At 45.7% G+C, this 72,089-nt stretch overlaps 2 protein-coding genes and 1 long non-coding RNA gene across 13 annotated transcripts in view; all 3 read right to left on the bottom strand.

Annotated features, from left to right (window-relative positions):
- The window catches only part of LOC147024143 (uncharacterized), a 77,914-nt gene extending 65,001 nt beyond the window's left edge, over positions 1-12,913 (bottom strand). For 2 of the 6 annotated variants that reach the window (XM_085883757.1, XM_085883760.1), the window contains exons 1-3: positions 12,389-12,829; positions 7,243-7,307; positions 1-426 (exon numbers count right to left, since the gene is read on the bottom strand). The exon at positions 1-426 is cut by the window's left edge and continues 34 nt beyond it. In XM_085883757.1, coding sequence (XP_085739883.1) covers positions 1-426; positions 7,243-7,307; positions 12,389-12,791 — 894 coding nt within the window. In that variant the 5' untranslated portion in view covers positions 12,792-12,829. Of the gene's footprint in view, positions 447-7,242; positions 7,308-11,119; positions 11,953-12,388 lie in introns of those variants that run through there. The other 4 variants (XM_085883763.1, XM_085883758.1, XM_085883762.1 and 1 more) reach the window with 4 other exon arrangements.
- An 11,113-nt stretch (positions 12,914-24,026) lies between these two features.
- LOC147024141 (uncharacterized) lies at positions 24,027-63,102 on the bottom strand. Of its 6 annotated transcripts, none has more exons than XM_085883754.1 (6): positions 62,849-63,102; positions 58,718-59,260; positions 45,068-45,196; positions 37,442-37,555; positions 27,496-27,594; positions 24,027-25,346 (listed from the first exon to the last, which is right to left on the bottom strand). In XM_085883754.1, the coding sequence occupies exons 2-6, from the start codon at positions 59,250-59,252 to the stop codon at positions 24,757-24,759; spliced, it is 1,467 nt and encodes a 488-aa protein (XP_085739880.1). In that variant the 5' UTR covers positions 59,253-59,260; positions 62,849-63,102; the 3' UTR covers positions 24,027-24,756. The 6 variants fall into 6 exon arrangements, with proteins under 6 accessions (XP_085739880.1, XP_085739882.1, XP_085739881.1 ...); XM_085883756.1 differs by lacking the exon at positions 62,849-63,102 and adding an exon at positions 62,723-62,746; XM_085883755.1 differs by lacking the exon at positions 62,849-63,102 and adding an exon at positions 61,223-62,562.
- On the bottom strand, positions 48,151-54,549 carry LOC147024142 (uncharacterized). The gene is made up of 2 exons (XR_015058894.1): positions 48,624-54,549; positions 48,151-48,424 (listed from the first exon to the last, which is right to left on the bottom strand). It is a non-coding gene; the product is annotated as an uncharacterized LOC147024142 (long non-coding RNA).
- Positions 63,103-72,089: the final 8,987 nt, after the last annotated feature.

The following is a 72,089-nucleotide window of genomic DNA, read 5'->3' as shown; positions in this document are numbered from 1 at the left end:
AAGGGTGTATCCATCCATGGTCTCAATCCCATATGTGCCATTAGTACTGCTGAGCCTTTCACTTGTGTCTCCATACGTTGCAGGACCACTTTGCAGGGAAACGAGCTTTTGTGCACAGTTGGTAAGCTCCTGGCCCAATGCAAGCAGCATGGAGTGCAGCACATCCACTGGCACAAAGCCTGCAGAGCAGGAGCCTCGGGTCTCCCAGTTGGACTCCACAAAGCAGCGAAGCTCAGCATATATGGCAAAGGGTAATTTCTGTCTGGCAAGGGAGAAAAGCTCAGCTCTCACAGAGGCTGGCTCGGCACAGGCACGGAGACTCTCATAGCACTCAATGCCCAGCTCCCTAATCACTGCTTGGGCAGTCTCCCGTCTGAGACCATGATCCTGCAGCCAGGTCGAGAAGGATTCCATTTCATCCACAGCCTGCCAGGCACACACCACACCTGTTTACATTGCTACTGGTCCTGCTATCACGATCACAGAAGTGAAAAAATAAAATAAACCCACAGTATGATGTATGCAATTCACAACAATAAGAATGCCGATTGATGGCAGTTAACAGAAAACCCAAGAAGTAATTAAAAATAAAAAACTTGCAACATTATAATCTCAAAAAATAAAAATAAAAAATCTATTCAAATAAAAATGAAAATAAAGGTTCCATTTAATTTGTGTCTTCCACTCGACGGTGTGGCAATTAAAATCCATGTTTTTGGGGAATTGCAACGACACTGGATGTTTGGTTAAGCTTGGCCGTATCTGGGTCAACGGAGAGCAAATAGCCATGTCCACCAAGTTTTGTCCGGATCCGTCCACAACTTTGATATATCGTGCTGTGCAAAGTTTTTGGCCCCGTCTCTCAATAATGAATAATCACTGAAGAAATTCTCGTATCCGGATCAGTGTCTGGATCTTCACCAAAATGTAATCAATTCGTCATTGTCACACACCGAACCTGTCCTCCAAAATTCAAACAAATCCATTGACAACTTTTTGAGATATCCTATGCAAAAACACAGACAGACAGAAGTGAAAGCATAAACTCCGTCCATCACAATGGTGGAAGTAATAACAGCAATGATAAAGCATAATATTGTAAAGAATTTCGGTCTGCCCGGCGTGCGATCAGCCACGTAACTCGAATCGCGACCGCGTCGCCCACCGGAACGGACAATTCAGTCGTGACCCTCCTTGGAACTACCGCCAGGAGCTAGTCAAGGGTGGGTCTTTCGACCACACCACAATCGTGCCAATCGGCCACCCGCGCAGGATAGGGTTGTTCGCCAAACTCAACCGACCTAAGTACCTGCGCGAGTAGTTAACCGGGCGATCGTACCTCGCCGCTGGCCGGCCTAGGACACGAACCGCTTAAGCGATCCGTTCCGTGCTTCAGTGATAACCGAGCGGTGTTATCGCTGACCCCGACAGATGTGATTCTATTTACTGGGTGCTTACACCCTTCTACCAATTCCTTCCGTGATGCAAGATGGAACTTTCAAACAAGGGAAAGGACGCAACGAAACGGGGAACAGTTCAACAAGCACATTTATTTCACACTCAGACAAGGCACGTATTTTACAGCCATACAGAAAATCATGCACATATAACAGTGAAAGCAATGAAAGCAAGCAAAGGCAGAGTTAAAACCGAATATTTATTCACACAATTGCTTAAACAGTTTTACTTCACAAGACGGTGCCAGCACATGCATTTACACAAAAGCAAAGGAAAAAGCCACCCTCAAAGGCAAGGCTGGCAGACAGTTCCGTGAACCAAATGTGCGTGGAACCTGGATGAGCGACCAGGTCCACGAGACTGAAGGGTCTTACCCGCGTCTTCGTGGCGTGATGGCGTGCAAGCCGCAATGTCAGCGTATCCGCGCCGGACTTTGTGCCCCTGGCGTGGCCGGTGAGCTCTCTCCGGCGTTCTCCGCGCAGGCACGTGTTTCACCTTCGGCACCACGGTTGGGGAGGGGAACGGACGGGGTTACCGGCGCTTTCTTAGCGCGGAGCTCGGTAAGGGAGAGGGGAATTGCTGACGCTCCATCCAACGATTTGACGCTCTGGACCGCACTGGCTCCGGCGAACTCCTCCTGGTTGTGGCCTCCACTACGCCCCTTCTCTGGCGGCAGTCCCCACTCAGCCCTCTGGTTCGCCTCTGAGCCCTCCTCCGCATCCCTGCTCCACTCAGCAACTCGCCCTCCTCGCCCCTCAACTTCGACCTGAGCTCCAAGCTCCTTCCTCTCCGTCGATCGGCCCCCGTCTGCCTTAAGGCTTCAGCGCCGAGCTCAGTCTCCTTCCTCCGATCGACCCCGACTGCCTTTCCCCGTCTGCTTCGAGCTCCATCTCCCGACTCTGCCCCACCGACGCTGCCACTGCTCGAGCTGCGTTGTGCTCACGCTTATATAGGCCGGTGGAGGAGTGCATATGTAAATTTGTGGATCACAGCGGGTTTGGAGGCGGGGCTACACCACCTGATGCTCAGCCATTGGACGGATGAAAAGTGGGCGTGAATGATTCCTGATCAGATTTCTTCTTCGAAAGGATCCCATTCACAACCCATGGCACAACGTTCGGTAGAAAGGCGAAGGTGGTGGGAGTTTGCTGTGGTGGTTTGGGAAGGGTGTTGGTGGTGGCGATTTGGTTGTTGGCGGGCGTCGTTTGAGAATGGAGGTCAGGCGATGTTTGGGGAGTGGGGTTGTGGAGGTGAAGGGGCGAAGGTGGTGGTGGTTTGGTGTAGTTGTTTGGGGGTGTCGTTGGTGGTGGCAATTTGGTTGTTGGGGGATGATTGGTCCAAAATAATGATAGAGAAAAGAAAAACGGCTAACTCAAAGGATCACAGCCCTGTGAACACGGAAATTTCCTTTAAACAACGGTGGGGAACTATCTGCACATAAACTTAGCGTCATAACTGATCTAAGGACCCTTTATGGTGTATTGCGAATTTCCACAACCGTAACAATATTATTATTTCAAAACAATATAAAAACGAATAATATCTCCCCCCTCCCCAAGGGGTTTTGCCTCCTTGGACAAACGTCGTGTGAACACGTAAAAAATAGCTTCTCGTGACGTTTTGTGGGACACTCCGACTGGAAGTAAAAAAATATGTATATATAATAAACCACAAACTTGTACAATTACATTTTTAAACAGTCGCTGCTGCTGTTTAACACCAAACCGAAAGGGAAGAAACCCAACGTTACAGGAGGCACCATACGCTTATCGTGTCTCCCACAGACTAACGGACCCGAGCTTATTAACCTCCGCTATCGAAGATCGGAGGTTACCGTTTTCACCCCTTTCTGTTTGTTACTTACGAAATCTAAAGATATCGTAAGTATATTGATGACTTCCGTTTGTTTGTTTGTTTGTAGGCACGATAACTCAAGAACGGAAGAAGCCACCAATGTCGAATTACACCAGGTGATACAGGAGGGTGATGGCAAGTGCTGATTAGATTTTGGTCAAAATCAGTCAAAGGTCAAGTCACAGTGAGGTCAAACATAATTCCGTAAATTCATGTGGAGAAATGGAGTATTTTTGCTTCGCTCGACGTTACGAGTTCGTTTTAACTTCGATTTTAATTCTGTTTTCGGTTTTTGCGATCGCTTAGGACGCTTAAAACTCGGTTGTCGAAATTCTGGTAAAAATCGGATGTTTTGGAGACGTTTTAAAATTGTATAAAAAATATTTCACTCGCCGCGTCACGGGTCGTCCCATGATGCAGTGCGCTCGAGCAGACGCGTCGTTGAGTGACGTTAAGGTATAATATAATTGCGTGGAGAAATGGAGATTTTTGCTTCGGTCGACGTTACGATTTTTGATGGTTTGATACAGAATCATCGTAGAAACTTCTGGTTTGCGTCGCTACCTTCTCGAGAGACAGCTTTTATTAGACAAGGTCAGAGGTCAAGTTGACGATTTCGTAAGTACCAGTCTATGACTGCTTGTTTGTTTGTTTGTGAACAGTATTACGGAAAAACTCCTCGACGGATTTCGACGAAACCTGGTGGGGAGATTAGGTATGGTCTTAGGATCATGCCATTAGATTTTGGACTTGGTCCAAAATCCAATATGGCCGCTATGGTGGCCATTTTGAAAAAATATTTGAATTTTTATTTTTTTGCATTTCTACATGTTTTAAGTGATTTCCAACCCCCCCCCCCCCCAAAAAAAAGTTGTTGGAGGAAAAAAAATTTTTGCAACCTTTTTTTTCAACAAAATTTCGATTTTTTTTTTTTGCATTTCTTCATGTTATAAGTGATTTCCAACAAAAAAACATGCCAAAATTATAATTACGGCTGATTTTGGAACTTCAGGTGGATATACCCACGTAAAATCAATTTCTGTCTCAAGGAATCCAGTTATGACGAATGAATTGAGTATGTAAAAGTTAAAAGTAAAAGGGAAAGTTGCAAACTATAACTCTGTGAGCACTGTTGACGTCAAATTGAATGAATAGGATATCAGCTTCACTTGAGTGACCTCGCAGTATTGGTGGAGGAGGTTTTGCACTCCACCGAGTGCTCCCCCTCTAGTTTCTCCTGTAATCTACATACCCCCAGAGAGGACAATAACAGAACCTTTCCTGCTGCTCCCATAGAGAGTGGGTGCACTGGTATAATAAATGTGAAAAGCAGTTAAGTGTCACTCGTATCATAAAGCAAAGCTGCGAAGAAACTGCATTCCACTCACACACAAAACACAATAGCATACACATACACTCAGTCAAGATTCAAGTACTCAGTGAGGCTGCCGCAATTGCAGTATGTTGTAATAAAATTGGAGGAGAGCAATTCAGCAAGCCAAGAAGATTGATTCATTTTCCCCGTTTTTGTTGATTGTTGACACAATTCGCCCTCACTTTGGCGAGAAAACCTCGTGTGATTTTGGGCCTCCAAATCTGACCTCAAGTTGCTTTTTGATTGACTAGAAACTGTGACTTTCGACTCAAGCCACTGAGGTACCCACGCCTGACAAACCTGATTTTGCCTGGTGGAAGGGTAACTCCTCACCCACCCCTCAAAGGACAAGGTCAGAACATTTCCCAAACTCCCAGTTCTCATCAAGTATGCTCCCATCGTTTCTCCCACTCCTACCTTACCTACTAAGTGCTTGAACTTCAGAAAAGCTCATTGGGAGATGTTATCTGATCTAACAATGAAAGCAGGAAACTCACTCCCTGCTCCCGACTCTGAGGATGTTGATGCCGGCTTTGCTGCCTTTGGCCAATCTATTATGGCAATTTCCAAGAGGTGCATCCCTCATGATCATCGGAAGGTGTACATTTCCTGGATGGGATCCCAAATGTGAGCGCTTGCACAACACGGTCAAGACCGCACGAGCAATGAAGAGGAAAGCACTGCTGCAGCTGAACTCGAGTCCAGACTCAATGAGGCTCGCATATCCAGATGGCAGGAAACATTAACAACCATCAACTTCACTCACTCCAGCCAGAGAGCATGGAAAATGGTGATCCGCCTTTCTGGCAGATCAGTGAAGACGCCAGCATACCCAGCGTCCCCTGACTGCACAGCAAGAATTCTCATCAGCAATGGCCACCACCCCAAATGAGACAGAGCATTTTCCTGCAAAGTAAATGACAAACTGAAGGACTTCTCGACAGTACAATCTTGCTGACCGTGGATTGGCTGTTGACCTCAGTACAAAGGAATTCAAGTTTGTCCTGGAAAGCTTGAAATGTGGGAAAGCAACCAGACCCGATAACATTCATGCAGAGCAGTTGAAGACACTGGCTTAGTCAGGTGCTTCATATGTCCTACTGCCTCTCCTCACTTAGGATTCCAAAGCTCTGGAAGAGGGCCAAGGTTGTAACCACCCTAAACGCCAACAAGCCCAGAGACAGTCCAGAGAGTCACAGGCCGATATCGCTTCTATCTGTCCCATTCAAGGTCCTTGAGAGGCTCATCTGTAAGAGGACAAAACCACTTGTTGAGGCAGCACTCGTACCAGAAGAAGCAAGCTTCAGGAAGAATCGGAGCACTGAAGATCAGATTCTAGCTGCAACTGACCTTGTTGAGACTGCCTTTGAATCAAACCAGAATTGTGGGGCTGTCTTCTTTGATTTGTCTTCAGCTGCATATGACGCAGTGTGGCACCATGGCCTGCTTCGGAAGCTGCAGGAGATACTACAGGAACACCACTTAGTCCACTTTATCTAAATCTTGATCTTCAACCCGCTGCTTCAGAGTCTACCTTTACGGACAAACCAGCAGAACCTGCAGCCTCAAGAATGGAGTTTCGCAGGGGTCAGTCTTTGCGGCCTTGCAGTTCAATGTGAACACACCAGACCTACCCGAGACGAGAAGTACCAAACTTGCCTACACCGATGACCATGCAATCCTGCATCCGAGAAAGTTATTTGAGGAAGTTGAGGCCACTCTTAGACGTGACGTTGCTTCTCAGGCCTGTGACCACCAAGGGCGCCGACATCTCAACGTCCAGAGGTCAGCCTTACTCTGTTTTCCACTTTCAGAACAGTAACGCAGACAGGCAGCGAGAAGTCAAGTTTAATAATATCCGACTTCCCTTCACACATGTTCCTACCTACAATGGTGTGCAAATGGACTGGTCCCTGACCTTCAGGCAGCATGCAGAGATGGTAGGAGGGAAAACAGCTGTGAGAGTTAACCTTATCTGCAGAGAAGTTGGGCAATGACTGGGGAGCCGATTTCCCCACTTACGCACCTTGCCTTGGTACGTGCCCCTGCAGAATACTGTATGTCCACATGGGGAAGGAACCACCACAAGAAGAAGGTAGATGTGCAACAAAACTTTTATTTAAGGGTCATCGGTGGATGCCTTCACCCGACTCCCAGTCATTACGGGCATCCATCCCAATCACATTAGACAAGCAGGCCTCAATGCATTTTGGAACCCCGACCCCTTGCAGAAGTAGTTCAAAAGAAGATCTACCCCACCTCAACCCCCCCCCCCCCGATTCTCCCCCCACCACGACCCAAAAAGAATGAAGAGCCACAAGCCCTTCACGAGAATAGCTCAAACTGATATCACAGTAGATGATGGCCTGAACAAACACATGTGGCAGATGAAGCAATGGCGTACCTACCAACCCAGCTGCCGTCTACACCTTCCCTGTTCCACCAAGCCCCTGGTTGTGATCTGCCTAGGAAGGAATGGTGTCGCCTTAACCGGCGCTGAACGGGCGTTGGCAGATTCCATCACAACATGTTCTCCTGGGACCTTGCTGACTCACCCGACCGCGAATGTGGCCTCTCCCAGACCGCAGATCATCTTGTGCAAGACTGCCCCATACATCGCCTAGAGGGAGGATGGCAAGAACTGCAGCACCTGACCACAAGGACCAGCTAACTTAACATGAAAAACCAAATTACTCAGAAACACGACAAAAAAAAGACGACTGACATTCTCGATTTAGGCTACCTACCCACGGCTATGACATTCTGAGGAGTCATTAACCTCGCCCCTTATAGAAAGGACAGGAAAGGCTATTCCAGTGAGAGTGACATGGACGGACACATGCGCGCACACAAACTGGGGTGGCAGAGAGAGGGGGGCAAGCACATATGGAACTGTGGGGGAGAGACACGGATTAGGGGGGGAGGGATGGAGCGGCGAAACGCACAGGAGGACGGGGCATATGAACAGGACATACGGATAGGGTGGGGGGGAGACATGCATACAGGATACAGGACAGGGGGAGCACATGCAGATGGGAGGGGGCACACTGCCTGGGGGGGGGAGGCGGGAGACACGTGTTCGGTGGGGGGGGCACCGAAGGGGTCGGGCACACCACACAATTTAATAAAAATGCAACAAACACCAAGTACAGCATCACAAAACTCACAATCATCTGGAGTGATCAAGGCAGGTATATTTTCAGCTTCCTCCGAGTAATAATCAGAACAACATGTACGAGTATACCACAAGCCTATATAAATTACAAACAATTCCAAAACAGTGATCAATTATACCTTGTACTGCGACTCTTAGTCAGTCAATCATTACTTGGAGAGAGAGAGCCAACATGCCGAAGAAAACAACAACTGGCAGATACAGGATTTCATAAACAGCAGTATGATCTCAAAATTCACACTATGTTTGTATTAAAACACCAAACAATAAAATATAGTTCATCTCAATATTGATGCGAAACTCAACAACCTCTCCAGGGTGCCGGTGCTGCCGAAACAGTCTCGTGACGAGGAATACACTGGGCAGTTTGCCATTGCCTTTCCAGTGGTGATAAAGAGAGATGGGGTGGAGGCAGGAGGGGGAGGGGGAGGGGGACTTTGACCAACCGATGACATCATCCATGGTAACAAAACATCCAAACATGTAAAACTACATATTTTGTAGATGGACATAGAGAAAAACGTGACCCATCCATAGGATGGGTACTGTGCTATCTATAAATAATTAATTAGTCAGGAGGTCACCAGGGACATTGCCGAGAGTTTTTTTTTTTTTAGAAGTTATGTTCACGTTCGCTTTAATATGCATTATACACCCTGCGAAAATTCCTATGTGGGAGGTGGGAGAGGAAGGGGAGTGGGAGTGGGGTAGGAAGTGGTGGGGTGGGAGTCTGGCCGGAAGGGGGTGTTGCCCGGCAACGCTGGGTACCTTTACTCGTTGGAAATAAAGGCGCACGTAGTGATTTAAAGAGAAGATTCTCTGTATTCGCCACAACATACGTTGAGCTGAAGGTTTCCCACAATACCATGAAGGTGCCACGTTCGTAAACAAAGACGATTCGTCTGTGAGGACTCGCTTATCGATTCACAGATGGTAAAACACGGCAATCACCGTGATGGAGGACGGAAGGAAGGAAGGAAGGAAGGAAGGACGTAATGACGGAAGGAAGGAATGACGGAATGACAGACGGACAGAAGGAAGGACGGCCGGAAAGAAAGAAGGACGGCCGGACGGGAAGAAGGAAGGACGGGAAGAAGGCAGAAGGACGGACGGAAGGCAGAAGGACGGACGGAAGGCAGAAGGACGGACGGAAGGCAGAAGGACGGACGGAAGGCAGAAGGACGGACGGAAGGCAGAAGGACGGACGGAAGGCAGAAGGACGGACGGAAGGCAGAAGGACGGACGGAAGGCAGAAGGACGGACGGAAGGCAGAAGGACGGACGGAAGGCAGAAGGACGGACGGAAGGCAGAAGGACGGACGGAAGGCAGAAGGACGGACGGAAGGCAGAAGGACGGACGGAAGGCAGAAGGACGGACGGAAGGCAGAAGGAAGGACGGAAGGCAGAAGGAAGGACGGAAGGCAGAAGGAAGGACGGAAGGCAGAAGGAAGGACGGAAGGCAGAAGGAAGGACGGAAGGCAGAAGGAAGGACGGAAGGCAGAAGGAAGGACGGAAGGCAGAAGGAAGGACGGAAGGCAGAAGGAAGGACGGAAGGCAGAAGGAAGGACGGAAGGCAGAAGGAAGGACGGAAGGCAGAAGGAAGGACGGAAGGCAGAAGGAAGGACGGAAGGCAGAAGGAAGGACGGAAGGCAGAAGGAAGGACGGAAGGCAGAAGGAAGGACGGAAGGCAGAAGGAAGGACGGAAGGCAGAAGGAAGGACGGAAGGCAGAAGGAAGGACGGAAGGCAGAAGGAAGGACGGAAGGCAGAAGGAAGGACGGAAGGCAGAAGGAAGGACGGAAGGCAGAAGGAAGGACGGAAGGCAGAAGGACGGACGGCAGAAGGAAGGGACGGCAGAAGGAAGGGACGGCAGAAGGAAGGGACGGCAGAAGGAAGGGACGGCAGAAGGAAGGGACGGCAGAAGGAAGGGACGGCAGAAGGAAGGGACGGCAGAAGGAAGGGACGGCAGAAGGAAGGGACGGCAGAAGGAAGGGACGGCAGAAGGAAGGGACGGAAGGAAGGAAGGGACGGCAGGAAGGAAGGGACGGCAGGAAGGAAGGGACGGCAGAAGGAAGGGACGGCAGAAGGAAGGGACGGCAGAAGGAAGGGACGGCAGAAGGAAGGGACGGCAGAAGGAAGGGACGGCAGAAGGAAGGGACGGAAGGAAGGAAGGGACGGAAGGAAGGAAGGAAGGACGGAAGGAAGGAAGGACGGACAGAATGAAGGAATGACGGAAGGAAGCATGGAAGGACAGAATGAAGGAATGACGGACGGATGGAATAACGGACGGAAGGAAGGCAGGAAGGACGGAAAGGACGGAAGAAAGGGACAGAAGGAAAGGACGGAAGGATGGACGGAAGGATGGACGGAAGGATGGACGGAAGGATGGAAGGAAGGAAGGACGGAAGGAAGGACGGAAGGAAGGACGGGAAGAATGAAGGACGGGAAGAAGGAAGGACGGGAAGAAGGAAGGACGGGAAGAAGGAAGGACGGGAAGAAGGAAGGACGGGAAGAAGGAAGGACGGGAAGAAGGAAGGACGGGAAGAAGGAAGGACGGGAAGAAGGAAGGACGGGAAGAAGGAAGGAAGGAAAGAAAGAAGGAAGGAAGGACAGACGAACGGACGGACGGACAGAATGAAGGAATAATGGAAGGATGGAAGGAAGGAAGGATGGAAAGACGGGACGGAAGGAAGGAAGGACGGAAGGAAGGACGGGACAGAAGGACGGAAGGACAGAAGGACAGAAGGAAGGACGGAAGGACAGAAGGAAGGAAGGACGGAAGGAAGGAAGGACGGAAGGAAGGAAGGACGGAAGGAAGGAAGGACGGAAGGAAGGACGGAAGGAAGGAAGGACGGAAGGAAGGAAGGACGGAAGGAAGGAATTCATATGCTGTTGAAGATGAAGAACGGCTTGGTGGAGATTAACAAGGTCCAAGTGTTTAAAAACAGGGTGATGCAAGAAGTCGAACGTGTCTGCGCTTTTCCCGAGATTTGATCGACCACCTGGTTGGGACTCAGACAGCGTTTCCTTCCACGGACACTCCATCACTGGAACGAGCTTCCACCAATCATGTCCCTCTTCATTCGAGCCGTTTAAAACACAGTTACATCAGATCGAATTTCCATGTCGTCAGGACCTGTGACGCTGCATCATCATCATAATAATGAAGAGGAAGAAGAGGACGAAGAAGAAGAAGAAGAAGATAATGACTCACTCATTATATAAACACCGACAAGGTCCGTGTCCAACACTCCACTTACATTGAACATGTGGACGTTGATTGAAGACCATTGTTTCCGAGTTGAGCCTTGCTCGGCTCGGTCAGGAACATCCTTGACCGCCGACCGAGCTCGCACCGTGTTCGCCGAACCGAATCGTTCACCGGCGGCCCTGTGGTCCGAGGATTTGGAATGCTTCGTCATGTCGTCCTTCTTGGGTTTGACGGCTTCCTTGCCGCAGGTAAAGACGTTACTTTTCTTCGCTTCCACGCACAAGTTACAGAGGAGCAGGTTTCTGTCTTTGTTGAACCGGAGCCAGGGAAACTCTGTGAACCACGCGGCCTGCACGGTCCTCCGAACATCTCGGTTGTACTTCGTCTTCTTCGCCGCCGGTGGTGATTTTTTTGCTGATGTTTTTGATTTGTTTTTCGTACTGGATCGCGTCCAAGTCGAACAACTGACGGACGGTCGTTTCGCCGCGTCGGACGCCATTTTTGAAGGAAAGGTCGCGCAAAGGCTCACGGGATAGGTCGAGCTCCTCGACTCGGCCAATCAGAGAGCGGTTTGACGACAAGCGCGGGGCGTGTCACGCGCCGGGAATGAATCGTCGTGTGGCGCCAAATATCATTTTCCTCTTTCTCACAGACGCGAAGAGGAGGAGCCGACAGGGAAGATCGAAGCCCCAAAACACAATGGATAAAGGGACGACACCCGCACCGACAAACTACATTGTACAGTGTACCAATAATCCGACGGTATTCACACGGAGATTCAAAACGATCACAATAAACGTTCTTCCTCTCACGTCCGAGACATTTTGCGAACTGTCCTTCACATTATTTTTTTTTGATTATTATTTCACGGAAAACCAAAGCAATAAGATTCTGTGAGACCATAATTAGTTTTGGATACTTTCAGAAGCCCAAATGATGACACGCCTTTACTTGACGAGATTATTTGGCCCGCGATGTATAAAGCTGTGGAGCAACCACGCCATCTCGGGACGCCATTTTTTTTTGTCTCAGGCCTCTTCTTCTTCAATTACAAAGAGCACTGAAACGTGACGTAGCTTACCGAGTCGTGATGGACACAAAATTTACGTTGAAAGTTTTTTTTTTTTTAACTTAATTGTTATCAGGTTTCACTTAAATCGCTAAGAAAACATTTCACCGATCAATATTAGATTTCGCTACAATCGGAAAAAAAAAATTTCGACCCAAAGCACCATAAAACGTACCACAGCCACGCTGCGGACACTCAGCTGATACACCTTGTGGTAACAAAGGACGAGTCGGTTGTAAAATGTCTTACCTTCTGCAGATTGCGAGTCTGCGCTTGTCCCAGGCTGAGGGATGATCCTTCCTTCGGGCCAGTTCCCCAACATCGCATCGAACACATCGTAATACTCGCTCGTTTTAAAGTCAGCGCCATTTTGCATGTTGTGACTTTTAATCCTTCTGTACTCCTGCTTCATTCGCTTCAACTTCTCTCGACATTGTTGTGCCGTTTTTTGAATGCCGATCTTGGCGAGCTCGTCCGATAAATTGCAGTACACCAATTCATTACGTCTGAATGTCCTTAATTGCTGCTGAACGCTTTCGTCCGTCCACAGCGTGACTAAGGCTCTCACTTGGTGCGCCTCCCAATACAACGTTTTAACCGTACCGGTGCTCACCGCACCGCGATCGGGAAACGTGTCCATGCTGTACGCCATCTTGCCGGCTTTCTTCGACGAACTGTACTTGCGTGATGACGTACGTGCGCCGTGCGTGATGACGTACGTGCGCGCTGCACGCTCAACGTCGATCGAACCGCTCATCGTGAAGAAATTCCAATCAGAAGGTGTACGTATTCGCTATTACTCCGAACATTTAATAAAAAATACTATTATATCGTTGAAGCGATATCATTGTTTATGCTGCCGACGTCATATCCGGTTCCGGCGCAGGAGCAATGTTTATTCATCGAAGTATTACGTACGCATCGAATATTTGTTGGAGTTTTCAACTTACAGAACAAAGTATGGAGGAGGAATGACAATCTTTGTGTGGACCGCAAAAGCTCTGTTACCTTTATATTTCGCTGGAAGCCTTGTCCAAAGCTGTTAGAGAATGAGTGTGCGAAGCCAAATATATCAAGGGAGCTAGGATTGGTGAAATGTGCTATGCTTGCAATGGATGCACAGTTGGAAAGTGCTGCAATGAGGAAAATGAACGAGCGAATGATCGCCATACTCGCAAGGATATCGCAGCAGCTGAAGGACAATAATATGGAATAGGCAAAGCCTAGAAGCGAACGTAGAATTCTTCTTACATTCGCTTCTGACTTTACCTATAACGTGTTCACGACTGTATACTTGCCAACTACACCGTGGTACGTGTAAGCGCCGCACAGCTGATGATTTTGACGCAATTTCCGGTTACTTCGGTCTGGATTCGGGATCAGCGATCAAATAATGTAAATCACGATTAAAAATTATTTTTTGATGATGCCGGAGATATCTTTATTAAAATTAACTTTGGGGAAAAAAATAATTGAATAAATAAATAAATACTTCCGGTCATGATCTCCCGGCATGCATCATTCCCCATGACAAAAACCTGAAGCAAAGGGGTCGTAGCCGACAACACGGATTCCAAATTGCCAGGGTATTGTGTTGTTGTTGTTGTTTCCTATTCTCTCATGTGCACACGTTGACTATGAAGCTGACAACGTTGGCTATAAGTGTAATTACCTTGACACAAAAACTGATAATGTCAAGTGAGTGATGTAAACAATGGGCCGACACCTCCTGAAACAGAGGATGAATATTCAATGATTGAGGACAATGTTCATCAGTATTTGTTTGGCTTCATCCAAAACAAAAACTGTGTTGTCATCCTGTGTCAGCATATTAACATTACTCGTGGGAACTCCTGCCCGGCAGGAGCACCTTTCTCGGCTCACCTTCGGTGGGTAATGTGCTGCGGCACATTCTTGGAAAAGTACTTGATAACTTTTGTCATTTTTTCAAATAAATTTGGTTGATAACATTACACTACATATCCCAAAGATAATGGAAGATAAATTGTAATACCAGCTACCACCAAAGGTGGCGCAATTTCACCCACGTCAATTCTGAAGTTTCGGTAGCATCCACATTTGCTCCATTACAGCAACATTCTTTAAGGAATGAATTTTCCCCCTAAATCGATCATTCTTTACTACTTGCACTGTGTCCAAACATTTCTGAAAATAAAAATGACCATTTTTTTTTTTTAAAGCAAAAACCATAGTTTTCCAAAATTACTACATTACTGTGACTTCATTACAACTCTTAACGAGACTTCTTGTGGAAAATTTCAACTCTTTATCTCTAGAAACTATGGGGGTCATAGAACACCTTACCCCACGCAGTCTGGAGAAACAAGGATATGGACGAGGTCTGCGAGCAGCAAATTTGATTGGTCGACATGAGGTAAAATGCCATAATGTTGTTACGGAAATGGCCCTTATTGGACTACAAAATGTAGGATTAGCTCAGATCCCCCATTAAATGCATGTTTAGCTCGGTTGTTTGGTAAAATGGATGTTACATGTGTGTCGGGAGGTGAAAGAGGCTGTTTTATTGTTTGTGTGGTGGTGGTGGAACGAGAGCTCCCTCTTCTTCCTTCCCAATCCCGGACAAGGCCCTGCCCAGTCAGCTGAGAGGTTGAGGCCAAAAAGAGGAAGTGAAACGAAGGGGAGGAGTTTGTCGGCTTCGCTAAGAGAGGCGTGCTCTTGTGTCGAAGCGAGCGAACGAAGGAGAAACTGGAGAGAAAAAGGAGTTCAGTTTGGAAAACAGTCGGGTTTTCGAGGCATGCTCGGGGTGGCTTCGAAGCGAGCGAACGAAGGCTTCGTAAAAAGGTTCAGTGTGTGGAAACAGTCGCTCTCGAGGTGTGCTCGTGTTTTTCAAAGCGAGCGAACAAAAGAGGCACAGTGTTGGATCTGCCGGGAGAGACGCTGGGCCTGGGCGCGCCGAGTCTGCATATTTTGGCAGTAAGAGAGGCTGCCTGCACGTCGAGTCGGCGATCGATTCTTATGAGGAGGTGATTCTGCCATGAGAGAGACAGCAGCCGGCTTTGAGAGGAGAGCGTGGAAAAGGAAAGATAAGGTGATTCTACAGAGAAAGAAACTGAGAGGACAGAGTTGAGAAGTCGGGCTTTGAGGCGGGAAGGCAAGAGAGGAAACGACGGAGCCTCTGACGGTCCTTGCTCACCTCATGGCTCGACACGTTTGCCAATCCGCTTGCCGGAGCCCGGCACCTCAATTTGGGCCTTGTCTGGTGAACAGGCCAGGCCTGGATTTGTGTGCTGCACCTTGGGAGAGATCGGCTGAGGCCCGTCGTTGATCTGGCGGTCTTGTGCCGTCGACCTTACGTGGGGTCAGAGCGCGCGGAGACCGTGTGTGGTGCGGAAAAGAAGGAGTACGGCTCCGCCATCTTGCCACGCGGCGCGTTCGAGCTGGGGGCTCGAATCCGTGGACATTCACTTGTTGCGAGCGACATTCATGCTTTTGACACTGTCCTCTCGTCCATGAAACGTCACCAAGTACTTTGTCTGCATGCATGCTGTCTGTCTGTTTGTCTTGTCTGCACGTTATTTAAGGCATATCTCGGTAGGGACCCCCTCGAAACCTGTAATCCGTAGTTCCCGAGTTAAGAAAGATTGTTAATAAAAACATTGTCGTGAATGGTTTGCTTGTGTCGTGTTCCCCAATAAATCTGGTTGGTTCGTATGAAGTTGCCACTATGGATTAATTTGTGTCACGTCGAGGAGTGATCCATTCGATTGGCATATAAAACCAAAATGGTTACAGACTGGCAGAAAACGCTCGGCATCTGACACAACCAGTCTGTAACCGGGGTTCTATTTCCCCAACTGGAAAGGTACAAGGATTACGTTGGTATCGCGATTGAAGACACGTGACCCGAGGCGTGTGCTGAGCCGGCCGGCGTTATAAACCCTGGAGACGGCGGTGGTGAGGGTGGCGCCAAGAGTCGGGCGAGAATCCCGCCACCCCGGATCCGCAACAATCTTTTGTCCAAGAACTGCTAAAAATGTGATTTGTGTTCTCCAGTGTTCAAATACAAAATTCAATTGAAACGAGAGGGGGAGCACTCGGGAGAGTGCAAAACCTCCGCCGCCAATACTGCTGGGTCACTCAAGTGAACCTTATATCTTATTCATTAAATATGATGTCAACAGTGCTGACAGAGTTATAGTTCTTTTCTCCAACATTTTTATTGGGGGGGGGAGGGTTTGGAAATCACTTAAAACATGTAGAAATGCAAAAAAAAAAAAAAAACTTCTCCAACAATTTTTTTTGGGGGGGGGGTGGGGGACCAAGTACAAAATTTAATGGCATGATCCTTGGACCATACCGAACCCCCCACCAAGTTTCGTCGAAATCCGTCGGAGTTTTTCCGTAATACTGTTCACAAACAAACAAACAAATAATGATTAAATAAGAACAATGTCACCCGCAGGGTGACCCGTATCTTGCCAAAAGGTGACCACGTGTGACTTCTTTAAGTTCACACAGAGGTAAACAGAGCTGCTATCCACCAGGAGCGACTCCTTGAGGAATATCTGCCTACGAGAGATTCCGATGAGAATCGTTCTACAGAGTAACCATGAAAAATATGCGTTTGCCTCATAACGTCACCAAATGACGTCATAATGTCTCAAGCTTGACATATCTAGAAAGCACTCATCGAGGTGTTCAATTTGAGGTACTACACGATATGGTTCCTAAAACTTGAAAATTTGACCTTGGGGTCAAATATGTTTGACCTGAGGCGCTAACCATGAAGGTCAAGGCCAATCGCCACCAAAAATTAATCAGCTGAGCGCCAGACCATGAACTATATTCCCATGAAGTTTGAAGACGATCCGATCAAAATTACTCAAAAAATAAGGGTTTTGTCGACTCCCCTGATTTGCGACAAAGTGACCTTGACCTTTGACCTTCAAAATTTTGTGCACTGAAAGGGACCTCTATAGGCCTCTGATATGCGGAGTTACAAAAATTTCCAATGATAACTGTGCTCTGCAGAATTTTTTATACGTGATTACAGACAAAAAATAAAAATAAAACATACAAGCTGACTAACATATCTTGCAAAAACTTCGTTTTGGCAAGATAACAAACAAAGGGGTGAAAGCAGTAACCTCCATCCATCTTCGAAGATGGCGGAGGTTAATAAAGAAAATTTTAAAGGTTGTAGAAATAAATAAATAAAATTGGAAGTTTACCACTGTTGCTGCAGTGTCTTTTACAATTTACAACACCTTATTTAACACGTTACATTATTTATTTCGTGCCTGTTGTTTGTGTCCTTTATGACATCCTTAAAAACGCAGTAAGTTTCCCTGGTTGGAATGATATTAAATTTTGTTTGACTGCCATGCAGGCAGACAGAGTAAAAAAATTTATCTAACTGCTCTGCGCATACACGATCGGGACAAATTCAGAGCCAAAATACTGATAAACTACAGGTTAGTTTTCCGATTCGTGTTCAAAATATAATATTCTATTGAAATTAAGTTGTTCCTCAATCATGAATTGACGTTTGTAGACAGACAGACAGACAAAGTGAACCAATTGCTTCACCCCACTTTTCGCTTTGGGTGTGCGGGGTAATAACGAAAATTTCCATTGGACCAAAAGCCAGACCCCAAGGTTGGGATATAGAACAATAATATGAGTAGGTTCAGAAAATGTGCGATAACGACGATGAAGAAACAGACTTGCCAAGGTTATCACATACATCTGTGATCTACAGACAAATACCTGTTAGCATCTCATGGAATTTTCTTAGCTTATTCTGAAAGAAGACTACCTCAATGCACAGTCCACAGTTTCAGAATAACGAAAATATACAAGGAACCAAACTCCACCCTCTAAAAATTGGGCTCTGAATAAGTAGAGATGCAAGGTTCAGAGGAGGATATTGGGACCATACTCCGTGCAGAGCGTTGGTGCTGCTTAAGCAGTCTCCTTGGCTTTGGGTACAATCCTGGACGGGTCGCCAATCTGACACAGTATACCAGCATGCTGTCACTCATTTTACCGACCTCGGAAGGATGACAGCCTGAGTTAACCCCACCTGGTATTAATTCAACAGCTGAGCAGGATTTGAACTCAGGACCAAATGATCCAAAGCTCACCACCCGAACCATTAAGCCAACACCAGGCATAACGTTCAGAAAGGGTGCTATATCTACCCTTTAGCTACTGATCTGCAAAGATTATCAAATATAGATAACATCTCGGCATGAACCCTCTCAAAAAACTATTAGAAATTGCCAACTCGTGTGCACAATTCTATGCTGTAGATGCTATCTGTAGTGCGTTCAGAAAGTATTCACACCCCTCGACTTTTTTCACATTTTGTTGTTGCAGTCCGATTTAAAATGGAATAAGATTAAATTTTTTGTCACCGATCAACACAAAATACCCCATAATGACAAAGTGAAATCTTGTTTTCAGAAATTTTTGAAAATGAAAAGTTGAAATATCTTGCTTCAATAAGTATTCAACAACTTGAGTCAATACTTTGGAGAAGCACCTTTGGCATCGATTACAGCTTCGAGTCTTTTTGGGAATGTCTGTATCAGCTTTGCACATCTGTATTTGGGGATTTTCTCCAATTCTTCCTTGTAGATTTGTTCAAGGACATCTTGGATGCTGCTTTCCTGTCTGTACCTGTTAGGGTTAGGATGTTGAGGTGATGGAGAGATTAATTTACCTTGGCAGTGATATTCACGTCTCTGCTGGCTGTGAGCCGGAGGTCAATAGACGTCTGGGTCGGGCCTGGGGAGTCATAGATTCACTGGATTATGGGGGTGTGGCTCTGTCAATACCTGGGCAGGACGACGAAAGTCTGAGTCTTCTGGGTACCATTTTCTGGTGCTTCCAGTCTTGCTCTACAGATGTGAGACTTGAACTTTGACCAGGGATCTGAGACAGAGACTTAATTCCTTTGGTATCAAGTCTCTTCGGAGAATCCTTGGCAATCGCTGGTCGGACTTTGGGTTCGACGAGCGGTTGCTGACAGAGAATCGAATGACATTTGTCACCCTGTATAGTCTGTGAGCGTCGGCTGCAGCTGTATGGAAATGTGGCTCATTTTCCTGACGCTGATCCTGCTGCTTACCAGATTCTCTCAGTGAGGGAGTCTCGTGAGTGGAGGAGGCCGATGGGCTGACCACGTGCCTCATGGTTGCAGCAGGTTGATCGGAATCTCAAGGAGATGGGGATGGGCCAGGCATCTGCCTGGGGGATGGCCAGACGGAGCCCGTGGAGTACCGGTAGAAGGTGGATGCAGCAGCGACGCGCTGCTCCGGAGCATGCCCCCATACCTGACCTGACCTCTGTCAAGTTGGATGGGGAATGTTGGTGAACAGCAATCTTCAAGTCTTTCCCCAGATTCTCAATGGGTTTTAAGTCTGGGCTTTGGTTGGGCCACTCAACGACTTTCATGTTCTTGTTCTGAAACCATTCCAGTGTTGCTTTGGGTCATTGTCCTGGTCTTTTGCATTCTGAAGCAGGTTGTCCTTCAGGATTTGACTGTATTTGGCTCCATTCATTGTTCCCTCTATCCTTACAAGGCCTTCCATTCCCTCCCACTGAAAAGCATCCACAGAGCATGATGCTGCCACCACCATGCCTCATATTAGGGATGGTGTTGGTGGGTAATGAGCTGTGCTCAGTTTCTGCCAGACGTAATGCTTTGCATTCAAACCACAGAGTTCAATTTTCGTCTCATCAGACCACCAAATATTTTGCCTCGTCTTCTCAATCTTTCACGTGCCTTTTGCCAACTCTCGGCATGCTGTCACGTGCCTTTTTCTCAGGAGTTGCTTCTGTCTGGCCACTCTCCCATAAAGCCTGTGTAGTTCTGTAGGAAGAGTCTGTGTAGTTCCATATTATTTCCATTTCCTAATGATGGAACTCACTGTGCTCTTGGGAACTTTCAACACTAGAAATTATTTTATACCCTTCCCCAGATCTATGTCGCCTCACAATTCTATCTCTGAGTTCTATGGACAGTTCCTTGGACTTCATGGTGGAGTTTCTGCTCTGACATGCACTGTCAATTGTGGGACCTTTATATAGAAAGGTGTGTTTCTTTTAAACGAGAAGGGCACTCGGTAGAGCGCATACCTCTGCCACGTAATGCCTGATTCATGAGAACATATCGGGCCCAATCAAGGGCGTAGCCAGAGGTCCAAAAGCGATGAGGCGAAAAGAGGTGAACTGTCCTATTTAGGTATTGTGATAGGAGTGGAGATAAGAGTATTCAGAGCACTGCCGGGTAGCTTTGATAGTTTACTCCCCAGGGAGCTCAGATGGCCAGAGGGCTCAGGCCAGATCATATTTCAGGAAATGAGCGACGAGGCAACTGCCTCATCTGCCTCAGCCTGGCTACGCCATAGGCAATACATTTTGAAATATCATGCTATGTACAGTACTATATCGTTTTTGGACCTCTCAATGGTGAAGAATCACTTTTAAAATTAAATAATTCTCGTATCCAGATCCAGATCTTCACTAAAATCGTTATCAATTCGTCCTTGCCACACCCCCAACCTGTCCACCAAGTTTCATCAAAATGCACCCACAACTTTTTGAGATATCGTGCTACATGTCATTTTTTAGCCCGATCTATCAATGATGAAAAATCATTTAATAGATTCCAGTCGTCAGATCCGGATCTTCACCAAAATCGATTCAATTCTCCCTTGTCACACACCCAACCTGTCCACCAAGTTTCGTCTGAATCCGTCCGCTACTTTTTGAGATATCGTGATACATATAGTTTCAGCCCCATCTCTAAATGTCACAAACAATTCTAGTAGTTGGAAACGGATCTTCACCAAAATCTAATCAGTTTGTCCTTGTTACACACCGTACCTGTCCACAATTTCATCCGGATCCGTCCACAACTTTTTGAGATATCCTGTACACAGAGAAACAAAAACACAGAACCAGGTGAAAACATAACCTCCTTCACCTTTGGTAGTGGAGGTAAATATCTAAAGTATTCATTTATACTTTATTAGTTGTATGCAATATGTCACCAAGTGACAAAAACCAAAACAAAATCGGGTAAAAGTACACAAAACGCGAAACGTCTTCTCTCCCATTTTGGAGACCATTTGATCGAGGTATCACCATTTACGTTGAAAGCTCCACATAACTTCTCCAAGTCATTTGACACATTCAACCAATGAAAGTTGTGGTAATAATGGTCAGTCTCAAACTCAGAGGCTTGTTGCAATGCAATGCCACAAATAGTTTTCATACAAAACTAATTTGTTTAAGAGATCATCGATTAATTTTTTTCTGGCTATAAACATCCCCCGTCTCGTGCTGGAAGGATAGCTCAGAGATAGGTGTGCGCACTCGCATTCAAGCTGTGTAATCCGAGTTTTAATCTCGACCCTGCTAGAAATTCTCACCCCTGGTATTTCACATGTAAAGTGTCATCTATCGAAAGGATGTGAAGCTGGAGGACCTGTGTGTCAGAACTGGTCATTGGTGGAAGTTAAGGATCAAACATTATCTTTAGTGAAGAGTAGGCGAGTTATCGCCGGAACCCCAAACAACTTACAAATGCCTGCAACTTTTAGTCAAACGTCGGGCCTGGACAGACAGTTCGTGGAAGACTTGGGCCAAAGACGTTCCCCGATAGATCCCACAAGGTGCGAATAATTTGGGCCTTTAAAGGAAGTAAATGTATAAACATGCAGCATCTTGAATTTTTTAGGATTACATAATGATGGTCCTCTCCAAACAGCAAGATGGAGATGTTGAACAATTTGTCAGGAAGTAACATTGAGTGAACTGTTCAAAAGAAGCAATGAACAGAACGAGCACTTCCAACTTGCTTGCCAATGATGACCGAATGCGAGTCAGGCACATCAGGTGATGAATGTGGGTCTGATGCCACCGCTAATGACTCAGATATGGATGAGGTTGTTTTTTAATGGTAAATGAGTACCGATGTGAAAGATATTGTTGATGCCTGTGGATCAAGTTATGTTAACGAGGCATTTTTTTAAATAAAAAGAAAAAAAAAAGTCTTACATTGGTGGCATTCAACAGTTAGCTAATAATTATTGTTTAACATATTACTGTATTTTCAACTCTCAAGCAAATGTGATGATAAAATACTGTAGTGAATTCCCTTCATCCAAAAGCCTCTATGTCGAGAAAAAAATTAATAAAAAAGGTTTTACTTACTCGAATTGGAGAACACATGGCAATGCCTGTTGGGATACAACAACGGATATTTTATTGAAAAGCTTTTTTGTAAACTTAATAAAAAAAATTTTTTTTTTTTTTTTAAACATCAAATTTAATTTATTTGAACAATTGTGATGACGATGCTAAATGGTAGGCAAAACGATTTTGAGAATTTTTAAAGTGCATCGAATAACTTTTCAATCTGCTTGCTAAAGCTTGTGATTGTCAAGTGTTCACGAGTATCATACCATCACCACCGTCGGGTAAGTATCGTGTTCAGTGCTTCAACACTTCCACACCTATGATTCAATATGAAGAAAATAGTTTATTGTGGAAGGTTTTGCAATGTTTATTGTGGCTCGACGCAAATCATAAATGTAGATGAGAGTAAAAAGGTGGAATGTGTTCACGTTGAAGTTTGAGATTATAGCCTGTGGAAGGATCATGAGTGTTCAGGGTTTTTCTGGCCGTTTCCAGAAATGAAAGAATCTCGCGGTAACGAGCAGTTCCTGGCTCCACATGAATATAGAACCGTGTTGTATTTATAAGTAGTCTCTCCAGACAAGAGAAGAGGGCTTTTAGAACTTAGTGAGCTGTGAACATAAGCAAAATCCCATTATTGTTTTGCGTTCGTCCGTCGTTTTCAACTACTGCTTAGTTACAATTCATTTTTCCCTGTGGGTTTTGCTTCATATCTCCTTTCACCTTCCTTTTCGTTTAATTTTTAGGCTTGGCATCTTTGGCTATAAAGCCAAAGCACAAGGCCTGCTGCTCTCACATTGTAGAAAGGTCGATGGTTTCTCTTTCGTACCGCTTCTCCCTTCGTCCAGCTACATCTGCTGTCTCGATCCTTCTGACCCTTCCTAGCTCTTCTGGGATGCATGTGTTCTTCCAGTCCACTCGCCTGGTTCAATTCCCAAGATCTAGGCTTACTGCCCACCTCCCCTCTGTTTTTATCTTTTCTCCCATTTGCAGAACTGCCCTCCAGAAGGGAACCCTAACCTTTTTCCTGTCATTCCCATTCCCTCGCCATGACCTTCCATAAACATAACTCTTCTCCTGTCATCCCCAATCCTTACCCATATTTTCTACTCTATTAACCCAAACCTCTTACTTGCACATGACCATTTTTCCCCCTCCTCCCTTTTTCCTGTTTGTGCTTTCCCTTGATAGTTGTGCCCCACTGTACAACTGCCATTCCTGTATCTTTTTACTCGTCTTGTTCTTAAACATGTTTTATGTATTCTGTAGTTTTCTATGCACTGGGCACTTTGTACAGCAAGTAGTTGTTACTGAACTGCATTCTCATCCCTCGTCTGTTGTTGAACATCACAAAACTCGGAATTTTAACACTCGTACACACTTACTACATTGTGAACGAGAATAAACAAAAAGCACAAACAATAATCAACGCTGCAGCAGGAGTGATGTGAATTCACATTTTCTGATCTCATGAGGAAGCTGGGATTTGAAAGGATTTACAAAGTCTGTTGAGACTCTATACTTGTAAAACATGATGCACTCTCATCTTCTGCTAAGGAGGGTTCACTTGTGATGATGGCACTTTTTCTTTTTGCGAATATGAAAGCAGCTTAAGCTGGTCATTCTTTATGACAATCCCTGAGACCTTTAACAATACTTAAATTTCCTCATCATTAAAAAATGTATTGATCACTTCACAGAACTAAATTTTATTAATTTAAGTGGTGCAAGTAATTCTGCCATCAATGGTAAAAAATAGTGAAGCATTTCATCATAAATGTGCTCAAAAATTATCCACCTGAAAAAACAAAAGATGTTGTCTTTTAAAGGACAACCATGATTAAAGCAGTCCACCATCAATCATCTTATGCACGGCCCACACGGTCCAACATCAACCCTCTTCTGGTAAAACTACCCAAATACAGGATCACTGCTCATCTCCACTCATTTGCTTAACTTTTCACCTGCCTGTGGAATCAACTTCAATCTCATTCTTCCCTCCAGGTCTTCAAGACAGCTGTTCACCACCATCTCAGATCGTCCCCAAATCCAAAACTATGATCTTTTCTACCCTCTTTAACTTCACCCAAATCCCTCCGAATTTTCCAGTTTTCCTCCTTGGAGTTTCCTTCCCCATGTATGCGTGTTTTGTGTCCTCTGTTTTTTTTTCTGCTCTGTTCTGATCCGTTCTGTGTGCTTGCTCTTCCATGAGCCTCGACAATGTATACAAAAATATATATATATTTATCACTGTCCAACTTTAAAACTCCTTGCATCATCTGAAGATAATCTTTCACCATTTTTTAACTTAAATTACTACATGATCGACAACATAAATGGGCTATCGACAAAAAGAGCAGGAGTTAAAGCAATAATGGCAGAAGAGGAGAGGAAGAAAGAAAAAAAATGAGGGGGAGACATCTTTAAAAATTAACTGAATATTGGGGAATGTCCTGAGGCATGTGGATCTTCTCATGCTTGGCAAGGCTGGAAGACTGTGCAAATGCACGTCCACATGCACGGCACACGTATGGCCGTTCACCCGTATGTGTTCGCCGATGCGAGATGAGTGGCCCGGGTTGTGTGAATGCCTTCCCACACTCTGCACATTTGAACGGCCTCTCGCCTGTATGAATGCGGATGTGACGTGTCAAGTCTCCTTTTTTCCGAAAGGTCTTTCCACAGAGCCGACACTCAGCCGGACCCCGCGTAGGCCGACCAAGCAGCGGAGTCGTTTGTGCCGATGCACCGGCAAAAGATTCTGGGTACAATGCAGCTGCAGACTGCAAGTTTGCTTGAGAATTCTTAATCTGCCCAACAGAATTAGCATCGTCTCGTGTGGCAGCTGTCGGGTTCCCTCTGGCCGTAATGGGGACAGAATGCCAGACATTTGAGGGTGACTCTGTCGTGAGGTTAGAATAAGGCTGGCATTGTGCTGACGTCCATGTGCGTTGCTCCGTTTTAACACCATGGCTGAAGGTTGCATCTTCCTGCTTGTAGATATCTGAAGCAGCTTGGGTTTGGGAAGAAAATAGAATGCACATATAAATAAATATATGCACGTATAACGTCAACAAAAATAAGATTAATCACCGAGAGTGCAGCCTGTCCTCATTATACTTTTCAAGACCTTTCCGAATATTTTTTTTTCTTTAAATATACATCGGCGAGGCTCGTGGAAGAGCGAGCTCACTGAACGGATCAGGATGAAACAGACAAAAATATGTCACAAAACATGCATGCATGGAGAAGGAAAAACTGGAAAATTTGATGGGATTCAAGGAAAACGATCATGGTTTTGGTTTGGGAACGATCTGAGATAGTGGTGAATGACTGTCTTGAAGACCTGGAGGGAAGACTGAGATTAAAGAGGATGTGGAAGTTGATTCCACAGGCAGGAGAAAAGAGGAACAAATGAGTTGTGGTGAGTAATGATCCTGGATTTAGGTAGTTTTACCTGAAGAGGGTTGATGGGGGACCATGTGAACCTTGCAGAAACCTGAGGGTGGGAGGAGGGGGGACAACAACAAAGAATGGAAAGAGCAGAGGGTGCAAAACCAGAAAGGAGGCGGTAGAAGGCAGAGAGACCACAGACCTGTCTGCGATGGCAAAGTGATAAGCCCATAGACTCAACTTCAGCGTGAGAGATTCCAATAATCTTGAAGGCCTTTGTTTCCAGACCATCATGCTGAGCAAGGTGTGAGGCAAGGGAGCGAGCCCAGAAAGGAGAGCAGTACTTCTTCAAACTGCAGATGAAGGCCTTGTAGGGGGACAGGAGTTCAGGAGTGCTAAGGAAGGACTTTGTACGACGGAGGATGCCCAGTTGGCGGCTGGCTTTGGAGGCAAATGTTGAAATGTGGTTTGCCCAAGAAAGATCATGGCTAATAGTGAGACCCAGGAGTTTGAATGACTGAACCTCAAGAGGATTATTAAGAAAGTAGATTGGGGGAGTGGGGAAGGAGGAGGGTGGGGGGGGGAGAGATGGAGAGGTTGCCAGACTGTCCTTCCGGAGAGAAATGGTGAGTGTGAGATTTGCCAGGATTGAAAGATGTATTCCAAGTGTTTGACCAGCTTGTGATTTTCTTTTCAAGGTCTGAAGAGAGAGAGGGAAGAGGGTGCAGGCTACCTGTCTGACGGATGAGGGATGTCACAGCACAGTAGTGTGGAATCATCAGCAAATAGATAAAAAAAAGGATTTCTCAGAGTCAGAGATCAATGATGAAGATCGGGAATAGGATTGGGCCCAGAACACTGCCTTGAGGCACTCCAGCCTTGACAGGGAGAGGAGATGAAATTATTTTGTTGAGTGCTGCACGTTGGCTACAAGAGTAGAGAAAGTCAGTGAAGCCATGTGTGGAGTTCGCCTTGGATACCTCAGGTGGACAGTTTGGAGAGCAAGGCAGGATGCCAGACTGTATCAAACGCACGAGATATGTCCAGAGATGGCTTTGATCTCATGTCTGACATTGAGGGCCTCCATCCATTGTTGGGTGAGTAGAAGCAGCGTGTGCAAGGTAGAGTGACCTAATCTGAAACCAAATTGGTGATCTGAGATGAGGTTGTTGGAAAAAAGAATTAAGGATTTCATGTTACCTGTGATGATGGATTCCATGACCTTGCTCATGATTGGAAGTAATCTGATATGTCTGTAATTGAGGGTATCAGTTTTTGCATCCTTTTTTTGGATAAAATGTCACTGTTGTTGGTCATGCTGATTAAAATTGTACAAGGCTACTAATTTTATTTTTCCTTCAAGAAGGAATGACTTTGAGATAGTCTGCATTCAAATTATTTTGCTTGTTTGGCTGTCGTGTGTGTGTGTGTGTGTATATATCTAGTGTGGATTTTTATGGCTTATTGAGAAATAATTTTGCTTTTCATCACAATTTGCTTTGTGAACAAAACCTGAAGGCTCTGTTTGCTGCTCAAGCAAGCCACATGATCACAAGTCTCGCTGGTAATGCTGTAGGACTAACAGAATCTGATATTTTCTTTAAATCATATGCAAGCACAGCAATTTACTCCCATGAACAGTCAGGATAGGCAGAAATAACAATACTGCAGTCCAATTCAGCCAAGGTATGTATCATTTCAGGAATGCATTCAAGGTATCGATTAAATGTGGGGAAAACCCCCCCACAAAAAAACAACCAACGACTCACATTTGCCATTCGCTGTGACCCATAAGTCAACATTTGATGGATCATCTTCATTGGTGTTTGATGACCTGTGTATAGCACCACTGGTCACATCACTGCATTCTGAGAAGGCAAAACAAACAGTCACAGTATTCACAGATCTAAACTCGCAGACAAAAAATGTTTGACAATATGATGTTGTTCACAGTAAAACAGTAGACTGGTGAACTGGTGGACCTTTTTGTGAATTAGCAGCAGCAAACATTCAATCACAAGTTAGCTCCATGATGGCTTTCTTAAAACGCACTGGACTCCAACAAAATGTTTTGTGTAAGATAGCCAGGGGTCTTCTTTAGTGGATTTAAATGGTATGCATATATATATATATATATATATTTCTCAATATGATTCAACTTTTTTAATTACCAATACAATAGAAAAACTTGAATGGCACTCGTTAAAGCGTATACCTCTGCCAGGCTGAACAGTTTACGTTGTGTATCCCACCGATTGCCCGGATCTGGATCCGGACGATAAACCAAACGTCAATTCCCACCTTCTTGTGTGGTCAGCCAGGCTAAGTTTTTGGCTCAAGTCTTTTAAAAACCATTGGCTTGGCCTCAGGTTTAAGTGTTCAATGAGAGCCGATATGGGGAGGAATTTGGTTAGGTTGCCAACTATAACTCACCAACTGTTCACGAAGGATACTGTGGGATCTTTAACGTCCACAAACCGTGAATAAACGGGACGACCGGCATAATGTTCATTGGAGGGAGGATACACTTTTTATTGCAACGTCCTGCCTGCAAAGCACCAATATGACAGTTTTTCATCAGATTGGGAATCAAACCCAGAGTAAAGAGATCAAAGGTAAGTGTGCTTCCTCTGCACCATCCTGTCGGACTCTCGATGGCAATCTAGGAAAACTACAAAAAATCCTTGGGGGAAAAGGGGGGGGGTCGGCGTGGTGAGAAAACGATAATTATTGTTTGTTTGGCAAAAGTAAGATAGGAAAGAAAAGGGGTGGGAATGGAGAAAAAGCAGATGTACCAGGTGGAAAATGAAAAAAAAACAAATTTTTACACACATGCAAAACGTATGCACTATGGGCCAACATTTGTTAAATGTTAAAATACCGAAAATGGTATTTGTTAAATGTTTTTCGAAAACCACTGGTGTTATTTATTTATTACTCTGCAGTGGCCAAGAAAACCTCAGAGCTGGCAGTTTGCATTCAGTTACTTTGCACAAACCACAGGGTGTTTTGAACAAAATAGAAATACATAAAATTAAACAAAACTTTTTTTTTTGCTTCAAAATCTTTATTTCTCCCATTAACCTTTCCTAACTCGACCATGTTACTTGCTCGTTTCAGTTTCCTCCCCTCCTTCCCCTTCTTTCCTTGCTCATGCATTCCCTTGATGTTTGTCAGTCAGTTCTACCTTGCTCCTGTTAAAAAACAAAAGTTAAAATAAATAAATAATAAATAAAAATACAGCTCCCATTTTCTCTTCCCTCCCAAAACTGGAAAGCTTTTCTGGAGTGATTATATCCAAATATAACCTCTTAATTGTTAAGGACACTGATATGGAAGAACAGCTGAACAATCGTCAGGACAAGATTGTTCACTTTCCCCCCCTCCCCCCCCCCCACTTTTCCCACTTCTCCAAATTTAGCAAGTGCAAAGAAAATTTCACTTCCTGAACTTTATTTTTCCCCATTTAAAAATGAATTTACTTACACTTGAGCTTGTTTCCAGCTTGTTCACCAAGTCTTCCTTGCCTCTCCTTACTCTCATTCTTCCCCTCATCCAATCACCCTCCAAATGTCCCTCTGTCCTGTTCATACTGTTGCGAATTCGCGCCCGCCGGCCACATCACTCGAATCGCCACCGCGTTGCCCACCGGACGGGCAATTCAGTCGTGACCCCAGAGATGCCAACTTTTGGAAATCAGAATTAGGGAGGATTTGCAACCGACACCAAATAATGTGCGCGAAGCGCACATCTCGAGCGCGGAGCGCTCGACCCTTGCGGCGGAGTCCAGGGCCCGCCTTAGGGCCCTGGAAGCTCTGGGGTTCCAGACGCTCTCTAGTGCCCTCTGAGCCCTATTTTGGAGCATTTAACATGTTAAGAATTCCCACTTTTTGAACAAAAAAAGGGGAAAATTGTGCACTTTTTAATGTTACATGTATGTTAATATTAGTAAGTTAGGGGACAATCAAAGATTAACAAAAAGCACAAAAGAAGCAATATTTTTCTTACCTTACTGGCTGGTACTACTGCTGCTTGCTTTTTCCATGGCAGCTTTGCTGAGTGACAGCTGTGTGGCTCTTTTAGCCCTTCTGATTATGTCTTTGCTGTATTCTCTCTGGTAGCAAGGGGTGCTATGAGCTAGTTTTTCAATTAAGAGAGCTTCCAGGGTTTTGACACTCAAATTGGGACGAAATTCAGTTTGATTCTTCCGTACAAGACTGAGTGCCCGCTCACATGATGCGTTCGAATGAGGAATGACCAAGATTCCCTTCATCACTTTGCTCAAATTAGGATACTTCTTGGCACCAGTGCAGGGATCTGTGAGCTGTGAAATCCGATGCCACTGCTCATCCACTCTCACTGTCTCAGTAGCAATTGTAGCTATGGAGGCGTCTGCCTGGTAGTGAGCGAATTCACTCTCAAGAATGTCTATGTCACTATCACCGCCACTGAACAGACAGGGGAATTTCTTGATGAAAAACTCCACACAGTCAAACCCCACTTCTTGGTGTAGCTTAACATCCAGCACCTGAGCATGCTTGGCTAATTCATCATCTAGCGGCCAGGTTTTGAAGATGTAATTGCAGGCTTTCACATAATATGAGCGAACTGCACTGAAGAAACCTTGGATGTCTGACTCACTCAGAGTGAAGGTGGATTTCTTGAGACTCCTTTGTTCCCTTATATACAGTTTGGCATCGTTCCCAATCATGAGGTCCTCATCATTCTTCTGATGATTTCTGTCAGAGAAGGGTACATTTACCAGAGCAACCGATGACACCGATGGTTTCAAAAACCGTACGAAGATATCTTTCAGAAGACTATTCAATTCTCCGTGCAGGAGATGAATACAGGGTTCGTCTCTTTGGAGCAGAAGATTCCCCTTCTCAAAAAGCTTGTTAGCATATCGAAGGAAGAAACGATAGAGTTTTGTTTGTGGAGACAAGAACATCCTGTTGACACGTTTTTCTCTAGATTCCTGCACAGTGTTTGAGGAAGATGCGCTTTTAGTTGTAGAACTCGTAGTACACTTAGCCGCAGGGCGATCACACTTGCGTTTACTGCCAGCAGAAGAGGTCAGACTCGTAGTACCAGATCCAATTTTACGTTTGAGGAGAGAGCTTGAGGTAGGTGCAGCCAAGGAAGAAGACCTCTGATTCGAAGGTTTTGCTGAGCTTCTATCAAGTGATTTGGCAAAAGCAGAACTTAACTTGGGTCCTTCTTTGCCTGTAGATGGGACTATCACAGTCTTTCTCGATCTGCTTGCAAAACTTGAAGGGATCTGCTTTGTAGATGAACGTGATGAAGGGCCGGTGATGCTACCTGCTCTCAGCATTGGTTTTGGTGCTGTCCCTGCTGTCTTCTTCGCAGCAGATACTGCAGTGGTAGTGGTGAATGCTGCTCCACTAGTGCTTGATCCTGCAGTGCCAGTACTGGCAGTAGATACAGTGCCGTCCTTCTTGCTCGTTGTTAGAGTCTTGGCTACAGTTGGTTGCATTTTTCTTCGTACTTCTTCTTTGAAGAAGAGGCGAAGTGGCTCCCACTGTTCAATCAGCCTGTCTAGGCACTGACCAAGGGACAGCCACCTTGTTGCGACATGCTTCAGAATCTTGTGTGTCGGGGCATCACAGAGTTCTTGCAGTGCTTTCACTCCTTTGACGCGTTTACTACTTTTGTCCAAGTAGTAGTAAATATCGATGAGAAAGTCATCTAATTCAATGGGTAAGGCCTGAGCCGCCTTCTTGGCCGTATTGTGCATCATATGGCAAGGGCATCCCATGATGTAGCACTCTGGATTTTGTTTGTGGATATAAGCAGCGACTCCTTTGTGCTTGCCCACCATGACAGAGGCATTATCAGCACAAAAGGAAACACAATTTCCCCACGGAATTTTCCTGTCACTGAACTCATGATCAAGCAGTTTGAAAATGTTTTCTCCAGTGGAATCTTGTTTGCACGCAGGCAAACTTAGCAAACCTTGCTTCACAATCCCAGCACTGTTGTCATTGTACGAAATCAGGACAGGATATAGCTGGGCCTCACCACTGTCATTGCTACCGTCTGTAGCTAGGCTCAATGGAGCTAGTCTAGCAATATCGGCAATAGATGAAGCAGTAACATTTGACAACTCACCAATTATTGCTGAAGTTTTTGTTCTTGCACATCCATACTTTGAAGCAACTTTTGAATCTGGAAACATCTTTTGAAATAGAGGTCCAGCATGATCTGAGACTGATATGGGCAAGTTATGTTCCACAATAAATCCACTAAAGAGAAGTTCCGCTCGGGTAACATCCTCTTCCTCGCTTGTCCCTTGTTTGGTGAAATAATTCAGAAGTGTACCGGTACTCGTGCTCGAAGATCTCTCCTTTGCAATGTCTGTGTGCCGTTTGCTTCCAACGTGCTTCCGAATATCATCGCGACCTCCGTGCTCAACTGAAATATCAACGCTGCATACTGTACAATACGCATGATGAATTCCTCTTTCAGACTTTTGAATACACGGGTATTGGAGACTGTATTCGGTCTTGTACTTCTGAGACCATTTCTTGGTCTTCGTAAGCTTCTTTTCTGCCATTTCGTAATCAACATCGAGGGCTTGAAGCATCGGTAACTTCGAAGTCGATTACTTCGGTAACTTCGAAGTGATTAGTGAACAGTGCAAAAATATCAAAATTTCGGGAGGATAAGGATAGTGATCGTAAGGGCGGGAGTTTGGGTGAATTTTCGGAAGCCTCCCGATGAAATCGGGAGGGTTGGCATCTGTGTGACCCTCTCGGAACAACGCTGGGAGCTTGTCACGGGTGGGGGTTTAACCCCACCACGACCGTGCCAATTGCCCACCCGCGCAGGATAGGGTTGCTCGCGAAATTCGATCTACCTAAGTACCTGCGTGGATGGTCGACCGGGCGATCGTACCACGCCACAGGCCGACTCCGGACACGAACCTCTTAAGCGGTCCGTTCCATGCTACAGTGATAACCGAGCGGTGTTATCGTCAGCCTCGACGGTTCCGATTAATTACCGGGTGTCTTAAGCCCACTACGAACCCGTTACGTGAAGCAGGATGGAGGGTCAATAAAGAAAAGACAAAGCGAAACGGGAAAACGGTTCACACAAAGCACATTTATTTCCCGGCACACGGAAAGCACACATATACAGCCAAACAGTCAAAATGCACATATAGCAAACAAAACAAAAGCAACGACGACTCAGTTACTACCGACTACGTGCACACACGGCAACACTTATACAGTTCTACTTTACAGACGGCGCCAACACACATTTACTCAAAAGCAAAGGAAAGAAGCCACCCTCATAGACAAGGGGGCAGACGGGCCTGTAGGCCAATATGCGCGCGTGACCTGAAGGAGCGGCCAGGCCCGTGAGAGCGGGGGGCGGGGGGGGGTCATACCCGCGTCCTCGTGACGCGTTGGCGGATGAGCCGCAGATGTGGCCGCGTGGCTGTGCCCCGACTCCGTGCTCCTTGGCGGGTTTCGTTGGCACGACGTTTGGAGTGGGGTGGGAACGGGGCCCCCTTGTTGCACTATCTCAGCGTGGGGGAAAGGGGGAATTGTTGATGCCCTGGGGGAGGGAGAATGGCTGGCTGGCTTAGGTACCGCGACGAGCGATCCTACACCGCGACCTCGTCGCTCACCTTCTCGCCTCGGACCCGAGCTCCTTGCCTCTTCCCGCAACTCTTCTCAGCCGACTCCAGAACCCAACTCTATGACAGACCGATGACTTCGCCACCCGACTTGACTCTCTGCCACACCGATGACTCGACTCACTCTTTTTCAACCAAAAACTGACTCGCTCTCCACCCGACTCACTGCCACACCGGTGACTCGACTCCCTCTCCACCCGACTCAACTGTTCCTGCCACACCGATCACTTCGCCACCCGACTCGACTCACTCTGCCCTGATTCGCCTTGCGCTCGCCGTTTTATAGGCCGGCAGCAGAAAACAATATGCAAATATCTGGATCAGGATGACCTCGGGGGCGGAGCCACGCTCACCAATTGGACGGAGGAAAAGTGGGCGTGAACCTCCCCTGATCCTAGAATTTGCATATATCAATTTCACACAGACGCGCCTGGAGGCGGGGCCAAGCCGCTCCGCGCTTGCTAATTGGACGGAGGGGAAGTGGGCGTGTAGCGTTTGTGATCCGAATTTTTCCTCGGAAAGGCCGCTATTTGCGCTCGCGGCTCAGTGCGTATCACTGAACGGGCCCAAGACAGCCCGACGCTCAGTGTTCACAGGTGGTGCGGGAATGGCCGGAGAAGGAGAGAGGTGAGGGTGGTGGAGGGTTTTCGGTGGTGGTTTGATGGTTATGATGCCATTTGGGAATGACGGTGATGCAATGTTTGCGGGATTGAGTTGTGAAGGTAAAGGTCATGGCTGTTGGCGTTGTTGTCTGAGGGTTGGAGCGTGGTTGTAGTTGGTGACGATGGCTGGCGTGGTAGTTAAGGTGGTTGTTGTGTGATGGCAGTTGAGACGTGGTTGGTTCAAAATAAAGATGGAACAGAAAAACGCCTAACTCAAAGGATCGCAGCCCGGATGAATCACATAAATTCCCTCTATACAACGGGTTTGGGGCTAACTACACATGTACTTCGAAATATCTCACCTACGGGCCCTGAATGGTGGTTTGCAAATTTCCACAGCCGTAACAATACATTTCCTCACTTTCCACTGTGTTCTAGCTCTTCCATGAGCCTCAAGTTTGTATTACAAAAAGGGAGCATTCAAATCTCAAGATGAAATCTATTATTGAAAAGTGTGGAAGGGCACTTGCGACTTTGGGAAATAACAGCTTGCCTCCATCAATTTCCTTGAAAAAGAAACAAATTATTTAATGAGCCCATACTGTTGTGTGGGCACAAGTTCACGCTATCAGACTTTTGTACCTGGTAGAACATCTTCTCCCCTGGCTCCTTTACCCAAAATGGCTTGAATTATTGAAATCTTCCCTTTTTGGAGTTACCTCCACCACCGAAGGTGGATTGGAGGTTACGTATTCACACCTATTTGTTTGTCTGTCTGGCTATCTGTTTGTTAGCAGGATATTTCAAAAAGTTGTGGACAGATTCAGATGAAACTTGGTGGACAGATTTGGTGTGTGGCATGGACAAATTGATTAGATTTTGGTGAAGATCTGGACACTAATTTTTTTGAAGCGATTCCTCACTATTGAGAGATAGGGCCAAAAATGATTGTTGTGGGCCGGGGGTCGGTGGCAAGGAGCGACAGCTAGGTGGAGCAGTAGGGTCGTCTCCACCGAGTACCCGGAATTGAAGGTCGTAACCCTTGGATAACTCCAAAGGTCAGGGGTCCCTTCGCGGACCGTAGACGCCAATATTTTGACGGTGTGGGGTAGGGTTAATTGCCTAATTTCAATATACCTAAGTACCCACGTCGTCTAACTATGGGGGAAAACCACACCCTCAACGGACCTCGGGCGGAACGGGCCATTTACAGAGCCCGATCCGGGTGTAAACCGAGCGGGGATTACCAAGATCCGTCGGTCCAAATGAACAATTACAGCATGAAGGCCTCCCTAATTCCCAATACGCACTGTGCTAAACCAATGAAAAACAACAGCAACGAGCTGGTACATTTAACAAGAGGATTTATTTATGAACAACTACTGAAGTACCCGGTAATACCCGGGAAATTTGCCCTATTTTCCTCATGCTAGTTAGACTGAGGCATTAGTTGTATGGAGAAAATTAGGAAGGCTTCTTTTATTCCTCAGATTTATGGAAGGCAGGCTTTATGCTGCCGTAATCCTGAGAGGTCATAGTTTAAGGCGACCTTGAGCCACTCAATGTTTCGAGCACCAGTGGCAACTGTCCTTGATGTCCTGCCAAAACCCGGACCGAGAATGCTGGAACGCGAGTTTTGTGCTTCTCTTGCCCGTCGATGGGACGCTCTATTTGCATTTAGGCGACGCTCTCTCTCTGCAGCCGACTCTGCTTGCCTGGCTCGTTCATGAGCAGATATTATATCAGCAGTAAGACGTCTGTCTGTCTCTCTGTCTCTCATGAGCAGATCTATCAGCAATTAGCTGTTGCCGTGCACGTGCAGTTCGAGAATTCAAATAACAGGAGGAGAATGTGTATGTTTAAAAAGTCAACGAATACGAACATTTTGTTTTTAAAAAAAACCCGAGCGTTTTTAACCATGAAGCCTTTTGTTATGATTAATACACCGACGCACTATTCGAAAGCCATTTTTTTTTTTAATGGAAAATTTATTTTTTTATTAAATATAATAATATTTATATATTTTTTTCATTTTTATGGAAAGCCACTTAGCGCATCCTGGAGCTGAATGTTAGGTCTATATGTGTGTAAAGTTTCATCAAGATCGGTTCACTGGTCGAAGGAGCTTATTGGTTACAAACAGAGACAGACAGACAGACAAACAAGACAGAAGGACTGCCATTTATACAGTAGATAATCGGGGAGGGGAGCACACAAAGAGCAGAGTTAAAACCAAATATGCAGTCAATGTACAAGGGCGATACTTCAGCGGTCTACTTATCAGACTAGCGACACACACACACACACACACACACACACACACACACACACACACACACACACACACACACACACACACACACACACACACACACACACACACACACACACACTGTGGCTGGTTGGCCTTTATTTTTACCCTACAGCTCAGGAGGACGAGCTGAGGGTAGAGCCTGGTCTTGCACCTGCCCGCCTCGTGCAGTAACGTCGATCTTGTTTGGTGGCGGAACTCGAACCCGTGCCGATATACCAGGCACCGAGGGACCAATGATTCAGCCACGGACATCAGCCAGCTCGAATAATGACGAGGCGAGGGATCGCTGCGCTGAGACCAGAGCCAGCGACAAGATGAGACCAGCCACTAGATGACCGCGCCGTCCCAACTATTTCTTCTCCGACCCAGGGTCAGGGGGGGGGACGTGTCTCACGTCACGTCACCTCACGCCTCATCTGCCGGGGGAAATCGGCCGTCACTCCGTGATTGGTCAGGGGGCGTGTCGGGGCGTCTCGATCCCCCGCCCCCCGAAGAGGCTTTGCTTCTCTTGGAGCTCGCTCTGCGTCTATTGGCTGAAAGGCGGCAAACGCACTTGCACCTTTCCAATTGGCCGAAGCGTTGAGTCAGAACTTCGGTGACCGAGGGAACTCCACCCACATGCGTGTTCGGCACGCCATTGTGCGGGGAATGGTCCATAGTGTTGTTATTTTTGTGGATATAAATTCTAGAGCTAAGAAAATAACTCGCAGCGCACATACACTTAATCACCCTTTAAACATTGGGACGGGACCTAACCATAAATACATACTTATCGAAATAACTGAACTACGGGGACTGCTGACTTTCTGTGTGCAGGAGGCTTCCAAATTCGTAACAATATAGCATGACATTTCAAAACTTTGTGGATGAGTTGCGTAGATGACGAACAAGCAGATTACATTTTGGTGCATGACAAGAACGAATGGTCCGATGCAGATCTGGCCCATCATATCAGTGGGAAACAAAACGTTAAAAGCTCAGCCTGGTGCAGGTATGTCCTCTACCGGGTGCCGTTCTAGTTATGGATGGGATGTAGGGGACAGGACAAGCCCAGAGAAACACAAGCATCTGCCCACAGTGGCTAATTTGTTAGACACAATTGCTTTGTCCACAAACTGTGGAAACATCCTTGCCTTCTGATGCCTCCATTTTGACTTTCACCATTTCCCATGTCGTGTGGCCATCATGATTCTCCTTCACAGCTTCTGCAGTCAATGCATCATTCTCCAAGGTGTCTGAAGGAACTTCTGCAGTTCACAATGCACCATAATCATTTGAGACATCAAATAATCCAAACTATTGTTGTGGGAATGACCCTAAGTAAAACTTTTTAATTTAACCTTAGTTATTCTTCAGTATTTATTTAGAATCAGCGTAACATAATTAATTGTGAGGTTAGATAAGCTTCGCTATAACATGCAGATAGATGTTCGTCTCCCTGCCGTTCTCGTTTGTTTCTTCCCCCACCAAACCTGACAATGTGTTTTGATGTTCTTTTTCTCTGTTCGAATGTTTCATCGCAAAAGCGCACAACAAGCCTTGTAGCTCTGCAGGACAGTAAATAACTGGTGTCTTTTAGACAGTTAAATCACGCAGGGGGCGTGGGGAAAACCGGTTACTATGTAGCATTACAAGTTCATCTCGTGCCAAGACGGTTAATGCTGGTGTGGGAGACTCTTTCAGTCAAATGAGTGACAAACCAGCCAGAGGGAGAAGGAAAGCAGTGGCTGTGAGAGAGGGTTGGGATTTGTTTGAGAAGGTTGTGCTTCCACTTTAGCAATCACCCATGCAGATTTGAGTTTCACTTCCTCTTTGGTAATGGACAGGCCCCCCTAACAAACGGACGCCAACGTTGTCAGACGGAATGAAAACCCGTCATTCTTGTTACAAAAACAGCTAAAATTGATGAAAAAGCGGCTGAAATTGAAAACACAGTAATTACGGTCGCAATAGCAGATATAATGGAAACCAACACGTTTATTCTACACACAAGAACTGTCGTGACGGACACAAGAACGGTCAATCCCGAAATAGAACGGTGGGGAATGGAAGCGAAATCGGTTATTTCTGTCGCGAAACGGCGGAGACCGAAGTGAAAGAGATTCATTCCGGTTACCATAACGTGAAAAACATGGCGGCTTGAAAAGTTCTTGAAGTTATGGTAAGTTAACCTTAACGTAGTCTGCCTTGAATATATCATGTCTGTTAATGAAAACCCGTTTGTGGTACGGGATATTATACAAGCAGCGATAAATGCGCCCTCTTGACTTAATGTGTGGCTGACATTTCGTGAAATTCGTGCCCCCGTGCTGCAGCGATCAGTGACGATTGATCGTTTATATTTGCAAGAGGTAAAATTTGATAGTAATAATAAATTGCAAATTCCAATAAAGTAAAAAAGTTAATATGAAGTAAAAACTGTAAAAAGATCCCATACACGATCCCCTATGTTGAACTGGGCATACACAACTAGTGATCCTTCATTCGGGGGCTCGAAATACAGGCAAACCAAACATTATCATCACAACAAAATTCGGTTTAATAAATTAAAACTACATCAGGTACGACCCACTATATATTATCTATATTACATTTATGTTCGAGGCACAAGCACTAAAAATTTACATACCGTAACAGGTCGTTCTACTGCATCCACCATTTTGTTCGCACTACAGTAACCAGAATGAACCGCTTTTGTTTCGCTCTCGGACGTTTCGCGACGGAAATAACCAATCTTGCTTCCGTTCCCCACCAATCTATTTCGGGATTGTCCGTTCTTGTTTCCGTCACGACCGTTCTTGTGTGTAGAATAAACGTGTTGGTTTCCATTATATCTGCTATTGCGACCGTAATTACTGTGTTGGTTTCAATTTCGGCCGCTTTTTTTGTAACAAGAATGACGGGTTTTCATTCCGTCTGACAACGTTGGCGTCCGTTTGTTAGGGGGGCCTGATGGAGCTTGCCCTGAAAGGGGATTTAACTGTCAACTGAGTAAGGCCATGCCAACCAGCATTTTTCACTTCTTTCTCTTTCTGGTCACCCAGTGATTTCCTGAACAAGGGAGTTGAACTGCCCAGAACTCCTGCACGGCTTTGCTGCCGGGTTTGATAGCAAACTCTTATTGTCTCGTAAGATTCCGTATGCATGTCTTGTCGTGCGATTGAAAGGGTGTTAAGTTTGGGATAGTTGAGGAATCTACTGTTCACTTGGTTTGTATTGAGGGCGCATATCGGTAAGGGACAAGGGGTGATTTTATTAACTGTTGGTTGCATCATTGATTAGGGTTCCAAGCCTTCCGGACTGGGAAACGTATTGTTATTGTTTGGATTATTATGGTTACCAAGCCTACAAGCCTCGGTGTCCTATTGTTTTTGCTGTGTTTATTTCTATTTTTTTCCGGCCGGCAATTTTTAAGGTTTTTTTTTTTTTCGCTTGAAAATTCATTTTCTCAGCAACCGTAAATCAGATCGACACAACATTTTCACCGTATCTTTTTTGATAGCATACATAATTGATAATTACGACGTCATAGGTCACGTGGTGCGGGTGCCATCTTTGAACCTCTATCTCTGAAACCATGCAATGGAAAAAATTGAAACTTAGCACGTGGCAAGAGCTCCCTAAGGGGAACACGTGTGATTTTTTTGTGACGTCATCGGTGAAATGGTATTCTGGTGAAAATTCGACGGAGAATGCTGCATCGCAAAAATCTGAAATTTCTTGAGCGTCATATACGCAACAATTCACCGTAGAAAAAAATTATTGACATCATAGGTCACGTGTTTCGGCAGCCAGCTTGTTTTGAAAAAAATGTTTTTTTTATTTTATTTAAATCTTCTCCAGAATGGCTGGACAGAGTGAGGCGAAACTTTACACACACATTCCCCATGACATCCTTTTACAAGTTTGTTAATTTCTAATTGATGTCACATGGTTTGGCAGCCATATCGAATTTACCCTAAAATCTTCAAACATCATCTTCTCCAGAACGGCTGGTCAGGTCAAGGGGAAACTTCACAAACGTATTCTCCAAAGGTAGGGGATACATGTTTGTTAATGAATAATTGATAGGTCACATGGTTTGGCAGCCATATTGGATTGAAGAAAAATATTAAACAATGTTTTCTCTGGAACCACTTATCTTTTTGAAGCAAAACTTGGCAACTATCAGACCCCCTCGGCTGCATATATGGGAAAAAATGACGTCAGAAGTCACATGGTGTGGTGGCAATCTTGGATAGAAAAATGTACCTTACCCAATAAACACGAAACTTCATAGACCTGATCCCCTACCCCATTAGAGGCAGAATATAAATTTATGTCATATGTCACATGGTTTGTCAGCCGGATTGGATTTACCCTAAAATGCTTTAAAATCTTCTCTAAAACGGCTAAACAGATTGAGATGAAACTTTACACGTCTTCCTCCAGACATGCTTGAACAAGTTTGTTAATTTCTAATTGATAGGTCACATGGTTTGGGGGCCATATTGAATTTACCCTAAAACCTCCAAACATCTCCAGAACAGCTGGTCACTTCAAGGGGAAACTTCACACATATTCTCCAAGGCAAGGGGATATATGTTTGTTAACGAATCATTGATAGGTCATATGGTTTGGCAGCTATATTGGATTTAAGAAAAATATTAAATAACGTTTTCTCTGGAACCACTTAACCTATCGAAGCGAAACTGCAACTATCATCGAACGCCATGGCTGCATACACGATAAAAATGTCACAAGTCACATGGTTTGGCAGCCATCTTGGATAGCAAAACACACCTTATCCGATGAACACGAAACTCAACGTGCATTATCCCCTACCCCTTTAGAGGCAGAATATAAGCTTATGATGTCATCGGTCACGTGGTTTGTCGGCCATTTGGCAGCCATATTGGATTGAAGGAAAAATATTCCAATAATGCTTACTGTGGAACCACTGCATCATTCAATGTGAAACTTCACAATTATGATCTCGCGAAGATGTGGAATGTACGTTTTAAATTTCAATCAGCCACAAGGTCTGGCAATCAGAATCATTTAATTATTTGAATCTGAGAACTTTTAGAATTTTTTTTTTTTGCATAAGGCTCACTTGAGACTGCACCTGCATGCATTTGACAGTACAGGAGTAGCAATTAAATTGATACCGATGATGGCCCCAGGAGAAATGGTCAGCTTTGTACATAATAAATGGATGGAACGTGGCCTGTTCCTCGGCACATAACTTGTGAATCCCGTGTCGTAGAGAAACATGTGGGGCCTCATTAGACTCAGGGGAATCCCGCTTTACCCTCTGCACCCATGGTGTCCACATTTATTACTTTGTGTTCAGGTTATTTGAACAAAAATTCAATTGATACCAACTATGTATTCAGGATAAAGGGATAACTGCTTACATAATAAACTGATTGAATGTGGAATGTTACTTGGTCCATAACTCATCAATCCCGCATAGTACAGAGATGTATGGGGGGCTCCGGATTACTCGGCGGAGTTCTGGTTTACCCTGTAGACCCATGGTGACATTTCACGCACATTTTTTGCTTCGTGTTCAGGTAATTTAAATACCAATTAAATTGATATTGACAATGTCTCCAGGAAAAAGGGCCAACTGCAAACATAATCAATAGATTGAACACTTCATGTTACTCGGTTCGTAACTCGTCGGTCCAGTGTTGTACCAAAGCAGGGTGGTATTTGTATCAAAGGCAGATGTCCTTGTACCTGGTCATCACTGCCAGCAGTTATGAAGTGGCAGTTCTAGTTATTATTTTTCATTGTGGTTTTCGCATGCTTATTGACTTTTAAATTCATTTTCTCGGCAACTGTTGGTCTGATTGACACAAAATTTTCAACATAGTATGCGTCTACTCACGTATTTAGTGATAAGTACGACGTCTTAGGTCACGCGATGCGGCCGCCATGTTGGAAAAAAAGAAAAACTTTGGACTTCTATCTCCAAAACCACTCCATGGAAAAAATTGAAACAGGTTTCATCATCAAGTACTCCCCATGGGAATAAGTGGTGTTATGCTTGACGTCATCGATGCCTTCATTATGACGTCATAATTCAAAAAGTACAACATTTTATCTGATCAATATGAAAATTCATGAGGGTCATCTACACAAAAATTGCAGTGGAGAATGTAAATTTAACGTCAGAAGTCACATAGTTTGGCAGCCATATTTAAAAAATAAAAATAAATAAAAATAAAAATAAAACCTTCAAAAATCTTCTCCGAAACAGCCAAACAGATCAAGGCAAAACTTTACAGGTACAACTGCCTATCCACGAGGAACAAAAAGTACCTCTTGCCAGCTATATTGGACTTACCCTAAAATGCTTAAAAATCTTCTCCAGAATGGCTTGATAGATCGAGGGGAAACTTCACAAATGTTCCCCAAGCATTGGAGATACCAGGGTGTTCACAAATAATTGATAGGTCACATGGTTTGGCAGCCATTTTAGACTGAAGGAAAATATAAAAATATATATTTCTCTTGAACTATCGATGCAAAACTTCGCAAATGTCATCTCACACCAGTGCTGCACATCGTGTAAAAATGATGTCACAAGTCATGTGGTTTGGCAGCCAGCTTGGATAGAAAAACAAACCTTATCCAATTAACACGAAACTTCAAAATGTGATGCCCCTACCCAATTAGAGGCAAAGTGTAAAGTTGTGTCAAAGGTCATGAGTTTTGGCAGCCATACTGGATTGGAAATAAAAACCTTTAAAAATCCTCTTCTCCAGAATGGTTTACGACATTGATCTGAAACTTCATGCACATGATCAACTAGCCTTGGGGAATATAGGGTGTAAATTTTAACCTCATGTCACATGGTCTGACAGCCATGATTTTTTAACGAATAAACCTTTGAAAAATCTTCTTCTCCAGAATGGCTGGAAAGATCGAAGTTAAATTTCACACACATTCCCCAAGCCTTGGGGATACCAGGGTGTTCACGAATAAATCATAGGTCACATGGTCTAGCAGCCATGTTGGATCAAAGGTAAAGAAATGAATAATTTTTTTCTCTTAAACTACTTCAGCTATCAAGGGGAATGCATGTGTAAAATTTCAATATAATCGGTCACACGGTCTGGCAGCCAGCCCATTTTAAATATTTGAAGAAGAAGAACAAGAATAAGAAGAAACCTTACATCTTCTCCAGCCTTGTGACTGTCTATTAATTACGTAGTGTTTGAACTCAGTGGCATCCTGTCTATTAATTACATACTACTGGAATGTACCTTTCGACCCTTTAGACTGCTGAGATCCCTTAAACCTTTGAAGACCCTTTAAGACCTCCCCCCCTCCCACAAGACCCTTAAGAGCCAAAATACCCCAAAGACAACGTGGGGTGTATCAAAGTGGGGCAGCTTGGAACCCCGTCATAACTGCGCACAGTTATAAAGTGGCCCGTTTAGTTTTTATTGTGATAGTTTCATTTGTTTTGCCTCATGTAATCCTTCTCCCGAATATTTCTTGTTAATAAATATCCCCTTTGTGGGAGTTGGATTCCACATTTTACTGGCTGTCTCATTTGGTGGTTTTGGGTGGCTGCAGGTTAATGTTTGGAAAGCCGGTTCAAACCGGTCTCAGACAACACTCGCGACTCAACAGTTTGCTCGGCCGAATTAGATAGGTCATGAGCTTCGATCAGCACTTCCTCAGGTTAATTCCACAGTCGCAACAAGTATTAGAACGTGGCAAACAGGCCTGGGAACTTGCTCGGGGCTGCAGACCTAGTTGGCGGTTGTGGTCGTTTTGACACTACCCACGGGACTCAAACCAGTAACCCGAACGGACATGCGGCTGTAACAAGATGTTACATTCATCTTTATAAAATCAACTTTTTATTCAATGGCCAAAATCATTTCCACGTTCTTGTGGGGTTGGCTGGGGGAAGCTTGGCCCAAGCCTTTCATCAACCGGCTGGCCAGGCTTGACATTCGACTAAGGCTAGGGCAGGAATTTGAAACTTCTTCATGGTGCCGGCGATAGTTCACCCACCTTTCGTGAAGGATACCTTGGGATCTTTAATGTCCACTAACTAATGCTGGCAGATGGGACACCCAGTTTGACATCCATCTGAGGATGCCACACACATTGATGAATCAGCCTGCCTGTGAAACACGTGAATGACGGTTTATAGCTGGGTCAGGATTCAAACCCAGGCTAGATAGCTTACAGGCGAGTGCACGTATCTCTTGGCCATCCTGCCAGGCTATGTTTATGAAAAAAAAAAATATATATATATATATTGGATGGTTCAATTTCACTCTTCCCTCCAGGGATTCAAGCAAGCAGTGCACCACCATCTCAGGTCATCTTGAAACCCGCCGCATAATTTTCTCAAGCCCCTGTTCTCTCGCTTAAGCCAATGCTCTTACTTGGAGGATACTGCATTTTCACCCCTCCTCTGTTCCTCTTTTCTTTTCTTTTTTGATATGTTCAACCATGGCCCCACTGAAACACCATCAGTACATTGCCTTTTTATTGTCACCTCGCTCTTTCACGAGCCAAGCCCTTGTGTAAAAAGAAAAACATGAAACGAGGAAACATTTTTTTGAAAAGCAACCAATTCAGAATAGAAGACCAAAAGACTGCCATTATGCTTGAGATCAGAGGAGAACACAATTGAAGGAGGATGGACTGACAGAGGGGGGTTAAAAAAAAAAATCAATCACCTTAAGCCAAAAGCCTTAAAATAATTTATCACAGTAGTTAGCTAAAAGCTTCCCTCTCACCTGGTGGAACAGATCGTTTCTGTTTGGTGAGTTTTGCTGGCAAGTCTTCAAGCACACAAGTATCGCTCCTTCCAAGAGAAAGTTGTGACAATTCATCTCCACCATCAGCATCAAAATCAACAGTGGTCTCTGCACAGAGCATGATAGCAAGTCATTCCATAAGCAAAACTATAATGGTACTCGGTAGAGCGCATACCTCCATGAGGCTGAACAGTCTACGTTTTGCATCCCACCGATCAGCCGGATCTGCTGACCTGAATCAAAATCTAATCGGCTTGTTCTTGTCATTTAACCAACTCATCCACCAAGTTTTGTTATAAACCATCCACAAGTTTTTGAAATATCATGCTATTGGTATGGAAGTGGGGTTTGGGGTATGCCACGAGCGAGTGGGGCGGGAAGGGAAGGCTCTGACTCTTCCCAACCTCCGGCCCTGTAGGCTGACATGCCACAGAAAAGTCCATGGCCCATCAGGTTGTGAAAGAACTACAGGCACCAATTGACTCCAACAAGCCAGGCCAGGTTACCGCTCTTTTACAATCACGTTACCTTTGTGGGTAACGTGATTGTGGGTCGGCAAGGCCAATTGGGCTCACGTACTCCATACACACAGCAAGCAAAAACCCTAAAGTACGTACGGGCTAATCCTAGAGACAATTAATGGGGTACAATTTCCCTTCTCATTATGCTTATACACCGTCAGACTAATGGAAAAAAAAGACATGCAAGTTGGTCAGAAATGTCTCAATCATTAACAAGCGCAATTATTTAATCACCACACAAATTTACAATTACACATTAAGAAAACATTTACTTACAATCAAAGCAAAACACATTTATTCACCATCAAATCAAGCACAATGACAGGTATTTACAATCATAGCAAAGGGAGCACATTTGAAAGATACATGAGAAAAGTAATTACCTTAATACTTATGGAGCCCACTTAGACAGTCTTATCTATGGCTACACACAGGACAGGGTATGGCACGTCATCAATAAATCTAGAAAGATAGGTGAGAATATGAGAAGATAAGAAAAGAGTGGAGTTTGGTACGTTTCCGGCTCGCCAGATATAAATATTGCCGGCCTGCATTGATCCCAACATGAATTGGAAGGGGGGGTGGGACAGAGTAAGGGTGTGTAGGTGGTATGTCAGTTTGATATGCACAGGTGGTTGGGAACCGCCAACTTCATGGGTTGGTACAGAGGAGACATGCAGGTGATCAGGCACTCCACAGAAACCATTCACGCCTCGTTCAGAGATGCTTGAAGGCAATGAGCCTCCTGCAGACAGAGTCGAGCAGGCATGCAACCACCCCCCCCCCCCCCACAGACAAAGCTGTACAGACAGCCAACGCTACGCTCTCAAACCTCTCAGCTGTGCTGCCTCAGTGCCCCCCCCAGCGGGTGTGTGTGTGTGTGTGTGTGTGTGTGTGTGTGTGTGTGTGTGTGTGTGTGTGTGTGTGTGTGTGTGTGTGTGTGTGTGTGTGTGTGTGTGTGTGTGTGTGTGTGTGTGTGTGTGTGTGTGTGTCTGCATCTCTCAGAATCACAAAAAAACAAAAATCCTCAAATCCAGATCTTGACCAATGAATTTGTCCTTGACACACACCCAACGCATCCACGTTTTTGCATTGGAAAAAAGTCACAGGGGGAAATTGGTCCGAATACCCATCTAATGAACACACCACCACCCCCCATATGGTGACAAGTAACACTTAACCTCAGTTTCCCTACTTAATTTACATTGAGATCCACGGACCAAGCAACTCTGTACAATCCTATATTTGCTGTGAAATTCCTCCATATACCCCCACAACCGTAACAATATTATTTAGTATTAATTAATTTCTGCTTTGTTACAATGTCATCATTCTTTTTGTTATATATTTTGTAATTAGAAATGCCACGCAGTGGAAGGACCTATTAAGCTGCTCTTTACACCTTAACATGGCGTGCGTTTAAAACAAAATAATTCTTCAGGGTTCTTTGTAGTTAATGAGCCTAATCAACTCAGGAGATCATAACGATCATTTCAGTGCATCACACTCCACATCAGAAAGCTCCAATAGAACCAACCACACACATACACACACACACACACACACACACACACACACACACACACACACACACACACACACACACACACACACACACACACACACACACACACACACACACACACACACACACACACACACACACACACACACACACACACACACACACACCCAAGGTTTTCTCAGTGGTTCCGTCATCCTTGGCCGATGCCCTTTCAATTTAGCTGAGGGGCCACGCGGGATTTGGCCTCAAATCCAATATTGAGGCCAAAATCCAAAATGGCCACCAATACCCATTGAATCTCACATTTTAAATGTGCGGAAAACAATTTTCGAACCACAAAATACGGCTTTTTCTTTTCGTACGTTAGTGATATGCATCATGAGTTGATTATAGAATAATTTGCATTGGTTCTCAAATCCAATATGATGATGGCAGCTAAAATCCAAAACAGCCACCAAACATTACTGAATTTCACTTTGCATACATTTTTGGCTGGAAAAAGTTAATTTTGCCAATGAAATTTGCCTTGTTTCTGGTTGAACGGTAGAACTCATCAAATCACGATCTTCGAGTAATTTGTGGTCGACCAAAATGCAATATGGCCGTCAAAATCCAAAATGGCTACCATTTTTTCTGCTCCAAACAAACGACAGAATACTCTTTTTCTGGTCGCATGTTGGAGTAGATATAATTACTTGACTTTGGAAGGATTTGCTCTTGGTCTCAAAATCCAATATGGCTGCCAGACCCGACCGATTCAAACGTGTGCAATTTTTTTGGCTGGAAAATTGAATTGGATAACTGCCGTTTCTCTTATTAGACTGTATGTCTTTAAATTTAGGCCAGGGAGTTGCTTTTTACATTTCAATACACAGCACAGTTCATTTTGTAATAATTGACACCAATCTGCTATAGTCTTTAAAACGGCCAAAAAAGTCCCAAATAAATGCTTCTTTTGTACAATAAGACGAGCGCCAGAGCTTCATTAGCATTTAAACATGATGCTAACTCACAAGTAATGTTCATTCAAAGCCTTTAATTTTACAACATTGTCCATTTGAGTTAATATCATTCACTGATGTCCAAATCATGCAGTCTCTGTCTGGGATTTCGGTGAGTGAACTTCGTCACGAGTGTCAGAAGTAGCTGAAATCTGGTCTTGCACAATGTTGCCATCACTGAAAATTTGTCCTCCACCGAGTATTCGGCTCCTTTGTCCTCACTGTTGCTGGAGCCCTTTCTTCTCTTCTTCTTTCGGGTTATCCTCTTCGTCTGCATCATAACCATCGCCTGTGCAATGAGAATTAGCTTTGCCTTACAGATCCTGGTGGTAATATACCACTGTATATTAGCTTAGCATTAAAACAATCACTGAAAACCATAAAAGCTCCGAATTCAGACAACTATGACAATTGACAAGCAGCACGAGGTGGTAATTATCCAGCATCTTCACAAATATAAAACTATTTGCTATGAAAACTGCATGTACCTGGTTTTGACCTTGGCTTGGTACTAGCCAGTGAAAGACTTGGTGGGAATTGTAGGCAGATAAACCATACTGGCCTGGAACCATCTTCGGTTTCTTCCAATCGACTGCCTTCAATGGAAGGATATGCTCTGTCTTGTCTCAAACACTGGTACCAGATCTAGGCTTGAAGGTCGCTTTTTATGAGGTGTTCCTTCAAACTACTCTTATCTGGCAGAATATTGAAACTGGATTTGACTTTCTGCTTGCCCTAAGTTAAGGGATTGACTCCACTGTGATTGTACCACAAGCCATGACCTACCACATGGAACCCTATGGAATCTCCAAATTCCTGTACCACCCTCCGCTTCCGGGTTATCATCGAGGTCATGATCTCGGCTAATCTCTTGTACATCCTCCAACAATTCTGTCAGTAGATAGACCTCTTAATCCTTTATAACCTTGTAACTTGCGATATTAGCGCTTCTTTCTGAGTTTCATCTGTGTTGGATTTTTGGGAATCAGACACCAAGTTGAAGTTATGATAGCAGGTTTTGTGGTAGTAAAGATCCATTGCAAATACATTAGAGGACACTCCAAGAAGCAAAATGTACAAACGCTTGGCTGCAGCATGGTACTTGCCATCCTTATCGTCATCAGTTTTAGGTCCATTTGGCTCTTACGCTTCCTGAAAGCATTTTCTTCTGAGCACCATCCCAGGCCACCATTTCTGGACTATTTACTGTCAGCAGGCATCACCTTATCACAAATGAAGCATACCTGCTTCTCTTCAGCAGGTACTCTTGGGAGCTTATGACCCAGCAACAGGTTCCGAACTCGATTTATTAAGTTGTCTGGTTTGAATTGCCTTACATTTCAATCGATTTCTAAACGTTATTCGGCAATTATTGTGGACGAACATGTCACTGTGGTGGAGGAACAATCTTGTCCTGACTAATTGGAATGGAATTCAGCATAGGGTGGTTCCGAGCACAAACTCCTGTTCGAGAGAGGCTGCCCGGAGAGAGGCAGTAATCAGTGTGCGCTGAGGGCACGTGACCCTCATTTGCCAGCCGTCCACAGGTAAGGTATCACGCGAAGTAGTGTAACCCTGCCTGGATTTGCCATGCCAATCAGCGTTCGTGGTTTTCGAGCAACCTGCCGGTGCACGGAGTTATTTGTGCCCAGCTGCCGAGAGGACCGGGCATTCGGAAGGGACCCAAGTGCTCCCCCTCGTGGCACACCTCGAAGCCCGGATCCGCGACAATATTTTCTGAAGGCACTGTATATACTTAAAGGAAGGAAAAAAAAAAAACAAAAAAAAAAACAAACCTCGTTTGTTTTCTGTTATTCAATATTCCATAAAATATTTCAGTAATACATGGATACCTATAGACAAAATATACTAGCTGAGCACGTTATCCCACAGAATCATTCCAAGTTGTGCTTTTTGCAGCATCAATTCCCAACTTGCAACAGCTCTTGGAGTCTCAGAAGATAATTAATTCTGGGTGACGGTAAAACGGCAGCCTTGTTTTCCTATTTATGTTCCAATTAGTGTTCAAAATATAACATAAATTTAAATAAGTTGTTCCTTCCATCATGAACCAATTGCTTAACCCCACTTTTTGCTTCGTGTGTGCGAGGTAATAATTCTGTGAAAGTCTAACACATAACGACGTCAGATACTCATCAACTGGAGGTTCTTCTCATGAAGTTGTTTTGTAGTTTCTTAAACTCTTCTTCTTTCTCCTTCGCAGACCTGCACAAGCTGTTAGATTGGCTGATGCATGTTAAATTATTGTTCTCCTCAGCCTTCAGTGCTAGTTCATCAGCAGATTCTGTCATCGCATCAATGTCCGTCTTCAGACGTTTGTGTTGACATTTAAAGTCAGCTGTTTCTTCTTCAAGCTTTCGTTCCTCTTTCAGGTTTTCGACCTCGATCTCTTCGTTCACTGAAAATCCTTTTCCATTGTTGCTTGGCCGTGGGATAAAAGTAACAGCTGTTTCACAACAGACCACAGTTTACCAAATTCCTGTTCCTGTGCTAAATCAGAATGCCACAAATGATCGAGTCTATCCTTCTTTGGGTCAAAACTTGTGAGTCTGAAGGCAGCATCATCTAAGTATATTGTATACAGTACCCTCTAAGGGTCTTGTCCCCTATGCATTGACCAAGGTTGCGAGGGCTCTCATCAATTTCACAACCAAGTCTTTCTTCTCAAAATGCCTTGGGTCAAGACAAGCCAAGCTTCTAGCCAGGGGGTACTTTATGGGAGATTTCTTGACGAGCTTGCACACCATTTTGACAAGAAACTTTGCATTCCATAAAGTATGGTTCTGTGGAGATAGGTACAGTACTGAATGCACTGCATGTCTCAATTACCACTTGCACTGCAGCAGCAAGACTGAGCGCACACAACCCGCACAGAGGGTGGTGGTGGTGGTGGTGGTGGGAGGAGAGGGGAGATACATGTAAAAGGACCGTATAAAAACAAAATGGTTCACAGGAAAAATGCGAAACCACATAATCAGGAAACCAAGCCCACGTAAAACAATGTTTGGATTCGATGTGGGAAAACAGACAATAAATACAAACACAATTAAAAATACAATGTTTGGTGCTTGGCGCCTCTCACGTGATTCCTAAGTGTGGTTTCCCCCATATTCCCGATATCGAATGTCTTCTCACAGACCCTGCATCCGGCCTTGTGAACAGATTCCTTCACGAGCCAATCTCGGTGGTGGGCGTGCTTCAGCCACAAGCAATTAAAATAGCAAAGCTTTGACATTCTTCAAGTTTGCTTTTCCTTTCCCTTTACAATCAACAGCAACAGTGCTGCAGCGAGACTCAAGAGTAGCCATTTCCTGCGTGATTGGGACTTTTCCGTTACATTTACATAATGTATGCACGACCTGATGTCACATTGTAAAATGATTCAGCAGACCAAGAGGAGCTACTTCCTGCTTAATCGGGACTTTTCCGTCAGCACTTAGGTAATGTCATAAAACTATTCAGTCACATGGTCTCCACTCCACATACAGCACGCTGATGTCTCTGGCGGCCCTACAAGTTCACGCCACCGCTTTATCCGCTACGTCTTCGCCTGCTTGATGCTTCGTCTCTCCACTGGGTGCCGTAGCTGTGGGCTGAACACATGTTCATGATGGAACATTTTCGATTTCTGTGCCGGTGTCTTTTCATTTATTGTGTGCTAATGGCTATTTTGATTATTTATCGGATCGCGAGTGCGCTTCATTTTTTTTTGTGTGTCCGTCTATCTTTTGTCTCGCGAGTCTCCATTTTCGTCGTCCTGTGTCTTCTTATAATAAATTATTCCACATAAAGCAGTTTCATGTAATGACCCGTCATTGCAGATTTTGCAGCATGAGAAATCATTTGGCCTGGCTTTAATGGTAAATCCCTGGGGGAGGTTCTTATTGGTAACATTCTCTTCATGAGGCTGGGGGAATTAACAAGTCTGAAGCTGGGGGGTGGGGAACCTGACAGATTATATTTGTGCAAGTTTCTTGGTTTTCCAGGAATTTCAAGGACTCGGACACGTTTTTTGAAGACTTTCCAGTCCTGGACATAAAAATACGCCTGGTGTTGGCTTAATGATTATGGTGGTGGGCTTTGGATCCGAGGATCTTCAGTTAAAATCCCACTCGTCTGTTGAATCAATACCAGGTGGGGTTAACTCAGCCTGTCATCCTTCCGAGGTCAGCAAAATGAGTGCCAGCATGCTGGTATCCTGTGTCGGAGTGGCGACCCATCCAGGATTGTGCCCAATAGCCAAGGAGACTGCTTAGGCAGCACAAACGCTCTGCACAGAGTATGGTCCCAATGGATGGATGGACATAAAAATGACCTTTCCCCTTTTTGCTGTCTCTGGTGTACGCTTCCTCTTCAACTTAAGATGCTGGAACTGGGAAATACTTTTTCATTTTTCCAAGAATTTCAGAGTTCCAAGGATTATGCGAACCCTGCAACTCTTTCAATTTCAGCAACAGACCGATGCTTTTTCTTGACACTTTCAGTATACCAAGGCTTTTGGCACAATTACCAATGTGTCTGCGAACAAAGCATGAAGGCAAGGAGTGCACTGATTGATTGAGAGGAGACGGGCTCAGAGAAGCTGCCAACGATGTCAACACTAGCGGTTGCGTTTTCCTTTGAGGCGGTGCATTTAAACATGTAACTTTTGACTTGCTTGATGGATTAAAAAATATATATATACTATATTTTTTAAGTACTGTAATTAAAAACTGAATATTTAGTTTGCGCTGAAGCAAATCTGCACAAAGTGGGGTGGAGCAATGATGGGTGTCACTGCACCTCTTCTTGTGCATTTGTGGGTATTTGATTTGTATGGACTCCTAGCCTGCTGGATGGAATGAGTTAAAAATTTGGTGGTTGCACCTGGGTTGTGCCCAGAAATGTTTAGGCATTAAAAAAATATTTTGGTAGCAATGGAGGTTCTGGAGGGGGTGGGGGAGACACAAGTTATCTATAAATGTGTTTCGTTTAGCACCACTCCTGGTGGTGGTGGGACAGGGTATTACAAGTCAGCTGGGGAGATTACTTGCAATTTTGCAATGTACACGTGGCATAGTGTAAGTGCTTTACTGACCCCGCCAGAGGGAGGGGGTATTACACTCGTATAGGGAGTGAGTATTTCCCGTGAAAAACCATCCTTACTATAATCCACAGACTGGTGTTTGTGGATTTGTTTGTCATGGTACTCCTCCTACAGTTCTGGGCCAATTGCATCCAGATTTGCTGCAGAGGATCAGTATGACCCCAATTGATTTATAAGGGTGTTTATATGCCTGGTGTTGGCTTAATGGTTAAGGTAGTGGGCTTGGGATCCTAGGGTCCTGAGTTCAAATCCCGCTCAGCTGTTGAATTAACACCAGGTGGGGTTGACTCTGCCTGTCATCCTTCCGAGGTCGGCAAAATGAGTGCCAGCATGCTGGTATACTGTGTCGGAGTGGCGACCCGTCCAGGATTGTTCCCAATAGCCAAGGAGACTGCTTCGGCGGCACCAACGCTCTGCACAGAGTATGGTCCTAATGGATGGATGGATGGTGTTTATATCTTTGCCGGTGATCTTCGGGGGGGAGGGGAGGGGGGAGCGAGGGGACACAAATTTTCTATGTAAATGTGCATCATGTAGCGCTGCCTCGAGGTGGGGGAAGGTATTACAAGTCTTCACCATTTACAGTACAGTGTTCCTGTCCCCATATTTTCCAGTGCAGTGAGGTGTTTTGAATTGTAAGCAGTAGGTGTGTATTTGCCTCATGCACGGAACCCGGGTTATATATTAACCTCCGCCATCGAAGATCGGAGGTTACCGTTGTCACCCCTTTCTGTTTAACGTCAGGTCAGGTTCGATCTGTGACCTGCTACAGGTACCATGTAAACCTGTACTAACCTGTTCCATGGTCGGGTTGTCGGCAACTAAACCGTCTCCCCCACCAGGTTTTCTGGTGAGGAGGGTGTTTGGATATGGACACCCAGCAGGATTAAAAACAAAACCTGTCAAAGGGCGGAGGAGCTCCTTGTGAGCCAACGGCCATCCATATCTAGTGCCCAACTGTGTCTGCGGACGTCCTCCTGCAGTTGGGTTACTTCTTATTAGGAGGTTGGTGGCAGGATTTGCACTCCGGCCACCGTAAAACCCTTCATTCCGCAAAACGCAAAAACGCAAAAAAATCTGAAAACCCACTCCGTGGGAGTACCTCCTGTGCAGCTTCCCTTCGCAGGGCAGCTCACCGGATGACGGGATTGGGGCAAAGCCTTCGGGACCCCCAATCTTTGATAGGAAGGAAACCACGGGGTAACATCCCTGGGTCAGATTGCGGGAGAGTGTGTCGGAGTGGTGCTGAGGTGTCGTCCACCAGACGGCGGTCTCCTTGGGTTAACCTGAGGCGGTCCCTTCGGGTGGGTGCCTGGAATGTCCTATCCCTAAGAGAGGATGATCACCTGTCTCTGTTATCATCTGAGCTCAAGCGTTTGGACATCGGGATTGCAGCTCTCTCTGAGGTTCGGAGACCGGATTGCGGCGAGATAATGGTGGGTGGTTACACCTACTATTGGTCTGGTCGCTCTGATGGTTACCATACCCAAGGAGTTGCTGTAGCTGTGTCCAATAAGCTGACCCGAATGATAATTGAGGTAACACCGGTCAACGAGCGTATTATGAGATTAAGGATTCGCCACTCCTTGGGTGTCATTTCCCTGGTCTCTATTTATGCTCCGACTGAGGCGAGTGATCTCACCGTGAAGGATGCATTCTACGCCACACTCGAGTCTGTGGTTGATCAGTGCCCCAGACGAGATACACTTCTAGTCTTGGGGGATTTCAATGCATCGACTGGAACTGATAGGAATGGTTATGAGGTGTGTGTTGGTCCCCATGGGTCAGGAACTATGAACCAGAATAGCACTAAGTTCCTTGACTTTGCAAGAAGTCATGGACTTAGGGTGGCTGGTTCATGGTTTCAGCGCCCGCAAGCTCATCGCTGGACTTGGTATTCCAACGCTGGCGGTGTGGCAAAGGAGATTGACCATGTCCTCATTGACGGTCGTTGGAGGATGATCCAGAACTGCAGGGTCTACCGGAGTGCTCAGTTCCTCAATACTGACCACAGGCTTGTTGTAGCAACTCTAAAGCTGCACCTTAAATCCTGGAGAATGGTACCATCCCAGCCTAGGCTGGATGTTGCCAAGCTCAGGGATGAGAGAGTAGCTGAGGAGTTTGCGAACAGGCTGAGTGGACACTTGGGGGGTCTGGGTGCTTTGGGGGGTCCTGAAGAGTTGTGGAGCACCTTCAAGACCACAGTCCTTGATGTTGCCGGTGGATGCCTTGGAGTTCACCGCAGGGCAAAGAAGAATTTTGTCTCTCAAGGGACACTGGATACCATCGACCAGAGTCGCAGGGCCAGGCTGAATGGCAGAGCTGAGCTGTTCAGGGAGCTGAGGCGTAAAACTGTACGTGCACTGAGGGTGGACAAGGAGGCCTATGTGCGAGGAATCTGTGAGGGGGTAGAGCATCACCAGTGGACAGGTGATTCTCGTCCCGCTTACAGGGGAATTCGCACATTACGTTCATCCAAGCCCATCCCTCGGAGCACTGCAGTTCGAGCAGAGAGTGGTAGGCTCTTGACAGAGGAGTCTGAAGTGAAGGCCCGCTGGGCCGGTTACTTTGAGCGGTTGTACCAGGCTGATCCCCCAGCTGTCGAGTTGGACGTCAAGGGTGTTACAATCCCTGTTGCTGACCCTCGAATCAACTGTGGTCCACCATCGCTTGTGGAAACACGGGCTGCGGTGAACCAGTTGAAACGGGGCAAAGCTCCAGGGATCTGTGGCATCCATGCTGAACTTCTCAAGGCTGGTGGAAATGCTGCACTCGTGTCGTTGCATGCAGTTTTGTGCTCTGCCTGGAACACAGGCATCATCCCAACTGACTGGAAGAGGGGCCTTGTTGTCCCTCTCTGGAAAGGGAAGGGTGATCGCCAAGACTGCAACAACTACCGAGGGGTGACGCTGCTCTCAGTGCCGGGCAAGGTCTTTGCTCGGATAATTCTAGATAGGGTTCGCCACCATCTGCTTGAGCACCAGCGTCCAGAGCAATCAGGCTTTACACCAAAGAGGTCAACGATTGACCGTATCCTTGCACTTAGTGTCCTCACCGAACGCAGACGAGAGTTTCGGCAGGGGCTGCTTGCAGCCTATGTTGATCTCTGTAAAGCGTTCGATTCAGTGAATCGGGATGTCCTCTGGAGGATTCTTGGTCTTCGTGGGATGCCACCGAAACTGATCGATCTGATGTCTGAACTCTACTCTGGTACTGAGAGTGCTGTGAAGTGTGGTGGTGCCATCTCTGACTTATTTCCAGTTGTTACTGGAGTTCGTCAGGGATGTGTACTTGCCCCCACACTTTTCAGCACTTGTATGGACTGGATTTTTAGGAGAATGTCGGAGCGATCAAGTTGTGGTGCATCGTTTGGCAATGTCAAGATCTCGGACCTTGACTTTGCAGATGATGCAGTCATCTTTGCGGAGACTTTAGACATCCTCTTGGGGGCCCTCGAGGTGCTGAATGAGGAGTCGGAGCCGTTGGGATTACGGATTTCTTGGGTCAAAACTAAGATCCAGGCTTTCGGTGACATCTTGGATGCTGCTGTCCTGTCTGTGTCTGTTTGTGGTGAGGATGTTGAGGTCGTGGATAGATTCACTTACCTTGGCAGTGATATTCATGTCTCCGCAGGTTGTGAGCCGGAGGTCAATAGACGTCTGGGTCGGGCCTGGGGAGTCATGGATTCACTGGATCATGGGGTGTGGCGCTGCCGGTACCTGTGCGGGAGGACGAAAGTCCGAGTCTTCAGGTCCTTGGTACTTCCAGTCTTGCTCTATGGGTGCGAGACTTGGACTTTGACCAAGGATCTGAGACGGAGACTTAATTCCTTTGGTACCAGGTCTCTTCGGAGAATCCTTGGCTATCGCTGGTCGGATTTTGTGTCCAACGAGCGGTTGCTGAGAGAGACTCGGATGAGATTTGTTACCTGCATAGTCCGTGAGCGTCAGCTGCGGCTGTATGGACATGTGGCTCGTTTTCCTGACGCTGATCCTGCTCACCAGATTCTCTCAGCGAGGGAGTCTCATGAGTGGAGGAGGCCAGTGGGCCGACCACGTGCCTCATGGTTGCAGCAGGTTGACCATCATCTCAAGGAGATGGGGATGGGCCTGGCATCTGCCTGGGGGATGGCCAGACGGAGGCCCCTGGAGTACCGGCGGAAAGTGGACGCAGCGACGCGCTGTTCTGGCACATGCTCCCATACCTGACCTGACCCTTTCTGTTTGTTTGTTTGTTTGTTTGTGAACAGTATTACGGAAAAAACTCCTCGACGGATTTCGACGAAACTTGGTGGGGGGATTAGGTATGGTCCAAGGATCATGCCATTAGATTTTGGACCTGGTCCAAAATCCAATATGGCCGCTATGGCGGCCATTTTGAAAAAATATTTGAATTTTTTTTTTGCATTTCTACATGTTTTAAGTGATTTTCAACCCCCCCCCCAAAAAAAAAATTGTTAGAGGAAAAAAAAAATTGCAACTTTTTTTTCAACAAAATTTCGATTTTTTTTTGCATTTTTACATGTTACAAGTATTTCCAACAAAAAAAAACATGCCAAAATTATAATTGCGGCTGATTTTGGAACTTCAGGTGGATATACCCATGTAAAATCAATTTCTGTCTCAAAGAATCTAGTTATGACGAATGGATTGAGTATGTAAAAGTTAAAAGTAAAAGGGAAAGTTGCAAACTATAACTCTGTGAGCACTGTTGACGTCATATTGAATGAATAGGATATCAGGTTCACTTGAGTGACCTTGCAGTATTGGCGGCAGAGGTTTTGCATTTTACAGAGTGCTCCCCCTCTAGTTTATTTAAGTTTTTGCCTATACAGAGCTATCAGTTGCCGATACACTGCCAAAATAAAAGGTATGCTTCAGAAGAACGCGTTGTATGCTTGGAACAAGATCGCATGTTGGGTGGGTACTCTGCTAGTATTTACAATAAGAGAAGTGTCTGACTTTTATGCAGCCCTGAACCACTGGAGGGAATGAGTTGAAAGCTGGGGGTTGTACTCAGAGTGTGCATGGGAAAGTTTTATGTAGTAAGAATAATTCATAGTCCCGGGGGTTTAGGGTGGGGGGATGATCGCATTTCTCCCTATGTAATTATTTATGGCATAATGCCACTCTCGGTGGGGGACGGGGGGGGCATCACAAGTCAAATTAAAATAAGAATTCTGTGGGAATTAACCCATCCTTAATGACAGGCTCTTTGCTCATGATAATAAATGGGAGGTGGAAGAGGGAAAACAAGATCCATGAGCCACGTAGCATCCTTGTGCATAACCGTCATCAATGGCCCAGGCATACAGACTTGCAAAGTAACATACTTGCGCAGACGTGGCAGGATTTACATCAACATAAATACACAAGAGGGGTAACCACTCCTTTTCATCAAGGTTTCACTATATTTTAGATGAGGCTCTTAACCAATATGCACACTGACAAATATTAAAATGCAGTCGAATCTTACCTGCTTCCAAGCTGCCACTGGCTGGATAGCTGTTCCAACCTCCATCACCATGGATCTCCAAATCACCACTAGTTACAAGCTCCTCTTCAAGTTCTTCCACATCCTCCATCTCCTCCCCAGTTTGCCCTCCTCCTTCCCAGCCAGAGCTCGTAGAACTCTCAAGTGTGCTAAAGTGGCACGCAGACTCCCGCAGGTCCTCACTAAGGCTCATGAGCAAGGTCACAATGGCTTGGAGCATACCGCTCACCATTGGTGGAGTCACTTGATGTGGAGGAAACCCATTTGGTTGCTGAGACGGCTCAACAGAGTGCAACACACGACGAAGGAGAGCATAGAAGGCAAATGGTAGGCGACGTCGAGCTGCTGTAAAGAGCTCAGAGCGTACCTGCTTGTCCGCCGTGCATGCAAGCAGCTCATCGTAGTCACTGATACCAAGCTCACGTGCCATCGCCTGGGCAAAGTGAGGTTTCATGCCCTGTGCATAGAGCCATGCGTCAAAGTCTGCACGTGGATCAACAGCTACAGGGCACGCCATCCTTGCGACTGAAAGAGCAAAACAAACAAACAAAGAAAAAGAAATTGCTCGTTGAGCAAGGAATTGCCGGAATAACTTTGTCATATCACTATGATCTCTGAAAAAACAAAAACCTGGAAATCAATTTGGTTCTTATAAGTCGATAGTGCTACTGTTTAATGAGTTATAGCACTTAGTTTGGTCATGATCATAACTTGGAAGTCAATCGGACTTGAAATGGCGTTTTTAATCGCAATTTGAAATTTTTGACCCGACCCCCCTGACATTCGACCCCCGACCACTCAGAAGGGTGTTGGTGTGACACCCCAATGAGAAATATGGTTGGATGCAGTATTGGAAGATGCACATTTTGGATTCAATTTGAAGTCAATATGACCATTTTAGCGGACGTTATTGCGAAAATAAAAATTTCGGTTTTTCCGTAACCTTGACCTTTGACCTAGATTCACCAAAAACAACAAGTGTCTAAGTTGGCCCATGGCCGACGTCTGTACCCAGTTTGGTCATGATCGCTGAAACGGTGTGGCAGCTACAGGGTAAACAAACAAACACACAAACAAACAGACAGAATGACACACACAACCGACCAACATAATTGCCGAAATCCAAAGGATTCCGGCAATTAAAAATCAGCATCACAGGTAGGAAGGGTGTTTTTCTTACAATTTGATCAGATTAATGGGAGACCTTGCACATTCAGAGAAACCAATGATCCAATAATTGAATTACAAATACAATAAATGAAAAAAAATAAAATGATTAAATCAACACAGTACATGGTAATTGAACCTGGGATCTCAGAATGTGTGTACTCAGATGAGAACACCAACAACAACAAAAAAAGGTTTACTCAAGCAATTACACATACTTTGTTTTTCTTTTGAAAACTTTAAATTACACTTCGTTCACAATATTTAAAAAAGAAAAATATATATAAAAATAAAAATTTATTGCAGACTTCTCAGTTCTTCCAAAATTTCAAATTAAATTAAAGGTGTAAAAATTGAAGCAACAATAAAATCTCACTCATTATGTGGTGTCACATCTTGGACATTGAAGAAAGACAAAAACACACACATTGGACTTATTCGGAGACATTGTTTATTAAGGGGTCATTATTATTATTTTGATGTACCGTACTCTTTACAGAGCGTTAGTGATACTAAAGTGGTTTATTGGCGAGGGATGTACTGGGGGGGGGGTTGCCATTGCCTTCCCAGCATTTAAATGTTGAATGTCAAGCAAGGAATCAGCATGTAACATTTTTAAGGTCATGGGAATAACTCGGTTGGGGTTTGGCCCACCCACCAACTTGCCAAATTCAGTGGTCGCTCTCACCGTTACGCCGCGTCGACTGGTTAAAGTAGTCATACAAGATTTCAAGTAATCAGCGAAATGACTAGTATAAACTGATCATCAAGACATAAAAGTGAGGAAATCTCAATGGCTTGGACATCTTTAGTGCAGGTTCGAACAATGCTGGCACAGCTCAAAGAGAACAAGCATCCGTTGAAGAGAGTCTTCGATATCCCCCGCCATAGTAAATGAGGACAAGTAGCAAAAGGCACCAGTTCAATTTATTCTTTATGTGTGTACCAAATTTCATAAAGAAATAGTTAATAGTTTTGTAACTATGCTCTGGAAGCAAAGGTTAACCTCAATTATTTCTTAATACCCAACTTGTTTTCACGGAAAGTGACAGAAATTTTTTTGGGGGAAATCTCTAAATATCAAAAGGCACCAGTTCACCACTTGCTTGATTTGTGTACCAAATTTCGTAAATATATCTTGAGGGGATTTGTAGTTAAGCTCCGGAAACGAAATGTGATGGACGGACGGAACCCATTTCTATATCCCCCGCCAACTTGGTTGGTTGGCGGGGGATAAAAATCAAGGGAAAGGAAATGCCATCTCGGAATGAGTACGAATCACTTGCATCAAGTATCAGCTCACTCCATTGAGTTACGTACCAACATCACGTCGAGCATGAGGATTTCCGATTATTCACGGAATGAACGAAGATGTCCAATCTGCCGGTGGCTTTGAAGGCCAGCTTTGTTGTGAAGGTCAGCCCCAGAGAGCTCCTGGCTGGTGGTGGGGCTGAGAGGCTCAAGACCATGGAAAAAAATGGAACCATGGCTGACCATGGGGGAAAAAAAACAACTGCCGTGGGACAAAGTCCTGGGGTCCTGAGTGTCGGAAGTTAGAAAGCCCAGTATGAAGACAGCCTTGTGTGTCAGACAGTGAGCTTGGCAAATGTTGATTTGTCTACAAATAAATGTCCAAGCAATTAAGCTTGAAGTAGATATCTCATGACATCTAAGTCGTCCTACAAAGTGCTCCATGAGCCAAGTAGAGTAATGTATTTGCAGAAACGACATCGAATGAGACGATCCATTCTGGAAACCGAGCAATACAAGAGGACCATTCGAAACGTGACACCTTCGCACCGTCTCGCCCAGAGTTGGAATCTCAACCCAGCTATAAACTGCCACCTTGGCGTGGCACATGCAGGCATCAAGGTGTGTTAAACCACCGGGTCCCTGGCCACCATGGCGTGGCACATGCAGGCATCAAGGTGTATTAAACCACCGGGTCCCTGGCCACCCTGGCGTGGCACATGCAGGCATCAAGGTGTGTTCAACCACCGGGTCCCTGGCCACCATGGTGTGGCACATGCAGGCATCAAGGTGTGTTAAACCACCGGGTCCCTGGCCACCCTGGCGTGGAACATGCAGGCATCAAGGTGTGTTAAACCACCGGGTCCCTGGCCACCATGGCGTGGCACATGCAGGCATCAAGGTGTATTAAACCACCGGGTCCCTGGCCACCCTGGCGTGGCACATGCAGGCATCAAGGTGTGTTCAACCACCGGGTCCCTGGCCACCATGGTGTGGCACATGCAGGCATCAAGGTGTGTTAAACCACCGGGTCCCTGGCCACCCTGGCGTGGAACATGCAGGCATCAAGGTGTGTTAAACCACCGGGTCCCTGGCCACCCTGGCGTGGCACATGCAGGCATCCAGGTGTATTAAACCACCGGGTCCCAGGTGGACCTCAGAGTTCCCACAGCGTCTTTCAGGAAGAGTAAGCGAATCATCTCCGGCATTCTGAACAAATTACCGGCACCTCCAGTCGAGCGTCTTGTGACGGTTTTACGAAAGGCCCGAAATAGGTTTCTCGACCGGTCATGAACGGCCCGAAGCTGTCAAGGGTACCAGGGCCTCCATGATTGTTGTTAAAATAAAACAAACTTATCAGGTATCGGACCGATCGGTGTCGCGTTGTCGGAACATTTTTAACACCTCACGCCCTCCTCAGTCACCGCAACTTAAATCACCCGTTGCCGCCAACATGTCGGAACGTTGAACAGTCACAGATAACCCCGAGAAACTTGGATTCTGTGTTCGACGGGGACTCGTGAACCCGAAGGACAGCGACAAGGGGACGACATCGATGTCCTTACTCACATCGATTTCCTTTTCCTCGAACTGCACGAGGGAGAACAGCTGAGAGGAAATCATTTCATGCTCCGCAAAACGATTTAAAATAGATGTGTAAATATATTAATATATTTACATCAGATTTTCACTTACCGAGAGGATTACAGAACGAGAGAACGATTTGTTTTCCTCAATATTAGCTTCAACCTTTCCTCCGTCGCTAACGTCAATGGGGCACGACTTATTTCTCTTCAGAAACGATGGATATACACACGTTCACTGTACTCTGAGGTAAAAAAAACATATATATATATATATATATATATATATATATTTAAATATACAGTACATATTAAAATCACAGTTTACCAATAAAAACAAGCGATATATAAAAAGATTGATATACGCGTTAAATTAGCCAATGACGGAGCCGCTTATTGTGCACCAATGAAAAGGCACCTCTGAGTTTCGGCCAATGAGAAGGCATCTGACCGGCAGGGTCAGAGAATCTTTATTAATTCGACCAATGGAAGAGCAGCTTGTTGTTCACTTTGGATATGATACGTCAATGATCATTTTGAACGTTGTGATTGAGCTGCACAGGGTGCGTTGCAGTCCCCCGACGAGTTTGTAGAGCGCTCGCCAAGCGGCTTAAGCACTCAAGCAAGCGCTCCGAGAAAACGGTTGATAAGGAACGGGTAGCTTGGCAAGCGATAGCAAGCCGCTTGGTAATGGAACTCACCTCCGATTAATGGAAACTTGAGGTGCCTGGTGTTTTTTGGGGATGCACCACCGAGTGGTTGACCCTTTTTAAGGGAGGTACCATGAAAATGATTAAATACCCCTAATATTATATGCTTCATTCTGTATGTTTTGTAGTTTGAGATCAGGTCCATTGATTCGATTGGTGGACTTTGAGTGGCTACACCCTCATTTTCCTTCCACAGGACCTCCATGGCAAGTTGGAAGGAATTGAAAGTGAGTTTTCAAAAAATTTCTTTCTTTCTACCAAACGTGGTGAAAACATCATTTGAGATGTCGTCATGACACGAAATACAGGTATTGACGAGGGGGTGTTGCATATGTCAGGTCAGGCCAGATGAGATCTGTGACTTCCATCAGGTTCCATGGAAACATGTTTCAAGGTCGAGTTGTCGGAGACTAAACCGTCTCCCCCACCAGGTTTTTTGGTGAGGAGGGTGTATGCTATGGACACCCAGCAGGATTAAAAACAAAACCTGTCAAAGGGTGGAGGAGCTCCTTGTGAGACAACGGCCAAACATATCGAGTCCCAACTGTGTATGCGGACGTCCTCCTGCAGTTGGGTGACTTCTTATTAGGAGGTTGGTGGCAGGATTTGCCCTCCGGCCACCGTTAAACACTTGAAAAACACCAAAGATATCTGAAAAACCACTCCGTGGGAGTACAGCTACCTACTCCTCCTGTGCAGCTGCCCTCCACTGGGAAGCGCACCGGATGACGGGATTGAGGCAAAGCCTTTGGGACCCCACTCTTTGATAGGAGAAAAACCACAGGGGTAACCTTCCCGGGTCAGATTGCGGGAGAGTGTGTTCGGATGGTTTTGAGATGTCATCCACCAGACGGCAGTCTCCCTTGGGTTAACCTGAGGTGGTCTTGCTTCGGGTGGGTGCCGAAAATGTCCTATGCCGAAAAGAGGATGATCACCTGTCTCTCTTATCATCTGAGCTCAAGCGTTTGAACATCGGCAATGCAGCACTCTCTGAAGATCGGAGACTGGAGAGTGGTTTCACCTACAATTGTTCTGGTCGCTCTGATGGTGACCATACCCAAGGAGTTGCTGTAGCTGTGTCCAATAAGCTGACTCCAATGATAATTAATTGAGGTAACACCGGTCAACGAGAGTATTATGAGACTAAGGATCCGTCACTCCTTCGGTGTCATTTCCCTGGCGTCTGTATATGCTCCGACTGAGGTGAGTGATCTCACCATGAAGGATGCATTCTACGCCACGCGTGAGTCTGTGGTTGATCAGTGCCCCCAGACGAGACACTTCTTGTCTTGGGGGATTTCAATGCATCGACTGGAACTGATAGGGATGGTTATGAGACATGTGTTGGTCCCCATGGGTCAGGAACTGTGAACCAGAATAGCACTAAGTTCCTTGACTTTGCAAGAAGTCATGGACTTAGGGTGGCCGGTTCATGGTTTCAGCGCCTACAAGCTCATCGCTGGACTTGGTATTCCAACGCTGGTGGTGTGGCAAAGGAGATTGACCATGTCCTCGTTGATGGTCACTGGAGGATGATCCAGAACTGCAGGGTCTACCAGAGTGCTCAGTTCCTAAATACTGACCACTGGCTTGTTGTAGCAACTCTGCAGTTGCAGCTTAAATCCAGGAGAATGGTATTGTCCCAGTCAAGGCTGGACGTTGGCAAGCTCAAGGATGAGAGAGTAGCTGAGGAGTTTGTGAACAGGTTGAGTGGGGAATTGGGGGGTCTGGGTGCTTTGGGGGATCCTGAAGAGTTGTGGAGTGCCTTCACGACCACCGTCCTTGATATTGCCGGTGGATGTCTTGGAACTCACTGGAGGGCAAAGAAGAATTTTGTTTCTGAAGGGACACTAGATACTATTGAGCAGAATCACAGGGCCAGGCTGAATGGCAGAGCTGAGCTGTTCAGGGAGTTTTACATGGAAAACTGTACGTGCACTGAGGATGGACAAGGAGGCCTATGTGCGAGGAATCTGTGAGGGGGTGGAGCATCACCTGTGGACAGGTGATTCTCGTCCTGCTGACAGGGGAATTCGCGCATTACGTTCATCCAAGCCCATCCCTCGGTGTACTGCAGTTAGGGCAGAGGGTGGTGGGCTCTTGAGAGAGGAGTCCGAAGTGAAGGCTCGCTGGGCCGGTTACTTTGAGCGGTTGCACCAGGCTGATCCACCAGGTGTCGAATTGGATGTCGAGGGTGTTACAATCCCTGTTGCTGACCCTCCAATCAACTGTGATCCACCTTCGTTTGTGGAAACGCAGACTGCGATGAACCGGTTGAAATGGGGTAAAGCTCCAGGGATCTGTGGCATCCATGCTGAACTTCTCAAGGCTGGTGGAAATGTTGTACTCATGTCGTTGCATGCAGTTCTTCGCTCTGCCTGGAACACAGGCATCATCCCAACTGACTGGAAGAGGGGCCTTGTTGTCCCTCTCTGGAAAGGGAAGGGTGATCTCCAAGACTGCAACAACTACTGAGGGGTGATGCTGCTCTCAGTGCTGGGCAAGGTCTTTGCTCAGATAATTCTTGATAGGGTTCGCCACCATGTGAACGTGGGCTGGAAGCTGCTGATATACATCTTGTCTCGATCCATCAGTTTTATCATTTTCTTGTTTTTGAGAATGTCTATTTCTATTACTTTACACACATCAGCAAATGCAACACGATGGCCTTCAACTATCTCAGCTTGCCTCTGTCGTTCCTCATCATTCTTGCTCCGCCATTTTGCAGGCCTCTGCTTGTGCTTCACCCTGCAAGACCTATGATATTGTGCTTCACATGCAAATAAATGTTTGCCTCTGATCCGTACTTGCAGTTTCTCATATCCACTCTTCTCAGCCATCTCCAAGACAGACTTGCAACCATCACATTCAAAGTGACACATTCGTTCAGTTGTCCATGTCCCCTTGACCTTGATTTTCCTCCTCGCATCAGAATTGCAGAAAATACAATCTGTCTTGAAAAAAGACACTGTCACGTTTATCTGAACTTCTCCGACTTGCTCTCGTGGAACATGAGGGTTCAGATGAATCAGATTGTTTAGCAAGGCAGGTGAGATTTATAATGAACCTCTGGTAACATTCTCTGTGATATCCATGATGCTCTGTGATAAGTTTTCATGTTTCTGTCACGAACCCAGAGGTTGACAAGAGTCTTTCATTGCATACATCGTTCAACCCAGAAAGTTTGCTATCAGCATCCTTAGAAGTGGATCGGAGTTGAAGTGGTCCAAGTTGTAGTCTTGGGATATGAACGATGCATAATGGTTTCTGTTGGGTACCTTGTCTGACACTTCCATCATCATTGTGACATTTTGAAGGTGGACCTGGTTGTCCAGCAGTCTGCGTTGAACTTCTTGCTTCTGACATCTTGTCTGCTATTTTCAGATCCACATTCATGTACAAGAGAATATTGAAGGAGAGTATGCTGTTGGAAGTGTGATTACATTATACATTAGCATGATCCGTATCTGCTTCATTTTGGTGTCAAATGGAAAGTATTAGGCAGCAGATCATTACGATTGAAGAGCTGTTTGTTTTCTCTGAAATGTCCACCTGGAAAATAAAGAATATCGTAGATTTGGTTAAACTGCCTTGGTATAAAAGGAAAATGAGGGTGTAGCCACTGAAAGTCCACTAACTGAATCAATGGACATGATATTGTCGCGGGCGGCGGGGTCGGGTGAGAAGACCACCAGGTGGGGGAAACTACGTCGATTCCCACCAGACTCCCCGGAATTGTAGGCTGTCGCTCACAGATAATTCCGTGATGCGACGGGTCGCTTAACCGACCGTGGACGCCAATACCTCAACCGCGTGGAGTTGGGTCCTCCTGTCCAGAATCAAGTTACCGAATTAACCACGTGGTTTCGACTACCGGGGGACCACGCCCTCGATACGCCTTGCCCAAACCGGATCACTCTACCAACTACCGACTACCTTTCCGGATCCGATGCAGTCGAGTGGCACTGCCAAGGACGTACCGGCGAGAAGGAACGGATTATCGGGAATAAAGACCCGGCTAAACTCATATTCAAACCATGCTGGACCAATGGAGGAAAAGACAAATACGAGCTGGGAACATTTCTACAATTATTTATTTACAATAAGCAGGGAAAAGCATGTGGCACAGGAAAAAGGTTTATTTGGAATGTAATGCAAGGGGAAAGATGAGAGAGGTGTGGGGTGTGGCAATTTTACAAGCAACTTACAAAAGCGGACACAGTGCAGACTTGACGCGAGATTAATAAAAGCAACAATTACAACAATGAAGATCTTATACCGAGGCTTATCTAACGGACAGGCGCCAACACACTCAGACACACACTCGGACAAAATAAACCCAATGTAAAGAAAAGGGACCTTTTGCAGCCAGGGAGGGAGGGAGTTGAGGTCACAGTTATTGGTACCTGAGCGGTTCAGGGGAAGGGATGCTCCGTGGTGTGGCACCTGACAAAAGCTGTGCAGTTCGGTCCACAGCCGCACGTGTGGTAATCGTGTCTGGCGGAGTCCAAGAGGCGAGAGATGAGCAGTAGTAGTGGGGCAACTTAGCACAACAATTGTGCATTTTGTGAGGAAAGCACCAAATTTGGCACACTAGTAGCCTATCATATTATGAACAGATTTGGATATTGGGCCATCTCAAAATTTTTGATGGCAGTGGAAAATGGCTGCCACAGCCATCAGCGGCTGAATTTGAGATGGCCCAATATCCAAATCTGTTCATAATATGATAGGCTACTAGTGTGCCAAATTTGGTGCTTTCCTCACAAAATGCACAATTGTTATGCTATATTTAGCTAAGTTGCCCCACTATAGGCAGGACCAGGTAATAGGTTTGGTCAGGGTCGTGTGGGCGAGGACCAGTACAGTAGGCAGGCAGTCGTGGCGAGACGTAGGCAGAGCCAGGCAGCAAGAACACTTTCACAACAATTCTCTTCAACCTCTCCAACGACCCCAACTTCAACTCGACCCCTCCAACGGCCCGCAAAACCAACTCGACCACCAACTTCTCCACCCAACTGAGGAATGCTCCGTACTTTATAGATCACGGAGCTCGGGGAGGAGCCATGGCGAAACCGACGTCATCGTCCGATCCGAGCATCCCGATTGGACCGGGCCTTCATGTGGGCCGGGTTTCAGCCAGACGCCGGTCTGACCTACCCACGCAGCGAGTGTCTGGGTTTGGAAAGGTGGAAGCCGATGCGGCTTTCATAGCGAACTTCAGGATTGTGCCTCAGAAAACGAGACTCCGTTACAGTGGGTAGTCGGTGGTACGCTATGGTAAGCGAGACGAGGGTGCGAGGAAATTCACTTCAGAAAATAAATGAGGAAGAGTGGGAAGTGGAATGGAGGGGAATAAAATAAAAGGGAAAAATGATTTATTAATCCTAACTATAGCCCATCGCAACGCACCCCAGTGTCTCCCACTACACACAAGGAAGGAATCTAACTACAAGTATATTAATGGAATAACTGACTCGGGACAACTGTATGTTGTATGCATACGGTTCCGAGAACCGTAACAATATCAACCGATAAAACACAAGGAAATAAACTTTAATTTGATGTATAATATGGGGGTATTTAATTATTGATCATGTTTACTCCGGTTCGGAATTGTTCGACGTAGACCCACGATTCTCATTTTGATGGTACCTTCCTTAAAAAAAGGGCTCAAATTATAATTGGTGCATCCCCCATACTTTCAACTGTAACATTTCATTTCACCCTCAGGACATCTCAAGGCTTCAGAAAAACACAATCCTGTTCGATTGTTCTTTGGGGGGGGGGGTGACCCTATCTGGCCCACGGCCAAGTGTATTTTGAAGTTTGCTTTGGGAATCATCTCGGAACAGCAGGATAGGGGAGAGAAGAGCACCAATACCTTTGAGCTGTCTCGCCTGTGTTCGATTCCTTACCCGGCTATAAACTGCCGGTGTGGTGCTTTGCAGGCAAGCAGGAGTGTGACATCACAAACGGGCGAAACGCTACACGTGTTCGGTCCATCATGAATTGGTGGGCGTTAAAGACATCACGTGTGTTTCACGAAGAATGAGCGAGTCATTGCCGGCACTCTGAACAAATTCTAAATTCTTGCCAATTTAAATCGAACGTCCGGCCTGGCCGACCGACTCGTGAAACACATGGGCCAAAACACTCCCAGGCAGAGCCCGCAAGGATGTGGCCATGAGGTGCTCAGACTTGACAGAACAGCAAGTTGGGTTTGGGAGGACATGAACGAGACGACCCGGAACCGGCAGGTACATTTCATGGTCAATCACACCACGAGGATGGACATACACATCAGAAACATTGACACAGTAGGAGAAGGCTGTTGATTTAGTCCATAATCCCTGTGCTCTATGAACACCACGTTTCGTAAATATCGGTTAATTGACTTAATTTCACTGAGAGGCGGGGTGGGAAGAGGGGTGGGGAGAGGGGTGGGGAGAGGGGTGGTGTGAGGGGTGGGGTGGGGAGGGATTAAAGCACTCCATGCACTGGTAAATTTGTCTCTTTCGTTCTCCTTTTCTCCCAAAATGGAGGGGCTTGTCAAAGTCGGAAAAATAATAACCAGAGGAAGCCAGGGACATCGTGCGAGGTAACATTTCTCACGGTAAGGGATGTGCGTCCAGGGTGAGGGTTGCGAGAGGAGGTGGAAGCTACAAACTCCGAACTCAGGGTATAGATACAACTTTGTGAGGAAAGCAACATGGGCTATGTGAGTCTGCAAAGTGACTGATGCAGCAATTTTTGGCAAACAGGATGACTAATTGGTCCGTCAGCGAAGTAACGGGTCAACTCTGCTAATTATTTATACATACAACCTTTTGGTGATAGCTGTTCCTCATTTTCATTCCCTCAGTGATGCCAATCGTCACTTATTGTCACTCTGTCACACTGAATCCAATCCAGTTTGCTCCTGATGACTCCAATGCAGTATTTGGACTTCCGCTTGATTATGATTACGGATCCAGGGTTCGAGGCTCAGAAAGAGGGGACGCACTGGAGTTCCACCCGAACTTCCGGTCCTGAGGCCACCAAGCACGGACAACTCAGCGTGCTGGTGGGTGGTTAAGCAACCATCGATGCCGGATGGTACTGCCAATCCTGGTAGGGTTTCACCACTTCACGTGGGTACCTTACCTGTGGACTGCCACACCAAGGGGGTCTCGTGACCTCAATGCACACCCAGATTAGTTCCGAGCAATACAGTGAGTGAGTGCTGGCTAACAAGAACAAATTGGTGGGGTAAAACTCCCCTGCTAACACTACGTGCGGACCCTAAGAGATCGATGGGGTAAATAAACAACAAACTGGGTACATTTATAAAAAGTAGGTTTATTACAAGTGGGTTGGTGCAAATATTTACAAAGGAACAATACACAGTGCAGAATTAACCCGTTATTAAGAACTTACACACTCTTATTTACACCAACATGACAGGTGCCATCAGAGCCATACCCGAGGAAATTAGAGAGAGGAGAGAGGAGAGAGGGAGTTTGAAGTGTTTGCGACCCCTGATCTACCAGATGCAGTCGACGGACCAATGCAACGTAGTCGCTGAGGAGGGGGAAAGGGGTGAGGAAAACTGAGGGTGTCTAAGGTGCGTGGTCAGAGGAGGTGTGATGCGGTGTGCGATAACTAGGAGATGAGGTGCAAAGAGGAAGGTGTGACGATGTGGGTTGGGTTTTTGGAAACAAAGGAAGTAATGTGAGAGGATAGGCCTAACTTGAGTGTAAAGAGATCGTGTAATGTCTATCCTGTCCAAATGTGCTCTGTCTGGTGTCTGGCTCTTCTGTTCGGTCATGGCCTCCGTTCCGTTCCGTTCCACCACTCTGTGACTCCAAGAACAAGAAGAGAGGAGAGGGCGGGCCAGACGAGAGAGAGAACCAGAGAACAGAGCTCTTTTTGTAATCCCCCAGTAGGGGAAAAGTTTGGGAGGGGGAACAGGTGGGCTATGGGCATTTCCCCTCACCCCCATTGTTGGAGGGATGCTTACTGTGGCTTTGGCCCTGCCCAAGCAAAGATTTGGCCCTGCAAATGGCTTCATTCACTTTGTTCCTGTCCACACAATGGAGAACCGAAAATAACGTGGGGGCGAGGTACTCAATCACGTGCCCCGACCATGACCGCGCCTCCTCGTCCCAGCTCGTCCCAAAAGGTGGTGGTAATCTTTATTGGTAGTTGTGCTTGAGTGATGGCAACGGTGGTGTAGTGTGGTGAATTTGTGATGGTGATGCCGGTCGTCGAGGTGGTGGCGTCGATGGTGAGTGTCGGAGAGTTTGAGCTGTGGTCCAATAATGTGGGGATTTTTAGGAAGGCGTTGTGGTGGTTGGAGAAATGCTGTTGCGTTGTGGTCCGAGTCTGGAGACGGCTGAAGTGAAATGTCCATTTGATAATGGCGCAAGGCTTGAATGCGAAAGGGTGCACGTATGCCAATGAGCTGCCTGTTGCTATGCGTGCATGCATGCGTGAAAGGAAGGCTCCTGCGTGTCGCAAAGTAAACGAAATGGATAAAGGATGGGAATAAAGACCTACCTAAAAGCCCGTGCAACACAAATGACCCATCAACCCACTAGACAAAAGGGAAGGGCTATCTAAACCTAATACTAATGAAATAACTGTCTCGGAATCATTATA

Source organism: Eptatretus burgeri, chromosome 6, assembly GCF_056783735.1.
Source record: "Eptatretus burgeri isolate ZD-2024b chromosome 6, Ebu_testis_v1, whole genome shotgun sequence".
Taxonomy (NCBI): Eukaryota; Metazoa; Chordata; class Myxini; order Myxiniformes; family Myxinidae; genus Eptatretus; species Eptatretus burgeri.
This window is presented reverse-complemented; position numbering and strand designations above follow the sequence as displayed.

Excerpts from the sequence above, each read along its gene's own strand:
- LOC147024141 (XM_085883754.1), bottom strand. The coding sequence starts at position 59,252 with ATGGCGTGCCCTGTAGCTGTTGATCCACGTGCAGACTTTGACGCATGG. Across the intron at positions 45,197-58,717 it reads CAGTGGCAGCTTGGAAGCAG|AGACCACTGTTGATTTTGAT; the intron begins GTAAGATTCGAC and ends TGCTCTGTGCAG. Across the intron at positions 37,556-45,067 it reads GAAACGATCTGTTCCACCAG|AAGTTCCTTCAGACACCTTG; the intron begins GTGAGAGGGAAG and ends TGTGAACTGCAG.